The following is a 72089-nucleotide window of genomic DNA, read 5'->3' on the forward strand; positions in this document are numbered from 1 at the left end:
GCCATCTGATTTCTGTACAAATTGTAAATAGCCTTTCGCTCCCTGTATTTTACCCCGGCCACCTTTAGAATTTGAAAGAGAGTATTCCAGTCAACATTGTCAAAAGCTTTCTCTAAGTCTACAAAAGCTAGAAACGTAGGTTTGCCTTTCCTTAATCTTTCTTCTAAGATAAGTCGTAAGGTCAGTATTGCCTCACGTGTTCCAATATTTCTACGCTCAGTAAGCGTTATTTTTTCAGGTTAACGTATATTCCTATCTCTTCATAAATGTCCATAAAGTATCCGTTCTTCGTCGTATGAATGATTACGAGGTATTTTCAGTAATGTATACCTTATGACTATGCTGCGTGAGGTGTGCTGAGAAGGTGGATTTACTACCTACGTTTTGTTTCTCCTTTTTTTATATACAATTTAGTGTGTTCCTTACATCGCGTTTTGAAAATTTGTTCCGGTTTTCCCGCTGTAGCTCACTTTACAGTCAGAGCGGTGAATTTTATATACGCCAGTGTTTTGGTACATGTCATGGGTAGTGTTAATGTCGTGTAAATACGTAAAAGTGACAGCTGAATATTTAGGCTATTTGTGCAGTATACTTTTTAAAAAGGTTATTTAATCTTTATGAGACCTGCCCATTGGAAGGTAACGAAAAAATTGTTTCTTATGCAGTAGCTTGCTTTGTGTCAATTTTTTGTGTGAATTAACAGTTTGCGGTTTCACATACACTTGATAATGATCTAATGCAAAGGCCGAAACCGGTCGTATGAACATGTCAAAGATCTAGAAAACCAGCCGGAGCAGCTTTTTAGAATGGCTGGTGTTGGTGCTCAGATATCATGATCTAAGCCAGTCATAATTATCATTCAAAGTCCACGTGCTCCGTGAGTAATGGAAGCGGAATCGAAGTTTTCTATGTACATGGAAAAGCAGATTTCACTAATTTTGACGATAAATAATGGTGGACTGGAAGGATTTTCATCTGAGACTGAGCGGGACGTCTTTGAGCCAAGCCGCAGCCGCGGCCATCAGCTGATAGCCATCCCCAGATCGTAATGGTCAAGCCGCACTGGCCAACGACCCACCTTGGCCTGCTGTAGGAATAATGTTTTCTTACTGAGCCAGCATCGAAGAAAGGCCCAGGTTGTTGACCGGTGCAGCAGCAGTACTTCTCACGAATGCGAAACAGCGTGATGCACTGCCCTACTTGGGACCTAGTTCAAGTTCCAGAACTAATGTTACTTTTTCGGTTAAAATTTTCTGCAGAACTCCCCCCAAATCTCTCATAAAACTGTTTAATTAGTGTTAAATCTAGATATGGCAGCCATGGCACCAACGGCAGGGGGTGCTTCGAAACGACGTGAGAATACGGTAAGGGTAAAGCCACCTCAAGTTCAGTATTTTTTCCTGCAAGTAACCACTACCGTTACATCAATACGTAGAAAATGTAGCATTCTTGGAAGTTGAAATAGCCATCATTAGCTTCCTTATTCCCTTTAGGTAACGAACAAGCATTTACAATCATAAAACATTTCTGTACAAGATAAGAGAGTGCGAAAGTGGAAGACGCGTAATACAAAAACGTTGGAACCGCATGTATCGTGACACAACATGAGCTATATTTGTGCAGAAGTACTGAGATAAGTATTCGATGAAGAAAATTTTGTAGTGTGAAGAATGAGCCTGACTGATGCAGTTTATGATTCGCAGTCCATTACAGTGAAACTACTTTTCCACAAACCGTTCCTAATAAAATCCGGTTACAGAGGGATAATGCTCTGTATAACAGTTCCTTAATATACGTCAAGCGTTAGTTCATAAAACTCTACTTTTTTTCCCCTCCTTCTCGCTGGGTTGTGCGGCCGATTACAAAATCCTCTCCCGAGTCAACCTCTTCATCTCAGAGTAGCACTTGCACTCTACGTCCACAATTGTATTTATGAGATATATTCCGATATCTTTCTTCCCCCAGAGTTTTACCGTCTACAGCTCCCCTAGTACTATACTAGCTATTTCCTGAAGCCTTAACCCGTGCCCTATAGTCGTGTCCCTTCTTCTTGACAGTTTTCCGTAAGTTTCTCTTCGCCAATTCTGCGGAGAGTCTACTCATTCCTTATAAAAATAGCGAAACTAGCAATAAATACTTGGTAGTGCAGAAATTTTAGTCCTTATGTCATTATGTTAATTTTCTTCATAATGTAACTTTCCTGTCGATTACGAGTAATGACGTACTAACAGAAATGCAGAGCAGATCATGTCTGAAGTACATGGGTCAAATGTATCACATGATAAATGAAGAACTTAGTGTTTTGCATGGGTACTGAAAATATGAGCGTATCAGATCTTGTATTACAATTGCGGAATGATGAATAGCATCTCACCTGACCAAAAACAACATCCTCAGTAAATCACAGTTTGCATTTCAGAAGAGTTTCTCGTCTGAGAATGCTATGTACATTTCATTCACCAAATTTAAGAGGCATTAAATAACAAAATAGCGCCGATTGGCACTTTCTGCGACGTATCTAAGGTATTTGACTATGTGAATCACAATATTTTGGTAGACAAACTGAGATTTTATGGGAATGATGGTATATCCAACTAGTGAATGGTGTCATATCTAACGAAAAGGATACGAAAAGCTGTTCTTAGTGACTAAACCAATATAGTCTGGTGGCATTATTATGACTGGCGAGAAATCACGCTTGGGGTTCCTCAAGCCGCAGTCTTCGATCCGCTGTTCTCCCTCATATATAAATCATCTTTCATGTAATTTATTAAAAACTTAAATTCATATTTTTGGAGATGACACTAGTATTTTAATGAAGCTTACATGCAGGAACAGAAGAAACAGTAGACAATGTTCTTAAAAGTGTTCACTAGTTTTCTGCAAAAGGCCTCGTCATCAATTTCAAAAAGACACAATGTATTCAATTCTACACATCTGTGGATGCTACACTAATGATAATCAGAACATATAGTGAGGAAATAATAAATAGGCGTCTGTACCAACGAGAATCTAAACTGGAAGAAATACATTTTGGATCTCCTTAAACAACTTAGATCAGTCACATTTGCACTGCCTTGGAGAGATGCAAATAATTAAGTTGACATATTTTATGTATTTTCATTCAATAATGTAATATGAAATTATGATCTGGGTAATCCATCTTTAAGAATGAAAATTTTCATTGCTTAAAGACGTGCTGTGAGAATAATATGTGGTGCCCACTCTCAGTCATCTTGTAGACATGTGTTCAAGTTGTTAAAAATTTTGACTACTGTTTTGCAGTACATTCATTCTCTCACGAAGTTTGCTGTAAATAATACACGACAGTTTATAATGAACATTGATGTACACAGCTACAGCACCAGAAGAAAAAGCGACATTTGTTACACAACATTAAGGTTTTCTTTAGCACAGAAAGGGGTGCACAATTTTTGTTCACTCACAGAGTAATATAAAATGTCTGACAGACAGAAAAGTAAAATTTGATAATAAACTTGTCAGCCATTTCTATTACGCTGGATAATTTCTGTTACTGTAATGAGTAAAAAATAGAAGAGTATGATTTACCATATCACATCTGTATGTCTTCTTTTTTAAATGAAAGGAAAGAAAGTTTTAATTTATCACATGTATGCGTATTTACAAAATAATTTGTGAAGTGCATTTAAGATATATTGTTCCTTATCCTGAAAATAATCCGTAGAACGTGAAACCATCTAACTGACTTACTAATTGTAAAGTATATGACGTACACGAAAATTTAAAGAGTTCCGCCAAACTAAAAAACTGCTGCAGAACACAATATTTGGAAAAATTACGTCGTCAGTTCTGTTACAACGGGGCTTATTGTACAAAGGAAAGAGTGGCATTATAAAGCAACCCAACATATTGTACAAAATACAATGACGTTAAAACGGAAGGTATTGGAATCCCAGTTTGTTACTGACAATGATTTTGCTTTTGACTTTGCAGTATGCAGATACGGCAGCAGCAGAGAGGATGCTACTGAGGAAGATACAGGGTGAGACCCTGCCACGGGACATTCCTGAGGCTTGGTTTGGCTCTCACCTAGCCCCAGTGAGGAGCTATCGCTTTATCGGGCCGCCTGTGGCCTTTGTGCTCTCCAGGGAGGCAGCCACGTAAGGCGATCCCCACATGGGGCGACTCGTGCACCACACTGCACCACACCGCACACCTGCCGTCCCAAGGGAGAGCGCTCTACACAGGCGTCGTCTCGTCACACAAACACCATCCCTCACAGGTTCTAACCTTTCGTCTACGTGCTCGACAGCATGTAAAGGAGGCATCCACATTGCCACAGTCACAATTTGTATTAACTTAACTCTGCAGGTATAGAAGTAATCAACTTCTTCAGGTAATAATTCGACGTTTGTTATCAACATGCAAAATATGTCACTGTGTAAAATGGGGGGGGGGGGGGGGGGGTGGAGGGGCGCAGTTACTAAATAAAATCTTCAACAACGTGGTTGTTGTTATTCTTTTAAGTCTGGAGACTGGTTACCAACAGCTTTATATTCTAGCCATTCCTGTGCAATGTCTGTGTAACTACAATAACCAACATTCATTCGAACCTGAGTACTGTAAACAAACCTTATCTCACTTCCGGCGTTATCTGCTCATAAGTTTCCGGACACCTGTTGTGGCTCTTATGGGTTTATTTATCGATTGCCATTTTATATATGTGATTCACTGTTGCTGTTTGTGTTTACGTATTGCCATTTTGTCATTTGGAGACAGTGTGGTGAGCTGTGGACGCAAGAAAATGGAGTTCCAAATGGAAAAATCGGAACATTTCCGAAGTATTCTTCTGTTTTTTGAGTCCAATAAGGGTGCGACAGCAGCGGAAGCCACCAGAAACATTTGCGCCGTGTATGGGTATAATGCCATTGGGGAGAGTACGGCAAAACGGTGGTTTTCGCGTTTTAAGGAGTATTGTTTTGATATTAGTGACTCTCCAAGTTCAGGAAGACCTTCGGGCTACGATGCAGATCGTTTAAATCGGTCAATCCGTCAATCCACAATGACCTCACGTCAGTGTACTCGACCGAGCGAGGTGGCGCAGTGGTTAGCACACTGGACTCGCATTCGGGAGGACGACGGTTCAATCCCGTCTCCGGCCATCCTGATTTAGGTTTTCCGTGATTTCCCTAAATAGCTTCAGGCAAATGCCGGGATGGTTCCTTTGAAAGGGCACGACCGATTTCCTTCCCCATCCTTCCCTCACCCGAGCTTGCGCTCCTCTCTAATGACCTCGTTGTCGACGGGACGTTAAACACTAATCTCCTCCTCCTCCTCCTCCTCCTCCTCCTCCTCCTCAGTGTACTCGAGTCGAGAACTGGCAACTGTGATGAAATGTGATCATTCCACCATCGTGTGACATTTGCATGCATTGGCGGAGGTCTATATGCACAGCATGCTCTAATCCAAAAATCACAGAAATTAGCGGGTGACCATATTTGCATCTCGTCTAGCTCGTCTTCGATTGGTTCGTGAACAACACCGAGAATTTCTATCCTGTATCGTTATTGGAGATGGGAAATGGTGTCTTTATGTTAACATTACGAAAAGAAGGACATGGTTCAGCCCAAACAAAGCAGCAACATCCTGTACAAAGAACTGCTTGCATCCACACAAGATGATGTTATCCATCTGATGGAACATCAGCGGTGGAGTGTACTTCGAATTGCTTCCCCGAGACGTAACCCACCCTATTCACTTGATCTGGGGCCCTCGGATTTTCACCTTTTCCGCTTTCCGTCAAAAAACATTCAAGGAATTTCTTTTCCGGATGAACATTCGCCCACAACATGGTTCGACAATCTCTTCGCCTGAAAAATACGTGAATTCTACGTCGTACAATCGAAAAGTTACCCCACCGTTGACAGACTGTTGTAAATAGTGAAGGAGAATGTATTGTTGATGACTAAAGTCTCTGTTACGCGTATGTATTGTGTTTATTAAACTTATGCAGTAACTGACTACGCACAGAGATTGTGGTAGCTAGACTGTTGACAACGCTTTGTAACTCACTGGTGGCCCCTTCGACTGATTTAATACGATTTCTGAGACTCACCGTCCACACTGCTTCACATTCGTATCTGGGCTAGCTTTACCTGCGGTTGTTCCTTCGTGTTTCTCCTTCAGAGTCACATCATCAGCAGTCGACTTGGTTAGCTTTACAAGAGATGAAAGATCACTGACGGATCTGTACCTCAGGTAGCATCCTATTACTAGTGCACGTTCGAAGACACTGAGCTTCCCTGATCGATGAGCTCTGTTGTTTCTGCTTCTCCTGTGACAGTACAATACTCCCCGATTCGTTTCATACTGGCGGGGTCCGCCTCTCGTGATATTTAGAGGTCAAGTTCGCAGTTCATAGACGTATGCGGATACTTTTCATCGGATATTCAAATTGTTCCCCTCCAACCCCCCGAAACACACACTACCGCCCCTGCCGCCCGTCCCTCTCGTTACAAAACGACACCAGGATGTCTCCTATCAACCGACCCCTTCTTTTAGTCATGTTGTGCCATCAACACATTTTCTCTTCATTTCGTTACAGTACCTCTTCATTTGTTATTCCATCTACCCATCTAACCTTCAACAGTCTCGTATAATATCACATTCTACATCTACATCTACGTCCATACTCCGCAAGCCACCTGACGGTGTGTGGTGGAGGGTACCTTGAGTACCTCTACCGGTTCTCCTTTCTGTTCCAGTCTCGTATTGTTTGTGGAAAGAAGGATTGTCGGTACGCCTCTATGTGGGCTATAATCTCTCTGATTTAATCCTCATTGTCTCTTCGCGAGACATACGTAGGAGGAAGCAATATACTGCTTGACTTCTCGGTGAAGGCATGTTCTCTAAACTTCAACAAAAGCCCATACCCACCAACTGGGCGTCTCTCCTGCAGAGTCCTCCACTGGAGTTTATCTATCATCTCCGTAACGCTTTCGCGATTACTAAATGATCCTGTAACGAACCGCGCTGCCCTCCGTATGATCTTCTCTATCGCTTCTATCAACTCTATCTGGTACGGATCCCACACTGGTGAGCAGTATTCAAGCAATAGACGAAAAAGTGTACTGTAACCTACATTGGAGAAGCTTCCATTCTCTTTTCTGCGCTGTTTATCGTCCACCTGTCATCTCTGTACTAAGCGAAAATACAGATAAAAATCTTACTTACACGATTCTTAACTGATCATTACGTAAAATCGTATTCAATATTAAGAGATTTCTCGTCATCAGAAACCATTTACCTGCTGTTGCCAGTTTCTATTTTCTATTACTTCTACTTGTACATTATCGATTCTTTTGCTACTCAAATATAATAACCACTTAAATGAAATTTCTTGATCTGGTTCAAAAATGGTTCAAATGGCTCTGAGCACTATGGGACTTAACATCTGTGGTCATCAGTCCCCTAGAACTACTTAAGCCTAACTAACGTAAGGACATCACACACATCCATGCCCGAGGCAGGATTCGAACCTGGGACCGTAGCAATCGCGCGGTTCCGGACTGAGCGCCTTAACCGCGAGACCACCGCGGCCTGCCCTTGATCTAGTTCCTTCAGTATCTATATATACATCTACTTCTCTACTTCTCGTCATACATTGTGTGTCGCAGGTTATCTCAGATACCGCTATCTGATTCACCATCCACTGTTCCATTCGTAAATGGCAAGTGAGAAGAATGATTGTGGGTAAACCTTCATATTAGCTTCAATTTCTTTGAATTTCTAGTTATGGTCGTTGCTGGGATGCATGTAGGAGGAAGTAATATGTTGCCCAATTCCGCGAAACGTACTCTCTCTGAAGTTCAGTTGTCAACCTCTTCGTGATGCACAACGCCTCTCTTATGACACCTGCCACTGGAGGTTGTTCAGCATCTCCGTAACGCTCTCGTGCCAACTAATTGGCCAGTTACGAGTAGGACTCACGCGCTTAGTGTAGTTTGTAGACAGCTCAGCCACTACGCGAATCGAAAATCTCAACGATTTTTACCTGGTATCGACACTGATACTGGCAAGATATCCGTCCCACAGATTTAAAGATTTTCGAGAACGAGTTTCAATAATATAAATGTGATATAAAGTTATACAGGAGGCAGCCACCATTAGATCTTGTCTGTGTCTCATACTAATCTAACCTTGTTTAGTGTCCGAGATTGGTGGGCAATACTCAAGAATTTATCTTACAAGTGCTATGTAAGCCGCCTCTTTCTTCGTGGTTCAATTTTATTTCCTTAAAATTCTTCCCTATTTAATTCGACTTCATAGCTTTACGCTTATTTTTTGCTTTTAATTTCGTCTTATAAAATATTTCTGTGTCACTATCCACTTCGTTCAAATGTTTTTCCAAGTCGTTATCCTTTTGACATAATTATAGTGTAATATTTCAAAGTACTTTCTAAGTTTCTCCTTGATTTCCTTTACTTATTGCTCAACGTACACACTGAATAAAGTCAAGGATAGAATACGTCCCTGCTACACTCCCTTCTTAATTGCTGTTTTCCTTTCATGTTATTCGACTCTTAGGAGTGCTGTATGACCTCTATAGAAGTTTTGAATAAGCATTCCCTCCGTGTACTTCATCCGTGCTATCTTCAGATTTTCATAGAATGTTTTCAAAGTTAACAACAGATTATTGCTCCCGCGTTCCTACATTTCTCCGGAAACCAAATTGATCTCAGAAGTTACCTTGGTTTTTCCATTTTTCTGTAAATAATTCATGCCACTGTCTTGTAACCGTGAATTATTAAACTGAGAGTTTGTGAAGGCATTGCTAATTACACATATAATTTTTTTGTGATTTTCATTAGATTTTTATTCTTTTTCTTTTATTTATACGGGCATTTCTAATTGTGATTATGTAACATTCTACTGTGGTTTTTAAATGTAAAGATGTAATTGTGATTATTTCGTTTGCCAATGGATAAATATGTTTCTTGCTTTGTACCTGTGGTAAAGTTTGTAAAGTTCTCTTTTGGAATATTATTAATTGTGAAAAATGCAGTCAATAACATTTATAAAGATTTATGTAATGTACGACAACGATATAACATCTATACACAGGGGACAGCGATAGTGATATCGATAGTCGAAAGGTTGTTGTGTAGTAGAGGGAATTGTGGGTGGTGTGTCTGTGAAGCGTGAGCGGAAAAATAGTACTGCGATTTATGAAATGCATACGTAATTGTATGGACAGTGATACAGAACTATCAGATTGTTCATTCTCTTTAGCACTGCGGTATGTAATGCCATCGCAAGCGAACTTTAAGAGCAAATAAACCGGACTGTGAAAGTGCCGCTAACAATACTTTGTTGTGGCCGACACGAACAGTGCTTTTATGCGAATGAACTTTGCTGGTATTGGTTTTGGGTGGTGGGTCTATCACATTCTATCAATCCGTGAAGACTTTAATTAACTGTGCAATATAAATGACTTTCAGTGACGTTGTCTAAGTTTGAAATGCGAGAACAGTGTGGACATTGTTTACGGTGTGCTTCACACACAAGAACAAAAAAATGGCTCTCAGCGCTATGGGACTTAACATCTGAGGTCATCAGTCGCCTAGAACTTAGAACTACTAAAACCTAACTAACCTAAGGATATCACACACATCCATGCCCGAGGCAGGATTCGAAGTTGCGACCGTAGCAGTCGCGCGGTTCCGGACCACAAGAACAATTCTATGAACTGTGTATTTGTGGCTAAGACTATATGAATGTGACGAACTGTGTAATTATGGACGAAAGCTTCACGGACAGTGCGTAAAGTGTATAAACGAGCGATGTCTACGTAATGTACTTTGAAAGAGAGGACGTGTCAACAACGGTCGTATACTGGCGTCTTGTGGTTTGTTAATCACCACGGGGTTAATGATACAGCTGTGCCGGAACTTTATTTGCGTTTCGCCGGAGAAGATTAACCAGTAGAACTGCCTGTATCCTGTTCTCATCATCGTAACCCGCCGACATCGTGCTGCCCAACGCAACGCTTCGTATGCAACAAAAAGATAAGAGATTTCGCCGAACGCTATCCCCTGACCTAGAAACTTTCTTTCTCTATTTAAAGTATAAGAATTACAGACTCTATTCAAATAAATTCTTTGTTTAGTTTATGTTTGCTTTCGGCTAACGAAAATAAAATTACAGTTAGTGAATTAAAAGTTGCCTAGTAGTCATTATTGGATCACCAGTAAATATAAACTTCTTCCTCTCATTAGATCTAATTCTCCTTGTATGTCAAAATTATTGTAGTTATTTTATGTAGTTTTATGTATTGTTATGAGACTAGATATATGGCAGTGACTAATAAGAGTATTTTGTCGCGAAATATGGCGTCGCACGAAAATTACGGCGACCGCCATAATTGCTTGCGTTCTGAATAATAACGTAAAAGCTGCATTTCCTGACGTGAACCTGAATTTTAAATGTCAGCTGTCAAAATCACGTAGGGACTGATTACCCAGTAATAAAAGTTTTTGATATTGTATTGCTAGGAGTCTTAGTATTAAGAGACACTGGTTATACTCAAAAGTGGGCAGATGTATGATGGACCCCCCCCCCCCCAGATTCCTTTCAGATATTGACTTAGATGTCTTCGAAGTTTTAGAGAACAATTTTGTCGGTTCAGGTTAATTTCAGAGCAGGTTCTCGTGAATATTAGGGTTTTCAGTTCATAAACAAAGTGGGATCGTGACCAACTGAGAAGTATAACAAAGAGTGTGATTTTCCAACGAGAATTTTGGATTACTTCACAGTTCAGATTTTGATAATTATTTTTCCTGTGGGTTAAGGTCATTACAAGTTCTGTAATGGCTCTGAGCACTATGGGAGTCAACTTATGTGGTCATTAGTCCCCTAGAACTTAGAACTACTTAAACATAACTAACCTAAGGACATCACACACATCCATGCCCGAGGCAGGATTCGAACCTGCGACCGTAGCGGTCACGCGGTTCCAGACTGCAGCGCCTAAATCCGCACGGCCACTTCGGCCGGCACAAGTTCTGTAATATTCACAACAATAGTTGACACTATTTCTGTACATATGCATGTGAACGATTTCGTGCGTGCGCGTGCATGTTTTTTTCATCGATTTTAGTAGCTCAGCATGGCTTTTGTTACGAACGCGTCTGCAAAAGAAAACATGCTTAGTAATTTGGTGCAAAAAATTTGTCGTCTGTGTCGCTAGAAACGACTATTTGCATCGTCAACAGCGGAGAGAAGTTCAGTTGTAAACAACCATCAACAAACAGAGAAATATAAACTGCTGCTATACGGGCCCGACTCTCTTCTCTCGGTTATCGGCAAAGCCTTTAAATGTTATTGATTGACGATTCCACAGAGTGCTGCTGATTTTCGATCACCAAATGATCATCCTTAGTGCTGGAAGTTATACATTTCGCATAGCGATCGGCGAATAAGAACCAAAAGACCACAAACACACCTGAGTGAAAATCAACTGTTAATATCATTCTGGGCCGCGCTGGATTAGCCGAGCGGTCTAGGGCGCTACAGTCATAGACTGTGCTGCTGATCTCGGTGGAGGCTCGAGTCCTCCCTCGGGCATGGGTGTGTGTGTTTGTCCTTAGGATAATTTAGGTTAAGTAGTGTGTAAGCTTAGTGACTGATGACCTTAGTAGTTAAGTCCCATATGATTTCACACACACAATATCATTCTGCTTTTCATATTTACGATTATTTTTGGCAATTAAGCCTCAGAAAAAGGTATAATGTGTTAACATGTCCAAACGGGACAAATAAGGTATGTGTGTCATCATGTCGTTAAATACGATAAAAAATGGTTAGTGTGCAACGAAAATTTTTTTTAACAAGGAATATTGTGTTTCATGACGTTTTGACCTGTTAAATCGTAGCATATTGTACAATCATCGCTATTTATGTATTTGACTACTTTGTTTCAAAGTAATATTTTACGTAAATTAAGAACTTTGCACCTCTGACTTTCCACTCCAGATGGCGATTACTGTGCTATAACAAATTCTGTTATGTTTGATGTATATTTTTCTTTTTTACTAGTCGTGTAATCGGACACGTTATAACTTACCTGTTGATTATTATTCCTGCATGTTTTTTAAGTGTTTTGAAAATAACACGCCAGTGTATGCAGGCAAGATGTGTATTTCCCCCCTCCTGTTTGCTATGCGTTTTTAATGTACAATTTAAAATTTAAAATATTCAGTTGACGATTTGCAAGTGAACATTTGATATTTTGTGGTAACTTCTTGCCAAATAAAATAACGTTCAGTCTTCACGCGCCACATGACACATAGAGGGCATTCCAAGCCCATGTCACACCGAGATCTTCTGTAGAGGTGGGTGTAAACAGCGGCGTCTGATATTGTGATCATTTCATAGGTTCTGTTACTGTTAATGACTACACACTAGTGGGGTTGGGTTGTTTGCGGGAGGAGACCAAACAGCGAGGTCACCGGTCTCATCTGAGTAGGGAAGGATGGGAAAGGAAGTCGGCCGTGCCCTTTCAAAGGAACCATCCCGGAATTTGCCTGGAGGGATACAGGAAAATCACGGAAAACCTAAATCAGGGTGACCAGGCGCGGGATTGAACCGTCGTCCTTCCGAATGCAAGACACTAGTGCCTACGAGCTGTACGCTGTACGCTGGACACCAACAGTTGGTTTATACTCAGGTGTATTTGTGGTCTTTTGGTTCTTATTCACAGGCCACTATGTGAAATGTTTAACTCCAAGAACTGAAGACGATCATTATGTGATTTAAAATTGATTTTGCTGTTAATAAATCATCAAAATTACGGCCAATAGATTTATTAGTTATCAAATCAACCAGAAGTTAATAACTAATAAAGTTATTGCAATCAAGGCAGATAAAGGGAATACTCTAGTCATTCTTAGCGAAGATGATTATGTTTCTAAGACTTTACAATTATTTAATGCTAATGGAATAACTGAGGTTAATAAAGACCCTACTTCAAGATTTCAAACAAAAATTAAAAAGCTGATTGATGATAGTGACTCTTTACTTTCACCTAAAGATAAAATAACACTTAGAGTTATGAACCCCACTTTACCTAAGTTGAGATCACAAATCAAATTACTCAAACCAAATTTATCAATTGGTCCAATTGTTAATAATACCAACAGTCCCTCTTATAACCTGAACAAAAAGCGTAATCAAATCTTAAAATCCTTCTACGCTTATGAAGAAAATTATAGTATTAAAAACAGTTTCGAAGTAACTAAGTTAATTTATGATGTGGATATTCCAATAAACGCAATGTTCGCATCGTTGGACATCACAAATCTTTACACGAATATACCTATGCAAGAGACTATCTCTATTATTAATGATAACTTAACGCATCACAAAATCATGAGCCCCAAAGAAATAGTAGACTTCATCGAACTGTTAAGAATTACTCTACATTTTAATTATTTTTCATTTAATAATAAAATATACATACAGGAAAATGGACTTGCAATGGGGAATTCCCTGGCTAGCACTATAGCAGATATCTTCGTCAACTACGTTGAAATCCAAGTTTTCAAAAATAATCCAGAAATAACAAATAAAATTATATACTACAAAAGATATGTTGACGACACACTGCTATTATACAACGGCTCTAAGGAAGAAATTGATGCTTTTGCTAACAACTTAAATAATTTACATCCAAAATTTGTATTTACAGTAGAACACGAAAGTAACAATAGTATTAATTCCCTGGACCTCACAATTACAAATCAGAATGGAAAACATAATATTTCTATTTATAGAAAACCCACATCAACCGACGTAATAATAAATACTACATCATGCCATCCATCAAGATACAAAATAGCATTTTTTAAAACTACGATACATAGGATACTGAAATTATCTCTCCAACATAATGCAATCCAAAAGGAAATTGATACATTAAAACAGATAGCAGTTGCTAACAATTATAATTCCCATCAGGTTGATTGTTATATCAAAAATTACAAGAAAATAATGATGCCATTATAAATTCCAAGAAGAGATTTACACAAATGACATACATGGGACCTCTCTCAGATAAAATAAACAAATTATTTAAGAACGCAAGTGTGACAATAGCATTTAAAACTAATAACCCCCTACAGATGAAACTGAAACACACAATTTCTTCGAACGAAATTTCTTTTACGTCCTACGTTCTTAACGTAGGCCGCGATTTATATTCTATATAATAGTTACTTTTATGGCTATTTTTTGACAGTTGTAAAATAACAGATCATTACAATGATGCCTTTTTCTTTACACTAAATTATTTTACAAACAGGAACAAGTCTTAGCATGAAATTAAAAGAACGCTTGAGAGATTGTGAAAGCAATGAATCACGTTTTTATCTGCACTTAAAAAATAGAAATTATAAATGGATCATAACTGAAAATACTACTATAATTCTACAGAGGAGACTAAAGGTAATACGATGTACAATTTGGAAAAACTGGAAAGTTATGCACACACAAACAGATATCCGAGTGACATCCTATGCGAAGAGGCACAACTCAGAAATAGAAACTGTGCAGAAAACTTTATACACACAGTGGAAAAAGAAAGAGGCAGAGACCACGATAAACGGAAAACATTACACATCATTAAGATCACAGATCTACGTAGAGTAAAATATCTCTTATTACCTAAGATATAATTTACGTGTAAACATAAAGCATCACTAGAACCATCTATCATTTTATAACTGCCATTACATTACACGAAATTTTAGTGGCGTCTGTTAAGAACATTGTAAGTAATAGAACTTACGTTCCAGGATTATTTATAGACGTCACTCCATCTAGATATAAGTATAATACAATAAAATCTGACTGGTATTACATAGAGATAGAATAAAACGATATACAAGTGATTCAGCTGCGCCTACCACTGTCGTTTTATACAACCCTCAGTTTTATAGCTTACCATAAATGAAGCACGAGATTTTCATATTCTCTCGCACGTTACGCGTAAACTATTGGTCTTACAGAAGAATAAACAGTACCATTTTGTAGGAAATGTAATATAGTTAAATTCTGTACTGGGTCACATTTCCGCTACATGCCGCACAAAAGTGACCATCAAAGACAAGCACACTATAACCCCCCCCCCCCCCCCGGTCAGGATTGCCAATATGTTGTACATGCCGCTTCTTCCTACTACTGCACAAATACTTGTGGTTACATGAAATATTTCTTACATTCGACCTCTAGTGGTCTTCATTGACTAGCTTTATTACGCCACCAAATTTGCCGAACACTTACATATTGTAACGCTTTTGCAAATTTTACCTAACAAATTTGTGAACTTTAACAGCTTATAATTAACAATTACAGCGTTGTATTCGCCAGGCATTTTGCCTACGAGGTTACTGCGCTTCCAAAGTTATGTTTGGATCAAATTGTCAACGTAATTGGTTTTAACTCAACGTTTACGAAAGCCATTTCTTGTTCATTACCCTCATGGGGACGTTTAAATGAATAATGTTAGCGAAGTAGTGGACCATGCTGGTGGCGTCATAGCCCAATCAACAGAGGCCAAGGAAATGCCGGCTATCGGGAATAGTCAGTGTAGTTGAAATTTTTGTACAGTTGTAGGAGGGAGTGTCGTGAACAGCATACTAGAAATTCTGACTGATGAGAGACGAGTGTGAGCTGGTGGTTCGTTTGAAGATCAGTTTGTGAGTTCTTGAATAACTCGAAAACCATGCCCACCAGCGAGAACGTGTCCCGCTATAAAATTTCCTACATAAATATTCTGCTCGTTCTTCTGTAGGACTACTAGTTTTCGCGTAGCGAGAGAGAAACTATGAGAGCCAGGTACAGCATTGCATAAAACAGCGGTACAGGCAGCTAAATCACCCTGTATAAATGTAATCAACAGGAACACTTGATAGTGTAACACATGCCGAAACAATCTTGTCGTGCACTTATAAAATTAATAATAAATAAACAATCTGTAGCTACTTTTGTCAAAAGTGTAAAGGAGGTATCGTATTATTTCACAGTAGTGTTAAGAATGTCGTCTTCTCTCCAGGGATGGCGATTATAGTTCACGAAGCATGTCCGTAACCCTCGTACGTTGGTCGATCCTACCGGTAACAGGTCCAGCGCCCGCTTCTGAACTGCTGCGATGTCTTCCTTTACCCCAGTGCGAGCTGTACTTGCTGCGCAGAGCTGAGCTTTACGTGGCTGAGACGCGGGTAGCGGTCCTCCCAGGGGTCGCTAGGGAATCCGATACACCCCGCGGGAGACGCAGCCGCTGCGCGTCGCGACGCTGTCGAGCCGGCTCGTGATTGGCTGCCAGCCGCTCCGAGCATCCGCCTGTCAGCCGCACGTGACACTGCGGTCTGCCACGTGCGAGGCGCGTGGAGCAAGTGGTGCCGCAGCCTCCCGCCTCTGCTCCACTCATGTGTCATCCGCACTCTCTGTTGCGTAAGGAGATGCCGTTACAGGCGTATCGTTCTTGGTCGGACACCACTAGAAAGAAAAACGTTTTTGTTTCTAGTTCCACTTACATAACTTGTCTGAACGTATCGCTGGCAGTGACAGCTGTAGCTGAGATCTGCTAAAAGCGATAGCCATAATTCGTGTTAACTATAGAACTGCTCCTTCCTTCTGAGTATCTACCAGCATCGATCTAGAACGCTCATTGAATGGAAATACAAACATAGTTCGCTGAACTACATCTTCATAACAACTACAGGAAGTAAATTACAGATGCCCTCTCACGCTAAGACCATTGTGCAACACGAGTGGCGAGTTGTCAGAAGTGTGTATATGACCCATGTCATTGCACACGATCGATAGCACACTGACGGAAAAATATCGCAACACCAAAAGGTAATTACTGTAGGGTAAAGGAATTTCTGGAATACGTTCGCCTAGGTAACATACTTAAGTGGTTAACACTACAAGATGACAGGTTAAAGTAAACGCAAGATAAGCCATTGCGAATATGAAATGCTGATACGTTAATAGCCGGAGTAACCACCAGAGCGTTCAATGCAAGTATGAAAACGTCCATTCATTGAGTTTTAAAGGCGGTGGATGTCAGTTTGTTGAATGGAGTCCAATGCCTGTTGCACCTGGTCGATCAATACAATGTCAAACAATGCTAGCTGTGCATCACGCGGAATTGTCCAATGATGTTTCCTATGTGCTTGATTGGAGACAGATGTGATGATCAAAGACGCCACGGCAGCGTGTTGGCACTCTGTAGACCATGTTGGGTTACAACAGAGGTGTATGGGTGACCGTTATCCTGTTGCAAAACACCCCCTAGTATGCTGTTCACGAATGGCACCACAGGAGACCGAATTACCAGACTGACGTACGAATTTGCAGTTAAGGTGCGTGGGGTAATCGCGAGAGTGCTCCTGGTGTAATACAAAATCGCATCCCAGACCTTAACTTCAGGTATATGTCCGGTCTGCTTAGGATGCATACAGGTTGGTTGGAGGTCCTCAGCTAGCTCTTTCAATCCAACACACGGGCATTACTGACACCGAGGCAAAACCAGCTTTCATCAGAAATCACGGAAGACCTCCACTCTGCCCTCCATAGAGCTCTGGCTTGTCACCACTGAAGTTGCAAATGACGGTGGCTTGGGATCAGTGAAATGCACGCTACACGGCATCTGACACGAAGCTGTCCTTGAAGTAAACGATTTGCGCAGTTCGTTGTGTTACTGCTCCTCAATGGCATAAGCAGTGCGATTCGCCAGAGCTATACGACGAAGATGATGGTCTTCCATCTCGATAGTGCCACGTGGTTGCCCCCAGCCAAGACTTCCTGCGACCGTACATTCCCGTGATGACAGCTGCCAGCACTCATGTACAATGACTACATTCCTGTCAAGTCTTTCACCAATATCGCAGAACGAACATCCAGCTTCTCATAGCCCTATTACACTACCCCTTGCAACCTCAGTGAGGAGATGATAATAGCATCCTTGGCGCTTTAAATGCATTCTTGACTGACAAGAATCCTCCGGTTCCAGTCTCAAAGGTAACTAACGCTCACGACCGTAGTTACGTGCATTTAAAGCAAAACTGATTTGCATCCTCATAGTGACGCTACTAGCACCATCTCAAGTCTGAATAGACACTATATTTCAGATGTATAAACAGGCATACCACCTTCCGTTTATGTTGCACAACTACTTCCTGGTGCTGAGAATAATTTTGATGTGAATGTATGTGAGAGTATAACTTCTCTTAACTGGCGAGAAAGCGTTTACCTTCCGTGCCAGCAGGGGGCAGCCGGCCGACGCTCGGCTTCAGCGGACTGATCGATCTCACCGGAATGGTCGTGCCTTCGAGTGACTTGTGGCATTATAACCACTGACGGGCTAGGTGTGGTTATTTCGCACTTGACTATACGTTGTGGCCGAGTGAACAAGTTTGTTCACTAAGTGCAGCGCCTTGAAAAGGAACTTAGCTTAGACCGCTTGCGCACACGACGTCGAAGGTAGTGATTCCGTTTCTCCGCTAAAATTTCTTTCTGTTTTTCATATGTAATGGTCTAGCGGTTCTAGGCGCTCAGTCCAGAGCCGCGCGACTGCTACGGTCGCAGGTTCGAATCCTGCCTCGGGCATGGATGTGTGTGATGTCCTTAGGTTAGTTAGGTTTAAGTAGTTCTAAGTTCTAGGGGACTGATGACGATAGATGTTAAGTCCCATAGTGCTCAGAGCCATTTTTTTTCATATGTAAAATAATCTGTAAAAATATAACAAGAAATTTCACTATTACTATTCTGTAGAATGCAGCCCATGTTAAGAACATAGTACGTAACATAACTGACAATCCAAGATGATTTGTAGACGTCACTCCATCTAGACATATTATATGGAACAAAGTACCATAGTACTATTACTGGACATTGGAACGATCGACCATTCTACAACAGTCAAAAGAATAATATTAAATTTCACTGTTATTGATTATAAATTATTCGGTGAGAATTTTACGCTGAATTAACTTGCTTCTGAACTCACCCGAAAACTGGCACTGAACATTTACCTTTTCTATCTACACTCGTTAATATTTTACTTATGTTTTAATTTTCCTCTGTGTAGACTGCTAACTTCTGAGAACACTGTCTAAAGTTTAAATTTATCACCTCATCTGGGGAACCTTTCATAACACAGCCCCTGTTGTCGCTGCAGCCAAATCATAATGTTGATGAATTCTTCTCGGGTTATCAGCCTAGTGGTGGCGTCGTCTTGTCGCAACGTTTCTATGTGTTTCGTACCCATCGTCTTCTGACTCACTGAAACGTTGCGACATAACGACGCCACCACTCGGATGATAACCCGAGAAGAATTCATCAGTGGAATACGCCGAGAAAGTCTGCAATCGCATAAATCATAATGTTGGTTTAAATTTGTGTTTTAAGGATATACTCTTTGAGTGTTTATTTTATATAGTTCTGCATCATACTATCCTGACTGATTGTTGTTACTATTCCAAAGCTCCAGTGGGTCTGTTATGTCAACTTCAATTCCTTAGTTGAAGCCTTCATTGCTTATTATTAATAAATGTTGTTGTTTTATTAAATGTTAAGATTCGTTTTAAGTAATGTTATGCTCTGAAATTTAGTTTCTGCAGAATTTTCCAGAAAATCAAGTCAGCAACTAAAAGTCAATTAATTTCGTTAACTATCTGACGTCCTACATCTCTTACCAAGTTTTTCCCTTACTAAATGGTGAAATTCTTTAAAAATTTTACATTGTCAAAGTTTCTCCTGTAGAAGCGTAAACTCATAAAATTCTTTGTGCAAATTGTGATTTTTGCGGCATATCATCGTATTATTTAATACTATAATACTGTTAACTGCTACCTGAAATATTTGTTCCGAGTTCTCTGCAGACACATGTCCGTTACAATACGAGTAACAAGTACATCACAATGTGTGAGCGAAATGGCGCGCCAGTTCGAAACGTACTGTGTAGTTGACGTATACTGGGCAGTAAAATTATTGTCGACAAAATGTCTGAACTGCAGGCAGCATCACCGTGAATGTCTTGCGGTATATGGACGAAACGCAATGTCGCATCTATCTGCGGTGAAATAGTGCCACAGAAGTGGGTGATGCGGATATGGAAGTCCACATCTTGTACCATACGATGGTACTGGTAAATCTTTAGTGATCAGAAAGTTCACACACCGGTTATCGAATGGCTGCGTCTCGAATAAGCGGATTTGCACTGTTGAGGAACTGAACGGTAGGGGGAACTTTCCGCTGTTTACAGAGATTTGGTGAATGTGTATAAAAAATACAGTCGTGGATCTGTGCCAGTCTGAAGTGCAGTACAACATTCACAAGAAGTTATTTGGCCTGCAGTAATTATGTGCCACTTACTTTTTTCAAGTGTACTCGAACGTGTAGATCTGTAGTGTGCAAACCACTGAGAAATTTATGACAGAGGGCACCTCTCGTTGTTCATTCGCATATGAACGCAGGAAGAATTAGAGCTTAAAATCTCTTCTCGCGCTGTGCTCAGTGAGAAATGGTATTGGTGATCCATTGTTGTTGCTGTGATCGTCAGTTCGAAGACTGGTTCGTTGCAGCTTTCTATAACATTCTACCCGGTGGAAGCCTCTTCATCTCCTAACAGCTACTGAAAGCTATGTGCTTTTGAATCTGTCTAGTGTTCTCTCCTCATGGTTTGCATCTACGATTCTTAGCCCCTACACTTTCCTCCAATACTAAATTGGTGATCCCTTGATATCTCAGATGTGTCCTGCCAACCGATCACTTCTTACAGTCAGATTGTGCCACAAATCTCTTTCCTCCCAAATACTATTCAGTACCTTCTCATTAGTTACGTCATCTGCCTATCTAACCATCAGCATTCTTCTGTACAACCACATTTGAAAAACTTATATTCTTTGTCCTCACGAGAGCAACACATCTCGAGTTGCAGTACATATCGAGAGAGTTGGCGACTGTCATGAGCGTACGTCAATAAAGATTTACCAGTACCTCAGTCATGACCTCCCGACGTATAACCAACCGTGCTAAATTTCTTCGTATACATTAGATATCTACTGTCAGAACTATTTGATATGCATCCCAAATAACTGAGCATTATCTGGTATTGGTTCCATGACACCTTCGAAAGCAGTCACTTTTATAGAAAGACCGTATTTTTTTCCATTAACCTACCAATGAACCGAAATCTGCGGCGTTCTTTACCTGCGTTTGGATGTACTGATCATAACATTATGTATACCTACGAACTGTTGCTCTCAGGCGATTGCGTGAGTTTACTGATTGTATTGTGACTCAATTGTGTAGAAGAAAAATTCTTTCTAGTTTCGTCCTGTGAAGAGCACAGTTTTGTATCTCCGAAAATTAAGGCGATCTGGCAGTCTTAGTACCACTTTGGAACTTACCTATACCTAACTGGATCTTTGTGCAGCTTTTTTGAGACTGTACTGTACTATAGATAACGGTATCCTCTGCACTTAGCCACTATCAGTATTGTCTGTAGGTCATCCATGTACAACATCAACACCAAGGATCCCAACACAGTTCCTGGGTGCATGCCTAAAGTCTTTTCTACATTTGTTGAAGATTATACGTCCGAGATAACATACATCTTTCTTCTCACCATGACATCATCAATCTATTCACCGATTTCGTTTCATACCCCACATTATGGTACTTTTGTTAATATGTGTTAGTATGGTAACCTCATATGTGAGAGGTAGGAACACGTAAAGCAGCATGAAGCCTGCCAGCTAAGCCGACTCCAGACACGCAGAGCACATGTGCGATGCGTTGAGCATATCATTTGTAGCAAGTGCATATGCACCAATCACCTTTCAGCAGTTGTCAGCAGCTTTGGGACAGGAGTGCAACGCCTACCGTAAGAACTTGTTACCAACCTTGTGACAAGCATGGAGCACGTTCCAGAGCACGTAGTGATCGCACAACCTATTAAGAACCATGTCCTGCATTTTTCAACGTCTAGCGGACCATCATAAATATCGTTGACTTCAAAGAGTGTCATTTCCATTAGCTTACTGCATATTTCTTTAAGTTTGGAGCTCTTTCTATGCATGGTCAGAGTTTCATGGAGCTATCTTACCGGGCAGTGACACATCATGCAAAAGTTACTTTCATGCTTAAGTTTTTGATAGCAATGTATTAATGAAAGAATGCGAACTACTAAGTTTGGAATCAACAGAGGGCATTTACACATAGTAGGAGTCTATGCACTTGTATAAAGAGAAAGCGACACTTCTGAAATGTTTTGCAAAGAACTGAAAAAATGAAAACTGATGGTTTTCTAACATTAAGAAACCCAAGAACAGGGAAAGTACCATTTGTGGATACAGTGGGCACATTTGGTAAAATAACTTTAAATCGAGCAGGTAAGACATTTACAGATTTTGTTACATTTCATCAGTTAAATATTACAAATAACTTCTTCAGGAAGGAAGACAAATAAATATACCTGGAACACAAGAGGTTCCAGTTCAACAACTGTTTATGTAGCAGTTAACAAAAAACGAGCTCTTAAATCTGAGGTACTCATGTATGTAGAGGTAATTATACAGACTCAGTAACTTCATAGTAACTTCAGATCTTGAGATATGTGCAAGATGGAGGAAACAAACAGATTTAAAGAAAGCTCAAAGCCTAAACTGGTAGTTTAAAGGTCATCTACTACAGGAAGAAAGTATCAGAAATTTATATCAACAAAGACAAACTCAAACTGCAAATGGTTTAAACTAAAGACGTTATTGATCTAGAATGAGAAAGATTAAAACTAATAATGTTGAAAATAGTTAAGGAGGCACATGTACTAGTGAAAAGTAAAGTATCAGACTGGGAAAATAGTCTGAAGACATGGAATACAAAAATAGCCAGCAATATTAAAGAACAAGAAACTGCACCTATTCACAAAAAGGGTCTGAGAAATATAGAAAACTGAGAAAAGAAAATTTTAAGAACGATACCGCATCTGGAGCATGTAACACAGATAAAGTTACTTCTGTACTTGAATAAAGGCAACAGGAAAGCCACAGGAAGCTATAGAAGAATAAATATACTGAATGCAGGAAATAAAATTAACAGGAAAATTTTTAATCAATGGTGGAAATTTTTGCTGACATAGTAATTTCAGAAGGTCAATCAGTCTTCTGGAGAAAACATTCATGAAATGATTATTTATTGTAAGAGAAACTGCTGAAAAACTTGATTAATTTGGTCTAGAACGCATTTGGCATTTTTCGATTATGAGAAAGCCTTTGATGAGCTAGAAGAACCATTTGTGGAAAAACGTTAGAAATAAAAGGTTTCCCTTAACACCTTTCTAATACCATACACAGTATATGTAAATACGAAAATAGTTATGAACTAAGGTTCGAAATTTGTCAGAAAAATTTTAATATACCAAGGACTTCAACGCAGGTTTACTCTATCACCTACTTTATATCTACTTTATTTAATTGATTTACTGACGACCTAGCTATGCAGCAGAAAGATGAAATGAGTTATGAATAAATATGTTACCTAGCACACCATTAAATACTCTGTTATATGCTGATGACCAGGTAATTATAAAGGAAACAGGGGATAATTTAAAATAGCAATGTGTAGCACGAGCAATTTAACTACATCTTTAAAATACAGATAATGACATTCAAGGAGAAGAATCCAGTCAGATCGTATACAATGACAAATGAGAAAATTTTACTGTAAGTACCCCAGTTCAGTGATCTAGGATATGATACTAGTTTTAACTATGACAAAGAGAAGAAATTTAATAAATTTCAAGCAATTTTGCGGAACAACTAGACGAACTTCGGCAAAAAAAAAAAAAAATGGGAAACGCAATGGAACTCTATAATGTAATGTCTATACCCAGACTTGTGTATGGTTCCAATCATGGACAATAACAAAAGAAGGAAAATCACATATACAGGAAGCAGAGATGAAGTTTATGAAACTTGCAAGGGGCTGCAATATAATAAATGAAGTGGTGAATGAACAACAAGATCAGATTTGAAAATCATTGCGGCTAATGATACGATAAAGAAATAGAAGTATTATATTGATAGAATTATAAGAAATAGGGGGCAAATAAAATAAATTATCGGCCAACTTGAAAGAAAGTACTAGGTAGAGCTCGTAAAAGGTTGCTGGCTGACAAAGTGTGACGAAGGTAACTGTAACACATAGTCCTTGGAAAGAGACAGTGATGATATCCTGTACGCCACTTTCGAATTAAAGTGTGCTCATGATGAAGTAAGTACAAGGTTTAGTGTCGCCGTCGTAAATACTGGCCATTACCTGCCAAGAAAGGAATGGCTATTCTTCCTAAATCATGTGAACTGAGCTCAATGTTTTACTGACTATATCACAATCTTGTGAACTGAGCTCAATGTTTTACTGACTATACACAATCTTGCAACTTCACTGCACCGACACCTTGTAAATGACTTCAGATTTCACCTGGAATGTACCTCAATGAGTTAAACCTTGTGACACATCTTGCTAGGTAAAGCCAACTGGGAGTAAATGAAGGAGACTATCAGTTCCGGCATTCCACTAATAAACAAGGGAAATCTCCCGAAAACCTTGTCTGGAACCGGGGCGTGGGACTGGATATCTGTTCTAACCTGCTTCTGGTGAAATATTGTCCATTGCTGTTTGTGTGACCCACACCCGCAATGTCATACGTCATCTGAAGCTACCGCAAGTAGCCCCGTCTGTGCGATGCATTCGCAACCTCAGCTTCGCTTCCGCTGATCAATCTGTCGTATTCCTTCCAGCAGATGTCACTCACGCAGCCTGCAACGTTCCAGACTGAACCGACATATATACGCAAATAGCTCTCTAGCAGCTTAATCCGTAAATAAAAATCAAGTCGATTTTCTCTCTATAAGTTTAATTTCTCCCATAATCCAACACAGAACAAGTAAAATTTATGCAGTCGTGTCCAAATGAATACAATATATACGTATCAAACTAGTTCTATCGTATGCAATCCTGCTTCTATATTTGTTAAGAACTTTTTACCTCCTCAGACCACGCTAATTCACATTTACGACTCTTTATACCGTGTGCTGTTCTCAATATGCAAGACAGGGCCTACTATATGCAGCATCTCCGAGACGTCATAAGGTACTTGGCAAAATGGTTGTGTGTTGCATCATATAGTAAGATTTCTTCTCAGTAGATTTAGGGATCAAGTATCGGAAGGATTTCAGCCGATATTCCTGTGTCTAGTATTATCGTCAGTGTTTGTAATGGAGCGCTAGAAAGGAGTCTTGTCACTGGAGCATAGTAGCTGGAATTGTCTAAGAGATATTGAGCATCATTTTCGCGTGTGTCATTTGTTGATTTTCAGTCTGTCATTCTGCTGTGCTTGTAAATCGTAAAGTAACTGTTCTGTAATTAGCATCCTAATTGTCAGCATCCTAACAATGAAATAGGGACCTTCCACTTGTTTTATCACGGTGACTGTTTCATTTATTATGGCCATAAATTCATTGTTTTTTAATGAATGAGTTAATCTGCCCCTCTCTTTTAATACCGAATTCACATGCTGCTGCCTTGTACGTTTGTCAATTTTAGGTTGTAACTTTCAGTTACATCTCATTGGCAACACATCCAGTGAATTCAGATTAACGTAATGTGGTGGTTGGACTTAATGGGGATTGAAATTAATCGCATGCAAAGCTATGAAGTGATATCACTAAACCTTTCGGAAATGCTGATCCTGCGTATAATGAGTATGTCATGACAAATCAATAGTTGTGTCAGTCCAGAATTGAAACCTGCAACCGCTGCACGTTTCGGTCTGTGGCTGTTATCTTATAAGTCAGGTCTCCAAAGGTGGTCAAACTTTTCTGTATTCATTTTGCGTACCTCCAATTGTCTCGTAGCTTACAACTACATGATTAATAATTCCTCGAGACTTGGAAGCAGAGCATAACCAGAGGAATGGATTTATTGGGTGACCCTGGCTCCAGTAATACCACACTGTGAACATCTGGCTGCAGTGTTCAGAAGTAATAGAAATGAGCAACAGTGAGAACGAAAGTTTAGCCCGTTTCTGGAAATGGACGGGACTGGTGCCTGTAGAAATTTCCGCACTGGAGCACGACGTGACATGAAATTTCATTTTTCTCGACGTATTCCCATAACCAGGTCAAAATATTGCTAAGAAAAACGAATAATGTTTACGTTCTTTCAGCTATAGTTTCTTTCTGGAGAGCCTGCCATATATAATGGCTTCCATAGGTGATCTTTGTCTGCACAATCGAAAATCAGCCTATTCAAGAGCAGGCCACAGACTGAGTTTTTAAGGGCACAAGAACATACTTTTGTTAAAACCTTACAACTGTGTAAAGTTCTTACATAAATTTACGATCTGCATCAATCTCTGGTGTAAGACACACAGAGGTTCTTTTGTACAGAAAAGCGGCTCAGTATTTCTCATATCTGAAAATACTTCATTTCGATATGTCTCATGAAGCAGGCATTTCTTTCAGGGAATTATCTTTCGTGGGTTTGATCAAATTGTCGGAGTCTTCAAAAAACATTATCCACTTTATTTACAGAAGTAAGTGGATAATAACGACACTTGAGCGCGTCTGAAACAATGTGCAGTGTCGATGAACAATCAGGAAAGAGAACTATCACGTAGAGATTCTGAAGCACAATTTTTGGGGGGTCGGGATATTCTTGACGCTTAATTTCCTTCATCGATTACTAAACTGATATGTGTCTTCTTATCATTACGTAACCGAACAGGAAAACGGGAGATTGTTCCTTAAGGTTAAAGAGAAGTATCCATGGAAAATCAACGCGCATCTTTACAATGAAATCAGTATTGATGACTCCGGCCTTATCGCCAAAACAAATTTCATAGAATCACTATTTACTGCTTGACGAACGAATTGAAATGAAATTGCGTTACAAATGAAATCTGAAAATCATCCACTTCTCTGGGAGATTTCAAATAACTCTAGAAAACATGAACCAGAAAAATAGTAGAAACACGAATGTCATAACTTTCACTGAAAACGTTATGGCGACAACTGAAATATATCCACTTTCTTTTTTTCTACAGGACGATTTGACATTACTGTTCACGACGTCATCTCAACGGCATTAAACGAAGATTAAACTGACATTCACCACACAAGAATCTGAGCTGCCCGCATTATCAAAGATTAAATGAGTGAGAATCAGTGATATTTTCGATCCTGTACGTTGCCCACAGGATCACAAATATCGCGGGACAGCTACTGGTAACATGAATCTTTCCAGCGCAGCTGTGAATGTTTAATCTCGTGGCAATAGAATGATTTAAGCAGTGACCAATTCTATGAAGCCATACACGTCAGTCCGCATTATTATCGAGTTGCTGACGTTTAAAGTACAGAATTCAGTTACATTTCTCCAATGCCCAAAGTTTCTTCTTACCACTGGTAAAACTGATTATACCATGGTAATCATTTTGAATATGAGTTTCTACAGTTTATGATTATATGATTACATACTAAAATGTTTGTCATCCGCTACGATTATAATACTTTTAATGTTTAGCTAATTATTCCTCCTAGTGCTACATTCTTTGCATACTGGTGTTTGTATTACATTTATTTGTCCATTTAGTATTTCTTTTGTACTCTTTATTTTTCTTCTGATCTCACCATTTTCTCTTATAGTTTCGTACATTTGTTGACCGCATATTTCTCAAAATCCTCCTAAGGCAAGTGTCCTCCATTTGCCTACTGCATGAATTTTCACACTTAACATATAAAACTACTCCCCAAGTCACTTTATGGTGATGGTAATTCGTGTACCAACATAATTTCTCACCTCTCCTGGTCGAATCGTGGAAAGTACACTGGAAGAATAACCGTCAAAAAGCTTCCGCGTAAGATGGAGTTTCTATCATTCCACATGCATGGCAATTTCGCGGTGGGAGAGGAGACAATATGTTGGCTGACTCAGTCGTTTTAACAGTTAACTTCTCTGTGACAGAAAACAGTACTGTTTTAGCGGCAGTCGTTGCAGTACATTTCAGTAACGCTCTTATACGTACTAAACGATACAAATCAGCTGCCTTTATTGCATTTTCTACGTCACCTCTCGTAATCCTACCTGTTGATCCCCCTGAGAAGCAGTATTCAAGAAGATTGAAGAAGTATATTGTTAGGTGCTTCCTTTGTCGATAATTACCACTTCGTAAGGAGTCTTCAGTGAATTTCACCACGTGTTTCTCTTTTCTACGATTCCCAAATGTTCAGATGTGTGTGAATTCCTAAGGGAGCAAATTCCTTTGGTCATCGGTCGGTAGACTTACACACTACATAAACTAACTTAAACTATGTTATGCTAAGAACAACACACACACCCATGCCCGAGGGTGGACTCGAACCTGCGGCCGGAGGGGCCGCGCAATCCGTGACAAGGCGCCACAAACCACGCGGCCACTCCGCGCGGCTACGATTCCCGTACACCACTGTCCTCCAAATGTATTCTTTGTTCTATGACATTATTAGACAACATTGGGGCAGTAGCCTTTCCTCGATAACGTTTTTCTTCCCTATTATTGGGTCTTCTCCTTTCTAAAACTCTACGTGACCATAATATTTTCTTTATTTACATCCCAGGTGTCATCTTAAGGTAACTTCTCTACACGTTCAGCAGTTTTCCAGGAGTTATACTGAGTTGTTTTATCGCCACAACAGAAGCGAACCATCGTCTAACTCTCAGTACTGACATTTGTGAACTTTCACGTTTATTCATCTTTGTTCCTTCGAGATAAACGTTAAACGCATTGGCGATTAACTGCAAAATACCCTTCTACATTGAGACACGAATTTGTCTGTGTTTACTTCGTTTTCTTATAACTACCGTGTGGCTTTTGTAGATATTGGAAATATTTTGTATGTCTCTATATTTTATCTCTTCTGTCACCGACTTCCGAAGAGCTCGATGGCTACCATAACCGAGAAAACTCTCTGGCCAAGAAGTAAACAATAGTATTCCCGACTTCATTTATTCATACTAGGACGGAGTGCTTTCCGGCGACGTTTAATTTTCTGAATAAAACTGAGCCCACTTCTATTTTGTCTTCTATTTTCTTTCTTCTCACTTGCAAATAATTTTAATCCACACTAAAAGCATAATATTTGAGATGGACCTCATATAAGACTTTGTGTCAAAAGAGCTAATGATACTATTTAATACCGAGTGAAAAGCTAACGTTTAATTTACACCTGGGAGTTTTCACTGCGAGAAAAGTTGTACTCATTTACACTGTTTTTCTGTCTTACGAAATAGCTACCCTGTAATCGTCCGACTCTTGAAGAACCAACCAGCGAGAAAATTTTAAAGAAAAGTTTAAAATTGTGCTTAAAGTTTGTGTAGTTTCTTGTTCTTATTATGAGACACTGGTTGAATATAATAGAGCTACTTTGCGCTACATTTTCAGCATATGTTAGTTTTTTAGGCAACTCCAAATTTATAATGTCACATCTCTTGAACCATGTATCGTACAATGATACAGTTTTGTAGGTACATTCAGTTATAAATGTCGATACTGACTGCAAGTCGGCCGTAGTTGCTGAGCGGTTCTAGGCGCTGCAGTCTGGAACCGCGCGACCACTACGGTCGCAGGTTCGAATCCTGCCTGGGGCATGGATGTGTATGATGTCCTTAGGTTAGTTAGGTTTAAGTAGTTCTAAGTTCTAGGGGACTTATGACCTCAGAAGTTAAGTCCCATAATGCTCAGAGCCATTTGAACCATTTTGAACTGACTGCAAAATGTGTTGCGAATAGAGTCAGTATCAAAGAAGTAATAAATAAAACGTCATGTTTGATGGTGAAGTTGTAATGCATGGAAAGCGAAATGTAGTAAGCGATGTCCTCTTTTTTCTTTCACTATTATGTGGAGGTTTTCAACGAGAAAAATTTTCGCAGAGGTTTGAAATTATGTGAGATGTTTTTGGAAGTCGCAAAGTGGTTTCATCCTCAAATACTGGTGTAACAATATTGCCTAATTGTATTCAAGATTTAACATGTGATTGTAGCCCGTGATGAGTTGATTATCCCAGCATTTTAAATTCGGCCAATAATCACGCGAAGTATTGAAAATAATTTTTTTTTGCCCTTGGAAAGCGTTAGCCAGGCACCCTGACACCGATAGTGGGTTCCGGTATAAGATTTAATTGATATAGGTGACTTATTTCTGAATGAAAAAACAAATCTAGTAAAATCACTCTACACCTTTTTCATAACAGTAACTATAGACTCTTACTTAATAATTATTTAAAGCAAAAGCTGCAAGAGATATGGTTTTGTGGAAAAAAAGAGAAGGACGGCGAGGTTTATATGCTGTTCGTGTGACCCTCGTACAATTTAGGTTTGATTCCCCTGCGTCCGACGAGCCTGGGGACAGTTCCTCCACAACGGTCAACAAGCACTAGTTCCTTGTCCTTCCCCCCGACCTCTTGATATTAAAGCTAAGCTTTGTTTAATATAAAAGCCAAGGTTCCGCGTGGATGGAAAGAAAATGCAGGTTTGCTGAGGGACCGCGGGTGATGAACGGCCAGGTAAAGACACAGCACCTCAGGGCGCGATGTCGCAACCGGGAAATTAATGGCCGCGGGCGCGCACGCAGCGGGTGCTAACAACTCCCGCTATATACCAGCACGGCACACGGTCACAAATCACAGTCTTGTAATCATTCACCTCAACCCCAGCTGTTTCTTCTGCTGGCGCTATTTCGTACAGCTACCCTCTGTAAAATGAGGTTCAAGATTTACGAGGAAACGGAAGAAATTTAGTGATTACACCACCATCTTTATTTTTCCCTTAAGACAATAAAGTTCTGAACTTTTTCTTTACCAGCAGATAATTGTTTTACTTTGCTATGACTGGTAAAAGAAAATCATTTCACAAATTTTTGGCAAATCACTGCCCCCGGTAAATAATTAATTGTATACGAAGGCAGGACAGTTCAAATGTTCAAATGTGTGTGAAATCTTATGGGAATTTACTGCTAAGGTCATCAGTCCCTAAGCTTACACACTACTTAACCTAAATTTTCCTAAGGACAAACATACACAACCATGCCCGAGGGAGGACTCGAACCTCCGCCGGACCAACCGCACAGTCCATGACTGCAGGCAGGAGAGCAAAGTGTACAACGAAGGCCACTACCTGCACTGAAACGTGTATCTCATTTCGCTGTCCTTAATGCCAAACAAAATTGAAAGACGGGAAAAGCATTCACAGTAGGGTATATGAACCACCTCCGGCTGTATATTGTAATGACGAACATGAAAACTTGTGCCGGATCGGGGCTCGAACCCGGTGATCCTGCTTTATGTGAACGTCACCCTAGCTGCTTAGTACATTAGAGCACTAATCATGGCCAGACAATAACTTCCTCGTATCGTAGTCCATTCCTCAAAAGCTGCACTCGAACGAAACGAATATTCCCGCCCAGAAACGACATGTTTATTGAGAGTCGTGGGTTTGGTATTGGCGAATAAATACGAAATAGCATTCTCTGTGTTATTAAGTAGTAATGTTTCTTCTAACATGCATTCGTATCCAAAGGAACAATGCATCGAACTTCTCAAGTGCGCAGGTACTGCTACTGCGTAAAGTGGAAGAATTTACTTAGTACGTTACAGTTTTGACTGTAAAAGGATTGTCCGACGGAAAAGGTCAATTGCGTATTTATTCACTAAATATTACAAGCCTTAGATATCAAAATGGTTCACCTTTAGTCAAGTGGCCGAATTGTCTGACTGTCGTGTGGAGAATCCACTTTTCTAAAGGGACTTTCCTTGGTAGATGGTCAGGAGAGTGACGCCCTCAAATTCCTGAGGCTGGTTCAGAAACTTCTTTGATGAGAATGAGCAGCGCGACGGATTGAAAAGTTGATAACAGTAGGGACATTGTTTGCGGATCACTTGGTGCTCCATGTCACCCCACAAGGAAGCCACGGGCTGGAGATAACACGGTGATCGGCCAACAGAGCGCAGTATCATGAACCGGAGTTAAGTAAATAGACTAGAACATTAAAATTTTTTCTACACATCTAGATGCCAACTTGAAGTGAAAGATATATATTACTGAGATCCTGAAGTATCTACATTACGTCAGTTGAATATAATTTCTAATTTTGGAAACATACAGATCAATATCTTATTTTGCACACTTGCACTCATCAGTACCTTGTGGAATAATTTTCTGGGGTAACTCATCACTAAAACAGAAAGTACTCATTGTACAAAAGCGACAAGCGGGTATACTATGCGGTGTGGATCTTCATATTTTCGTGGCGCAAGGATTTTTCCATAAAATTTCGGGCGTGTAGCCGCATAAATTCGACTTCTTCTTCTAATATTTCGGCTGAATACCATCCAGAGTGAGCCGAGGTTACTGACCACGGCTCGCTCTGAAGATGGCTGGATGGTATTCAGTCGAAATATTAGAAGAAGAAGTCGAATTTATGCGGCTGCAAGCCCGAAATTTTATGGAACATACTATGCGGTGTACACCCATAATCATTTTCAGCGCTACCACGCAATATGCATATCCGCTGATTAAATTTGTCATAATTATCCCTTCACGTTCTACAACTACAACACTACAAGAAGGAAAATGAATTGTATTAATTGTTAAACCTATCAGTAGCTCAGAAAGGAGTTCAATATACAGCCATAGAAATTTTTAATCATTTTCTCAGTAAGATAAATTTTCTGGTTGATGTTATGAAAACTGTCTATCCTAAAATTGTTTCTTATGCAAAACTCCTTTCCTACTGCGGACTAATATTTATTGAAATCTGGTAGGAAAGCAAGCTCAATCTTATTATATACTTTTCAGACAATATCCTGTTAATGCTCAACATGTAGCAAACCTTACAATCATATTTTTATAATATAAGGTAAATCGTGCCCCATAATTCGTATAAAATTTGTGAATATAAGCTACTGAAATTGTAACTAAGCATTTGACGGAACTGACTCCAAAATAAAAAAATAAAAACATAAAGATAAAGTGAGAGGATGAACTGGGGGATGCACCCCTGTGTGGGCACTGAACTGCAACGGGGCTCCAATGTTTCATTTCCAGATCCGGCTGCAAGGTGACTTAATGATCCCCGCACTTGGCATACGAACAACTGAAAATTACTTTCGTATGGCCCGTAACTCATCAATAACGTGGGAAATTATCCGAGTAGACGAGGTGAAATATCAAGGAATATTTCAGGAATGTAAGACGCTAACCATTTTATCGTCACCAACAGACAGTTACTACTAATTTTTAGTATTATCTAATGAAGCAGCGACTGCATCAGTTCCTCAGCTAATCCATTTTTACAACGATGATTGCAGCTTCTGACTGTTATCAGAAAGTGGAAGGCAGACTTTAAAAGAAAATTTAAACTAATCTCTACGTGAAATATCTGAATCAAATATGAAAAAACTCTGATGCTGAAGCGTAGGACACATTGAAACAGCTAAGACGTCATTTTATCCGTTATTGGAAGAAACCATCAGCATTGGAGCAAGCCTTGAAGTCTTGGGCTAGTACTGAACAAGGAGGTGATGACAAAGCCCAGTCAGTGGCCTCTCGAGTGGCGACATCAGCTGCGTAAACGCTCACTGAAATGTTTTGACGAAATCAAAATGAGTAAACTGCATCAGAGCCGCATAATACGAATGCGGTTAGGACGAGGGTGTTATCCTAGTCATGACTATGAAATTATTGTTTTAGGCTCACCAATACATGTATTACATACGAAGGTAAAGTCGGACGGCACTGTGGCCAGGGATACCCAAGCGGTAGTACCAAGTATTCTTCCGCCACGTACAATGGGCCCTTCCCTACGGACATGCGAGTGTTGTGTCGAATGTGTGTTTGTTGAGCGCCGGTGAGTGTAATGGATGCGTTTACAGCTTAATGTTATATCTATGTCGTATGAACGAGAAAACCGAGGAGCCGCCATCACCAGCCATAGGGGGCCCAAAATTCTGATGATGGCTTTAACGTAAGCCGAAACCGTTAAATAAACTAATATTATTTCGATTTCGACTATTGATTGTAACCAAAATATTGCACCAGATCGCTGTCCTCCATATGCAGTGTTGTCTAAATTTATGGAAAAGTGTGAAACGCAGTGTCGGCACGAAGTCTACTCTAATGGCACCAATGGGGCCAGTTGACTGAACCTTCCCTTACTACTAAGTCAGGAGGCCCGACCTCATGATACGCAGCAGAAAGGTTTGGAGCTTAATCCAGGACATTGTCACAATATGTGGTGATCACAAGCTTTACAGCACGTGACTTCTCCTCCCCTTGCCGGTCACATACAGGCAGTGATAATTTAATTCATCAACAGGATTCGAAACATCTATCTCCGAGTCGGGAGCTAGGACACAGGCATACGTTAGCGATTTCAGACACGGGGGCAGGTTCATGAACATGGTGTTGGCTCACCCTTAGCCTCGATGACAGCTTCCATTCTCGCAGGCGAACGTTCAGTCTGGTGCTGGAAGATATCTTGGGGAATGGCAGACCATTCTTCACGGAGTGCTTCACTTGGGAGAGGTATCGATGTCGGTCGATGAGGCCTGGCACGAAGTCGGCCTTCCAAAACATCCCAAAAGTGTTCTATAGGATTCAGGTCAGGACTCTGTGCAGGCCAGTCCATTACAGTCATGTTATTGTCGTGTAACCACTCCACCACTGACCGTGCATTATGAGCAGGTGCTCGGTCGTGTTGAAAGATGCAGTCGTCATCTCCGAATTGCTCTTCAACGATGGGAGGCAAGAATGTGCTTAAAACATCAATGTAGGCCTGCGCTATGATAATTCCAAGCAGAACAACAACGGGTGCAAGCCCCCTCCAGGAAAAACACGATCACATCATAACACCACCGCCTCCGAATTTTACTGTTGCTACTATACACGCCGGCAGATGACGTTCACCGGGAATTCGCCATACCGACATCCTGCCGTTGGATCGCCACGTTGTGTACCGTGATTCGTCACTCCACACAACGTTTTTCCCTGTTCAATCGTCCAATGTCTACGCTCCTTACACCAAACGAGGCTTCTTTTGGCATTTACCAGCGTAATATGTGGTTTACGAGCAGCCGCTCCACCATGAAATCCAAATATTCTCACCTCCCTCCTAACTGTCATAGTACTTGCAATGGATCCTGATGCTGTTTGGAATTCCTGTGTGATGGTCTGGATAGGTGTCTGCGTATTACACATTGCGACCCTCTTCAACTATCGGCGGTCTCTGTCAGTCAACAGACGAGGTCGGCCTGTACGCTTTTGTGCTGTAAGTGTGCCTTTAGGTTTCCACTTCACTATCACGTGGGAATCAGTGAACCTAGGGATGTTTAGGAGTGTGAAAATCCCGCGTACAGACGTGTGACACAAGCGACACCTAATCACCTGACAACATTCGAAGTCCGTGATTCAGCGGAGAGTCCCATTCTGCTCTCTCACGGTGTCTAATGACTACTGAGGTCGCTCATATGGAGTACCTGGCAGTAGGTGCCAGTACAATGTACCTGATATGAAAAACTTTTTTTTCGGGTTTCTGGATACTTTTAATCACATAGTGTACGTAAAGAAAAGGCACCAAGCGGCAACTAGTTCGTGGTTTCCCTTGGTTCCCATAATGGTTTATTTTGTATATCGGTATGACTGTTTTGAAACGACACTGCCAGTTTCACCCCAGCCCCCCCCCCCCTCTCCACCGCCCACAAAACTGAGGTTTGTGTTCCGTCTCTAATAAGCGTGTCGCCGACAGTTTGTTAAACCAACTCTCGCATCCTTTCCCTACTAGTGATGAGAATTTCTGCCTAAGCGAGTGTTCTAATCGGCCAACTGTAATTCTATGGTCTTCCCAAAATCATTTGCTAGAGACATCGGCTACGGACGCGGATAACCGTAGAAAAGTGCCGAAATATTGTGTAACGCTTGACTCAGAGACTGAAATATCATCTGAAGAGCCAGACGTGGTGACTCTTTTCAGGAAGCTATTACTGGAGATACCGTTTATCAGTTTGGTAATAAGCAACACTACCACAACTGAAGACATTACATGATGCTGCAAATGTGATTACCGGTGATATACTGAAGTAAAACATGTCAATACATACATCCGCTTTTTCACGATTGTATTCCATCACATGAATAGTTCAGATTCGGATCAAGCTCTAGAAAACCTACTGTCAGCAGAAATGTTTCAAGCGTGAAGATGTAACATTAAACTCTAAGTTCCATCGTCACACGTGACATACACACATTCGGTAAGAGCGTTTGATAGCGCTGAGCTGAAGTTGGTATGGTCTTCAGATCCAAGTCGGTCATAAATACAGTGATACAGTGGTTCACGCTCTGTTTTTCTTTTTTCTTTTTTTTTCATTGTACGTGGAAAGATTGCTGTTAGGACGATATTAAACACAAATCACAAATGTTCGCCATCATTGTGATATTTAGACTGGGACATTGGTGACGTTTCACCAGTATTTCGCATCATTAGGACTACATCATTCCAGTAAAAATCGACAACAAGGTCTGAGAATGAGATAAGTATACATTATTCCATTCAGAAAACACTTTCAGTTACTTAAACGAGCAAGTTACACTAAAACTTCCTTGCAGGTAAAAGGAAGGAAAAGAATGATTTGAGGTCCCGTGAAAGACAAGCTCATCAGAGAGGGAGCAGAAGATATAATTGAGGAGTGGATGGAAACAATTTTATAATGCAACCATCCCTGTATTTTCGCTAAGCGATGTAGTGAAACCAGAAACCACTATTCCAATTTACCAGAAGGGAAGTTGATCGTGGACTGTGAATGTTTTCATGGACACAATAAGCGATTGACATTGTATCCTACGAGTCGTTAACTCCAATGCCAAACTTGAATTTTTTATGATCGTCTGTACTAACATGTTGCATTACTCCAAAGCACACGTGATTTGTGTGGTTTTCTTCAAATCTATGAAGCTGGGATAACTCTTTGTGTCAACAACTTATCTGTGCGGAAAAGGAACCCACCCCGCATAAACAAAAGACTTGGTGCAACCTTCTTGGAAGGTGTAATGCGCCCTAGATAGCATGCCTATCTGAGGGAGTAAACGATGTAAACGATCTGAGTGCTCTAATAATAATTACACTGTTTGTGGTCCGATTCAAAGAAGGCGCTATGCAGATTTCCTTTTTATATTTCCTTGTAGTGGCTGAAGCAAATGTTGGGTTTTCACATAATGTACTTATTGACGTTTCTCATTATAATTCAGTGCACGAACGTAACTTAGAATTATAGGTTCACTTCTCGTCCCTCATGGAAATAAAATTTAAGTCGTAGTGCTAATGTGATTCAGCACTTCACCATTGGCGGAGTGTTCGCTCAATGTAAGAATGCCTTGTATTACAAAGAAAACTTGCTTTGACGGGGAATGATGGTAGGAATATAACAGAAGAAGCTGCACTGACGTGTTTTGCAATTACATAACCACATGTTATTATCAAGTCTAACTATTTATAATATGTAGGGCACATTAATAAACTATGTAAGCCGCGGTGCCTTGTTCTGCGTTTTTATATCCTGGCCTACTGGCGAGATCCGCCTCTGTCTAGTCGCCAGATGGCGCTTCGGTCGTCTGTTAGTTGAGTCTTTCGTTGTAGTTCCTTGGAGCAGCTAGTTGATAACATCGGCAATCAGTCGCAGTCAGGGCGAGAGAGAGAGAGAGAGAGAGAGAGAGAGAGAGAGAGAGATAAGAGGCACATGTGACGTACTGCGAGCTGTTCATTGAGCTTAAGGGCTCACGATTGTCTAAACGGCCGGGCGTCACTAGACTTGTGTTGGTCGGCAATAATTGGGCCTAATGTCACAGCAACCGACTTACCCTGCATTAAGGAGACTCAGTTGCTGATGTGGGTGTTGGAGTGCTATTCATTTTCTAGTGTGGCCTCGTTACTTGATTGATACAAGTGCTCCCAAGTTGAAATTTCTCCCGCTGTATTCATTGCCTGTGGTTCCCATCACTTCGTCTGAAGAGTTGAATTTATCCTTTGGTACCTCTGTTTGATATTATTTGAGTGCCATCTTTGTGTGTTGAAAATATATTTTAATTAAAACTTGTTCAATGTCCGCTTATTTGTCAGCAGCACCTGAAATTAATTATCATATGTTCTAGGCCGTCACGTGTGTTAGCGACCACTGTGGTAGACATTGAGCCTTATTTGTATTGGAAGTTGTTGCTTGCCTGACTAATGTAGCGACTATAAAATTGCCTATGGCTGTGGTAAGCAAATGCTAGCGGCTCAGTGAATCTTGGCTCTTTTGGGTAATTGAGTTCCATAACTTTCGCGAGATTTTGCCCTTTCAGGAAAATTAATATTTACTGTTTGAAATATAATTGCTATTGCAGTTGTTTGAGTATTAGCCCTCAGGATTTGCCTGTTACTTTTTAAGCCACTTAATGCGTCTGAGGGCCACGTGGTTTTCTGGATATTACATTAACTTATGTTTTTTTGTAAGATTAACCGGTTAACTCTTTCAGTAATTCACATTGTAAAATTCTTGTTGTTAACGTAAGGTTTGGATGGGGCTTGTGGCCACGTTAGCATTGAGCTTCTTGTGTTGGCCTGAGCATTTTCATAATGTTCTGTAATTATCATGCATGACTTATATGTTTGTTTTCCCTCGGCCTCTCGACCTGTTCGTAGCGCTTGCAGACGCTGCTCTGGGGTGTTACTGATATCCATCGGTCCATCGTAGTCCGTCCACGTCGGCTGTGTACGTGCGCGCGGGCTTTACCCCGCTTCCCGTCTCACCGTAGCCTCTGAGACGTTGCATCCGTCTGGCTTGCTACGTCATCCCTCATAAGTTAAGTTTCTGTCTCGTAGTACCCGTTTTTCTAAACCAACTTGTTCAGACCTGGCCTGCCGTACCTGACCCTTCTGTGATTTCCCTGTCTCAAAGTTTGTTCTTAATGTAATAGCTTTTATATTGAGGCAATCATTAATTATTAAAAGGTATTTTATTACTTTTTCATCGTCAGTATCCTAAACATGCCCAAGAGCCTCCATGATTTAGCAAATACGTTTTCAGAATTATGTCATTCAACTTCGGCCAGCGCTATAAAAATTATTTTTATTTACTTTTATTGAGTCTATTACTGTAGTGTGTAGCTGTAAAGCTGAATTGAAGACTTCGCATTTTTAATGTATGTTTGAAAAATTCTCTATATTCACAGTGGTAAAATGGAACAAGAGAATTCGGAAGAAATGTACATTTGTCAGGCAGCTTCAATATAAGATCTATCTGTGCAATAAAATATTGTTGGACTTTGGTGAAGTAACACTTCAATTCAGATTTTCAGGTATACAATACTGTAATAGGCTCAATCAAAGTAAATAAAAACATTTTTTTATTACTCTGGCCAAAGTTGACTCACATAATTCTGAAAATGTATTTGCTAAATCATGGAGGTTCCTGGGCATATTCGGGATACTGACGATGAGAAACCATGCCTGGAAGAAAATACATTAATAAACAAACCTGGCGGTGGACAGATGAAGTCAAGCAAGCAATCAAGGAGAAAAAGATGGCGTACAAGACTGGTGAAACTCACGACTTGACACTTATCTCCAGAAATATCGCAACCTGATATCAGTAGTATTACCAGACACTGTGTGGCCAACTTGGTACATCATCGGGAGAAACCATACCGTCTAGCTAAGTGACGTCACCGTCCAACTCAGGACAGTGGACACGTCATGAACATCAAGAGAGCCTACGTCAAAATGCTAAGAGATAAACAATATATTCTCCAGCGTTAGACAGATTACTTCCATAACATCAGCAACAAAGAGTTTACGCATCCACCAATTACTAGTCCTTATCCCACCTTACGACCCGTCCCCTCAATTACACCTGAGGAAGTAATGCTTGCCATCAGCAAGATGAAAATGGAAAAGCAACTGGCCCAGATGACCTACCAGCGGAAATCTGGAAAATGCTCGGAAAGCCTGCTTCAGAATTCCTTGCCCCACTCTTCAACTGAATCATCGCCTAAAAACAACTTCCACAAGCATTGACAACTAACAGTTCCAATCTTGAAGGGAAAAGGAGACGTGAACGATTGCTCGACTTATCGCCCTCTTCAACTCCTCTGTCATACTTTAAAGATCTTTGAACGGGTGCTTGATAGTAGACTCAGAAGTACTGTCTCTGTGACACCAAACCAGCGTGGATTTGTGAAGGGATGCAGCACCATCGATGATATCCATGCCACGCGCCTTTTGATGGAAAAACACAGAGAGAGGCAGAAGAGTGTACACAAGACATTTCTAGACCTAGAAAAGGCTTTCGATCGTATCCCACACGATCTTATTTGTCGAGCTCTTCGCTGCCATGGCTTCCCTGAAGAGTATGTAAGCTGGGTGCAACTTTTGTACCGAAATTCCACTAGTGTTGTTCGGAGTCCTGCTGGAATTTCTCCACCCTTCGGTATCACCGTGGGTGTTCATCAGGGTTCTGCCCTTTCACCATTGCTGCTCATCCTTTGCATGGATACGGCAACAGCTGACATACAGACTTCACATCCCTGGACCCTTCTTTATGAAGATGATGTGGTACTTGCCGACCAAGCCCACCCCGAACTCCAGCACCAGGTTCAAAGGCGGGAGGACAGACTGGCTAAAAATGGACTTCAGCTCAATGACCTACAATGCGGCTCCTAAACCAGAGCACCATAAGTGTCGGCGAAGAAGACCTGCAGAAGACCGTGCATTTCAAGTACTTAGAGTCACCTCACACTGCGACACAACTCTTGATACTCAGATGAGGTTGAATGCAGCTTGGCTCAAGTGGAGACAGGTCACTGGAGTCATCTGCGATAAAAAGATGTCTCAGCACCTAAAGGCAAAAGTATATAAGATAATGGTACGCCCAGCAGCAATGTATGGGACTACGTGTCGCTCTATGACGAAGCAACAGGAGCAGATGTTACACACCATGGAGATAAAGATGCTTCAATGGTCCATGGGGCTGACACGATGTGACTACGTAAAAAATACAGACGTCCGGCAAAAGTTTAGTGTCGCTCCGATGACCGACAAAGTGAGGGAAGCCCGTCTCCGCTGGTACACCCACGTCATGAGAAAGCAAGAAAACTCAGTCGCAAAAACAGCGCTCCACATCAACCCAGGAGGAACATGACCACGAGAATGACCGTCAAAGAGATGGACTGTCAACTTCGCGGGAGACATGGACGTTGTTGGTTGAAGACCAGAAGATGACAACGACAGGGAGAAATAGAGGAGATGTAGCAAAACAGCAGACCCCGTAAGTTGGGAATAACGCTTGGAAAGAGAGAGTGAGTGAAGTAAAACAAATGACTTGCGCTAAATGGCCTGGCAGTCTAGTTGTTCCTTTCTCTAGGGACGACCACTGACATTTCGCTGTGGATTTTGAGTCTTCAGTGTTCTGACTGGTTTGAAGAGGCTCGCCACGAATTCCTCTCTTCTTCATCTCACAATAGGACTTGCAAACTACCTCCTCAATTATTTGCTATACGTATTCCAATGTCTGTCTTCCTCTACAGTTTTGCCCTCTACAGCTCCCTCTAGTACCATGGAAATCACTCCCTGATGTCTTAACAGATGTCCTTTCACCCTATCCTTCCCCCTTGTCAGTGTTTTCCGCATAGTCCTTTCCCCTCCTGTTCTGCGCATTCCTTATGAGTCAACCTAATTTTCAACAGTCCTCTGTAGCGCCCCATCTCACACTCCTCGATTCCCTCCTGTTTCGGTTTCCCTACAGTCCATGTTGCACTGCTATACAATGCTGTGCTCCAAACGTGCATTCTCAGATATTTCTTCATCAAATTAAGGCCAACATTTGATACGGATAGACTTCTCTTTGCCAATGCTAATCTCCTTTCGATGTCCTCCTTTCTCCGTCCGTCATTGATTATGTTGCTGGATAGGTAGCAGAATTCCTTAACATCACCTTCTTCGTGACCGTCAATATCTTTGTTGAGTTTCCCCCTGTTCTCATTTCTTCTGGTCCTCATTACTTTCTTCGATTTACTCTCAATCCATATTCTGTGCTCATTAGACCGTTCATTTCAATCAGCATATCATGTAATTCTTCTTCACTTACACTCAGGATAGCAATGTAATCAGGAATCTTATGACATCCTTTCACCATGAATTTCAATCCCAATCCGGAACCTTCCCCTTAATTCAGTCATTGCTTGCATTTATTTCCATCACTTCGCGCCTCTCCCCATACCTTGCCCCTCTTTTTCTCATAATTTCGAACATCTGGCATCATTTTACACCGTCGCACCCCTTTTCCAGATTGACAAATCCTATGAATGTATCTTGATTCTCCTTCAGTCTTGCTTCCATTATCAACTGCAACGTCAGAATTTCCTCTCTGGTGCATTTACCTTTCCTAAAGCCAAACTTATCGTCATGTGACACATCATCAATTTTCTTTTCCATTCATCTGAATATTATTCTTGTCAGCAACTTGGGTGCATGATCTGTTAAGCTGATTGTGCGATAATTCTCACATTTCTCAGCTCTTGCAGTCTTCGGAATTCTGTTGATGATATTTATTCGAAAGTCAGATGGTACGTCCCCAGACTCATACATTCAGCACACCGATATGAGTACTCGTTTTGTTGGCACATCCAGCAATGATGTTAGAAATTCTGAGGGAATGTTGTTTATCGATCCCGAAATTACGATTCTAATACTGGATCCCCTATCTCCTCTACAGCGACTCCCGTTTCTTCTTCTATCAAATCGCCAGACAAATCTTCACACTCATAGACGCCTTCAATGTACTCCTTCTACCTATCCGCTGTTTCCTCTACGTTTTACAGTAAAAATCCCGTATCGCTCTTAACGTTACCACCGTTGCTTTTAATCACACCGAAGGTTGTTTAGACTTTTCTGTATGTTGATCAGTCCTTCCGACAATCATTTCTTTTTCGATTTCTTCACATTTTTCATGCAGCCATTTCGTTTTAGCTTCCCTGTACTTCGTATTTATTTCATTCTTCAGTGTCTTCCATTTCTATATTCCTGAACATTTTTGTATGTACTTCTTTCATCGACCAACTAAAATACTTCTTATGTTACCCGTAGTTTTTCGCAGTTTCCTTCTTTGTAATGTAACGGCACAAATCAAAGCCAGTTTGCAGAGCCGTAATGAGGGCGTTAGCCGCCGACTGCCGCAGTCAATGACTTACCGGCACACCATCCTCCGCCGTGCCACTGTCCCTGCACCTACCCGATACCGCAATTTTTTGTCTACCTGTTACATGATCTGCTTGCGGGAAGCTCCAGTATTAGCAAGACGTTTCGTCGATATGGAGAACAGCGGCAGTGATATTCTTCCCACACGGTCAGCAGGCAGACAGGTGTATTCACATTTGTTGAGACCAGCCCATAGTGATACCGACAGCCGGGCTGGGATCTGACTCCCTGTTCGTGCCAGTCTCAGCCGCGACCGCCGCAGCTGACAGCCGCCTGACTCCGGAGGCACTTACTCGCCTCCAAGAGTCTACGTCGCTGGGATCCTGCCACTACCTCATAGTCGGAGGCATGAGACAAGGATCACCCAGATCCGTGCCACTGGCTTCGATTCCACCTGATGGAGGACAGCAGCCAACGGTCCTGGCTTCGTCCTCCAAGCCAAACAGTTGTAATGTCTTTAGGACACTCGACCACAAAGTTAGAAGTCTTCGCCGCCACCCACTGACTGCCAGCGCTATCTCCGGGCTGTGACTGGCACCACTGATCCAGGATCCGCCAGAGTCCTAACTGCACGCATATGCCACAGGGACTTTCGCTGTGCCTACTGTACCGACGCTGGGATGTTACGGAACGGCACCAGACCTTACCCAGGATCAAAGTGCAAACATCTTACTGTTCAAGTCAATTCGAATAATAAAGAACTATTGTGTTTAGCGATTATTTTTCTGAAGTTACCTACTATGGTGTACTGCCTCCCTTGCCATCATACGGACCTAGGACGCTCCAGATGGTATTGGAACGTCTTCTGGCAAACACTGCATATCCCTCACTCTGTAGTAATACAGATTTCCAAGGTGGGAGCAGAACGCCCTCTGACGTACAAGAAGACGAACCCCATACTCCACAGCAGTCATTCAACACCCAAAACGCTAATACAACAGCTACTACAACAATCCATAGTTCTGATCTGTAAAATTTCTCGACGGTTGACAAAGAGTACGTGGAAATAATGATACAGAATATTCAAAAGCAAGGTATGCTCAAAGAAAGGATCCATGTCCCAGGTTCCAGTCCTCATCTGGGACACAGATTCCAGACAGCTGGCACTCCACCTCAGAGTGAACGCTTCATTCTGGAATCCAATCCCTTAACAGTCCAAGAATAATAATGAATCGCAGAAGCGCACTGGCTAAACTCTGGGGTGTTTAAGGTTCAAATGGTTCAAATGGCTCTGAGCACTACGGGACTTAACATCTGACGTCATCAGTCACCTATAACTTAGAACTACTTAAACCTAACTAAACTAAGGACATCAGACACATCCATGCCCGAGGCAGGATTGGAACCTGCGACCGTAGCGGTCGCGCGGTTCCAGACTGAAACGCCTAGAACCGTTTGGCCACACCAGCCGGCAGTGTTTAAGGCACGAGATTGACTGTGTCCGGTGAGTATTTCGCCAATTTTCGTGTTGTTTCTCATTCTCTTTTTCTAGTTTCAATCACTCTCATCCTTTCCCAAAGATAAGTCACTACTCTACATTTCCATCTGTTCGTAAAGTTTCCCATCTAATTCCAGTCGTTACAGACGGTCTGGCGGTAGTGTGGCGATGGTGACCAGCGTGTATGTGGTAAATAACATTAGAAAAGTCAGAGAAGAGTGGACTTAGGAAAGGTGCGATAAAATACGATAGGAGAAACAACTAGTACACACCATGCAGTGGAAGTGAACTACAGGAAGTTCGAAAGAGAATCATCCGCTTTCGGAAGACTAGAGATCTTTGACGTTAATGAAAACAGTAACATGGGCGTTATTACTAGTTACACATCGAAACTAAAATTGACCAACCCCCTAGTTGTACTTTGTCAATCCGTGCAGATGACAGTTCGCTCGTTCATTAGACGCTATCGAGATCATGCCAAAAATTTATTATTTCCACTGGACGGAGCAGCACCTATGGGTGAAAGCATTTCATAACACTGTACAGGCTGTAAGAAGCCTACGGATCTGTCATCACACCATTGTCCTCAACCGTCATCTGATCTTCGGTATGTAGTTTTTATATTTGGCGAGAGGGGTTGTCGAGAACTCTGTCTATGCGCCACTTCGTCTAAGAACTTCGGGTGAACTGCGACGCCACATAGCAAAGCAGTGAACATGGTAACGCCAGACTTGCTTGCGGAAGAACAGAACGTAATTATTTATTTCGTTTGTAGTACTACACACAAAAGACTGACAAAAATACATAAAAATACGACATGTGTTCAGTATGTAATGCAACAAACTATTTTCTCGGAAAATTTCGTTGGAAAAAATGCGGAGTTTGTTGCAGGACTTCGTGGAATATTCCAGTTTCAGCGACTTTACTTTCACAAATTTCCGATATGTGGCGGTGCTATACACAGCCTTCAAAAGGAAGTCTGTAACGGAGTTGCGATCCAAGTACAGAACCGGCCGCAGTGACCGAGCAATTCTAGGTGCTTCAGTCTGGAACCGCCCGACTGCTACAGTCGCAGGTTCGAATCTTGCCTCGAGCATGGGTGTGTGGGACGTCCTTAGGTTAGTTAGATTTAAGTAGTCCTAAGTTATAGGAGACTGGTGACCTCATATAGCGCTCAGAGCCATTTGAAAGTACAGAGCTGTCATTGAGTTTGTTGTGACGGAAAACTAGAGCTCCTCGGATATTCATAGATGCTCGCAGAATTTCTATGGATACCTGTCAGTGAACGCAGGTTGTGGTTAAAAATAGTGTTTTGTAGAGTAAAGACTTGGAAATAATATAGTGTATCTGAATCGTGAAAAAAAAAACCAGTTTCAGAAAGAAAGCGTAGCATTAATTTTTGAATGTTTTTAACACATACATATCCCTAAATACATATAACACATTAAAAAATATCCTGATTTTCAATCTACTTATCCAGTCAAGGCTTGATGGCGTACCCATGAAAACGTCGTTTGTGTCCACCCCGTAGATTCGCAGTGTACACTCCTCGAAAACGTGCCGGATTCTCTGTGTCGAGGTTCTACGGTCAGAGTTGGGGCTGGGCTGCTTAATCCACTTATGCAGGTTGTATGCACGCACTGCGTACCCTGTCCGGATGCGATTTATATTCTTCCACTCATTCCGTGAGAGTCCAAAGCATGTCGATTTTCAGGTTGAGCATCCGTAGTCCATGTATGACGCAATTTGCGGCCAATGGTGAAGTTTCTATCAGCAAGATGTTGGGGCAGTCACTTCGGTGTGTTCATGTAACAAAGCCAGTTTGTTGATCAAATGGTTCAAATAGCTCTGAGCACTATGGGACTTAACATCTGAGGTCATCAGTCCGCTAGACTTAGAACTACTTAAACCTAACTAACCTAAGGACATCACACACATCCATATCAGAAGCAGGATTCGAACCTGCGACCGTACCAGCAACGCGAATCCGGACTGAAGCACCTAGAACCGCTCGGCCACAGTGGCCGGCCCAGTTGTTGCCAACCCGGCAATATCTTCATGGGTGGGAAACTGAAAATTATTCATTATTTTTTATTTGTTTTTCAAAATGGCTGCGAGAGCTTTCGTGAAAAGTAGACGACAATTTTGATTGTAAACATAGCTGTAAAATGCACTCCAAGGTCGTATGTGCAGTGATGTAAAATATATAATATTGTACAACAGACTGATTGCTTGGAAAATAAATACTTGATATTCATAGCCGAAAAACAAAATTCAATCTAATTTTCTGTCTTCATTTACGGGCCAGAAATATTCTTGTGAAACTGGATGAATATTTTTAAATTCTCTTTACTTTTACCGTTGGCAGGTCACGATCGTAACAGTTATTTTGAAATACCGCTCTTCCTTTACTTGTTATGGGTGTGTGAAACGATTGAATACTAACACCTCGGTCTGTTTCGATGAAACTGGGATATAGCATTTCAATTGTGACTGAAAACATTCACTTGCCAGTGAGCCTTGGCGTAGAATGTTGTTAAACAGAAGCAGTTAATGAAGCAACTCAACGAAAGTTTTTGCAGTATCCTGCCTTCGTGGAAGCTGGACTTTGACCGTGTTTTTTATCGGTGTAAACGTACGGGCGGCGCCTGTTGTGATGTGAAACTGATACACACGGAACGGCGGTCGGCCTCGGTAGCAGTGGAAACGCTGTAAGGCTTGATCTGCAATTACCGAGATTGCATGCAGTACACTGCTTCATCTTGGCCATTAGCCTAATTCCCGGGTGTAATCCGCTTCGATTGATACACAGCGGCGGTGTAGCGTAATGACATCGGTGTGTGCGTCGGCTTCCCGCGGTCGCTTCTCTGAGTGCTCAGCGCACAGTTACCGCGCCGCACCGACTGCTACCCCGTTGCTCCCAGCTCCAGGCCGTCTTCCACAGGAGACGCGGCGACACTGTTTCAATTGAGTATAACTGACACTAGATTATCAGTTCACTCACTGTTATCCGCTGCTCGTGTTGCGGGGCATCCTTCTCAGTACCTTCTTCAAAATGTAGGGTGACAATTATTGAACAACAGGAAAAATATTAGTTACAAACTACGGTGTGAACACACTTTACATAGCACGTAAACTTCACTACATACTCTGTATATTCGGATTTAGGTTATGATACCTTAGAGAGGATATAAAATGTAAACTGGCAATGGCAAGGAAAGTGTTTCTGAAGAAGAGAAATTTGTTAACATCGAGTATAGATTTAGGTGTCAGGAAGTCACTTCTGAGAGTATTTGTATGCAGTGTAGCCACTGTATGGAAGTGAAACATGGACGATAAATAGTTCGAACAAGAAGACAATAGAAGCTTTCGAAATGTGGTGCTACAGAAGAATGCTGAAGATTAGATGGGTTGATCACATAACTAATGAAAAGGTATTGAATAGAATTGGGGAGAAGAGAAGTTTGTGGCTCAACTTGACTAGAAGAAGGGATCGGTTGGTAGCACATGTTCTGAGGCGTCAAGGGATCACCAATTTTGTGTTGGAGGGCAGCGTGGAGGGTAAAAATCGTAGAGGGAGGCCAAGAGATGAATACACTAAGCAGATTCAGAAGGATGTAGGTTGGAGTAGGTACTGGGAGATGAAGAAGCTTGCACAGGATAGAGTAGCATGGAGATCTGCATCAAACCAGTCTCAGGACTGAAGACCACAACAATAACAACAACACTTTCGCTGTGACTACCGTCATTGGCGATGTTGTGGCGCAGACGAATTACGAAATTTTGCATGACCCGCTTACGTGTCGGAGCATTGATACTGTCAACGACCTCCAGAATGGCTGTTTTCATCTCAGCAATGGTTTTTAGGTTATTGCTGTACATCTTGTCTTTAATATAGGTCCCCAAAGAGCACTGTTCAGATCCGGAGAATATGGCCCCCAATCGATGCCCATACCAATGGCCTCTGAGTACCCCAGAGCCAGATTGCGGTCCCCAGAGTGCTCCTCTAGGACATCAGACAGTCTCCTGCTTCGATGGGTCGAGCTCCGACTTGCATGAACCACATCTTGTTGAAAGCAGGGTCACTATGGATAATAGGGGTGAAATCACCTTACAAAACCTTCACTTATCGCTAGGCAGTCACAGTGTCTTGAAGGAATATCTCAGCGATTATTCCTTTAATGGACATTGCATACCATACACTCAGCCGTTGAGGGTGAATAGACTTCTCGATCACGAAATGCGGATTCTCACCCCCCCCCACCCCCCACCCCCCCAAATGCGCCAATTTGGCTTATTGACGAACCCATCAAAATGAAAGTGAGCTTCGTCGCTAAACCAAACCATAATGCACATACTAATTCTCATCATTCCCAGCGGCCAACCATGCAGTTTGAACGTTCTAACGCAAACCGTTCATAAGTTGAAGTTATAGTCTTCTGGTCTTTTTTAGACCGCGTCATGTTTCTTCTAAAATGTTCGACGTTTCCACCCCTCTGCTGGGATCTTCCTGAGGAACTTCTGGTGTCCAATACTGCTAGAACACTGTCAGAGACGAGTGTCGCGTCCACTTATAAAGGGGAAATTTTCTGGCTTTCGTGCTGCAGAAGTGATAGTATTGGTTAAAATTCAAATGGCTACCATTGGTGGGCCATAGTCATAGGCTAACATTCGCGCTCTGATGCAGAAGAAAGGGCGTTGATAGGTCGTCTCCTGTGGATACCATTGGCGGTCCATCGTCATTGGACAGAAAGGCACTATTCCACACTTATGCTGGAGAAGGGATATTGGTTGAAATGCGTGCTATCGCTATTGGTTGGTCGTCATGAGTGGCTAGATTAGAAACGGACAGAGCAAGAGAAGGGGAATGTTTACGCAAAATCTTATTGCCCGCCGCGGTGACTTGCAGCGCATTGTTTATGCCGTTCACACACCGCGGCCGTGCATTTACTTCCTTTATGGCGGGGAGCCACGATGCCAGAAGCCTATAGCCGTCCTCTCTATTGGAATTAGATGCATTCTTAGAAATTTCGACCGCTTCTCGGACCTTTCTTCTATAAATGTTTGTTTCTTTAGCCAGTACACGTACGTTATTAAAATCGATGTCAGAGCCACAGTTCTCCTGATATTCCGCTACTGCCGATTTCGCACTTTGTTTTACCCGCATGTGCCGTTCGTGTTTCTTAATGCGTTCTGTAACTGTTCTTCCCGTTTCACCTATATACACTCTGCATCAGAGCGGGAATATTAGCCTATTACTACGGCCCACCAATGGTAACCATTTGAATTGTAACCAATACTATCACTTCTCCAGCATGAACGCCAGAAAACTCCCCCTTTATAAGTGAACTCGACACTCGTCTCCCTCCAGTGTTCTAGCAGTATTGGACACCAAAAGTTCCTGAGGAACACCCCAGTAGAGGGGTCGAAACATCGAACATTTTAGAAGAAACAAGACGCGGCCTAAAAACCCAGAAGATTTTAACTTCAGTGACAACGGCCACGAAAGCCTGCAGACTTACATAAAACGTTCATAAGTTATTACGATCTAATTTCTTACAGTTCAATAAGTCACCCTGTATGTAATAAGCAAACAATTAAGGTTTGAGGCTTATCGCTCTGACATTGTATTTGTAATAGTCTTCAGCCGCAAGACTAGCCTGATACAGCTTGAAAGTTCTACAACTTACTTCTGCTTTCCCTTAGAGTACCAGTCGTGTTGATGCCCTAAAATGATTTCTTTTTTTGTAACGTTTGAATTACGAATGAATAACAACGCAGTCTGACAACAGTTAAGGCCAGGTTCTCATTCAAAATGGTCAAAGATTCGATTTCTTTAGTTGCAATTTTTGAAAGGTATGTGTGTCTAGGATGGTGGGACGCAAAGGTGTTTTTTTTTTTAATGTGTGCGTTACAAAAGTTTCTATACACCATTGTTCGACGCAGTGCCATGGCCGTCGTGGGAAGATCTCAGCCGGAGATATCTGACTGAGGCTGAGACCTTGTCGCGCCGTGATACACGTTCACAAAGTCATTTATATAGCAGTACGCAGGCAAACATATTCGCCGAAAAAGCTGACGAACAATGCGTGCAGGCTGCCGGGCACAGCACATCCAACTCAGCCAAATCGTCTTTTCTCGCCAAGGAGAACGACAGAGTTGCTCTCCAGCAACAACTCGAGTTAAAGTAAGGATTGAAATATGGTCCCGAATCTGCAGAGTAAACGTAAGTAACAAAAACAATTTTTTGTTGAAATTGGTCAAAGCATAATTTTTGATCCGCCACACTGAATTATGTATTTTTCATGTTGAAAGTCTATTTCAGATTTGTTTTCAGTGACATTAAAGATATACAGTAACATGTAGTTTTCATGCAAATGTAACTAATAATACATACAAAAGGTTTCTCTAAACTTTAAACAGGTTCATCTCGAGAAAGGATTTTTCAAAACTATGTCCAGCATAAAATAAAAACGGTTCATCCTACTAACTTCTACCTTTGATCCCAGGAAAGTAAACAATTTTTTTGGGAGCTTGTACCTATAATATGTGACACTTTTTAATATTAACTATTTTTTGTAAAGCCATAAAGAGTGAAAAAAAAATCAAAAATCGAGTTCAGAGTTCGAGTTGGCACCATGCCAGGTCAGGACTGTAAGACGGGTGTTTCAGTGTTGTCCATCCGAGTTTTGTGATCGTTTCCATGGTTTTTTGACTGAATGTGGCCGTACATTGTCGTGCAACAGCAAAACATCCTGCTTTTGCCGATGTGGTCAAACACGACTCAGTCGAGCTTGAAGTTTCTCCAGTGTCGTCACATATGCATCAGAATTTATGGTGGTTCCATTTGGCATGATGTCCACAAGCAAGAGTCCTTCGGAGTCTAAAAACACCGTAGCCACAACTTTTCCAGCAGAAGATGTCGTTTCGATTTTTCTTTTCTTGGGTGAATTTGCATGATGCCACTCCATTGATTGCCTCTTCGTCTCTCGCAAAAAATTATGGGACGATGTTTCATCACCTGTCACAGTTCTTCCAAGAAATTCATCTCCACCATTCTCATATTGTTCCAAACGTTCGCTGCATACCGTTTGTCTTGATTCTTTGTGAGCCACTGTCAACATCCTGGGAACCCACCTGGCACAAACCTTTTTTAACGCCAACACTTTCAGTATTCTGCAAACACTTCCTTCCCCTATCCCAACGTAGCGTGACAATTGGTTCACTGTGATGCATCTGTCAGCAGTCACCAATTCGTTAACTCTCTGCACATTGTCTGGAGTGTGTGCAGTACAGGGCCTGCCGATGCGAGGACAATCCTCAATATTGCCGTGCCCGCTTTCATCACGTAACATGCTTGCCCACCGACAAACTTTACTGCGATCGACAGCAGCATCTCCATACATCTTTTTCAACCTCTTGTGGATGTTTCCACTGTCTCGTTTTCACAGCACAGGAATTATATGACAGCACATTCCTTCTGACGCACGCCAAGTGTAGCAGCTATCTTGAAGACATGCTGTGACGGCGCCACTCACGGGAACAGGTTGAACTAACTTTGAAAACAAGCGGTAAGGATGTTTCTACACACTGTAACACTTTCACACATGCAAAATGAAAACTATATTTTTACAAAAATAGTGTCCATTTCTTTTGGATTGACCCTTGTATTTAATATGAAAGATGTGTGTACTAGATGGTATTCAAGCTTTTCACTCTAGTCTGTGCTGGGCCATTACTTTCATGCCGTTTGACCTTCGATAATGCACGTTAGGTTTGGCACTTGATCTAACAATGATATTAATTTTATCGTAATACATACGTAAAGAGAGAGCGATCAGACCGCTGAGAATATTAATTTTTTGATAACAGGCCGATCCATAACGTACCCCAAGGTCTAGGTTTCGTGTAACGTTGACAGTCTCGATATGGGTAGTCGAAACCAATGAATGTGGCATCGTAAGAGCAACTATAATTCTCGCTATGGCGCCTGTTTTATGCTTACTGGATTTCCATACGTGATTTAGTTTGATGACTTAATGGGTCGAAGCAGACTAGTGGTAATGATTGTTTCTGTGTTCCTGCCACTTCTTGCATGCACAGCTAATACATCTAGTATAAATACGAAAGTTCATAATATTAGACAAACTTGGTAATCCAACTCAAGCGTTCCTAGCAAATAGAACTTTGCATGTCATTCTTAACAGAGATAATTCTACAGTCGTAAAAGTTGGAGGTGGCGAAAGGAAACTGCCAACTAACAGTATACTGCAGGGAAACTAAACAGCATGAGCATGATAAACACGCAGACAATCGCTAACGTGTATCGTTGCTCTCTACATCCCGATGCGCACACATCCATGAACGCTGGCGTGCTGTCAGAACAAGCGCAGTTCACAGAACCAAACTCCGCCTCGCCATCAGAACACGGTAAACTAAACGAACAGAATATATCGGAGAATGCGCATCTGTATACACACCACAATGCGTATGAGATGCTAACCCAAGGGCGGAAACACCACCACTGTTTGTTTGCTCGGTTTTGCACAACTAGGGTATTTATCGCATATCGCAGCTTTAATTGTAAATTCGGCTAGCAAATGCGACGTATTACGAGTAGTAGTTTCACAGAGTACGCATGCAAATGCGAATTATGGTAAAAAACGAGTAATAAGACAACTCTATTTGGGTTTCCGTATTTAACATGAATCTAATTTTGCACTGTAATATCAGTTTTTCCCTAGCAGACGGATTAACTTACAGGACAACTACTGCAGATGAATCTGACACTTAAGCGTTCCATATCACACAAAAATTTAATCAGACGAAAAAGAGAAAAAGAAACTGTACTATTTTACCCATGATGGTATGAGAACACCGCTGTTGTTTTCCTAAATTTCACTGACAGAAAAACAGCAACTATCCACAACTTTTGAATAAGTGATTTATTTATCCGTAATTAACTTCAGACTTCGACCCATCTTCGGATGGTAGCTGCGGTGTCTCGAACATGAACAAAATTGGACGTTTGTACAAGAAATCCTTGCTGCCCTCTGACGAATGACGAAGTTCGAAACCGATTACGAATCAAAAAAAATCACTCATTCAGAAGATGTGGTTGGTTGCAGTTTTGTGTTCAATGATATTATTGAAAGAAACTAGGATGGACATTTTTCTCTCTCTTAATTTCTATTGTTACGTAGGACATAACATACGAATTGTTGGTAAGAAGATATTCAAGAAAGTAGAGCCGCTTCGAGATGGTTGTTCAACTGCTGCCTCCCCGAAAATAATTATGATGATACTAGATGGTGTTATTAAATTAAAATTAAAACTCACACAAGTCGTACAAGTAACCATTTATGGAATATTTGATTCACATCCCAATGTAAAAATGTATAATTAACAACTTGTTGCACACACGCGGTCCTCGATTTCATCCTCTCTGCTACTCTTGTAATCTCGGAGAAGCACTTACACCCAACTTCTGCAGTTGTTTCACTTTTATATTCCAGAATCGGTGTTCATGTACAAAATTTTGCCCACTACGGTTCCCTCTGGCAGCACATATGTTATTCCCTGATGCTCTAACTCATGTCCTCTCAGTCTGTCCCTTCTTATTGTTTTCCACACATTACGTTCGACGTTGATTGGGTGAAAAACCTTATGAATCAGTCCACTATGTCATCATTCTTCTGTAGCGAAAGATCTCAGACCTTACCTTTTCAGGTTTCCCACAAGTTTGTATGTATTCACTTCCATGCAATACTGCTCTCCAGGAGTACGTTCTAAAAAATATTCTAGCCAAGTTAATTCCTATGTTCGATAATAGTAGTACTCTATTGACGAAAATGCTACCGTTGACTACGACGATCTGCTTCTTAAATCAATATTGCTTCGTCAGTTCCGAGGTAGAATAATTCGTTCACTTTGTCTACTAAGCAGTACAAAATTATAACACTGATGTTTATCAATAATATCATCACTGCTGTTCTTCAATACAGTCACATTTCTTCGACTTGCTATCATTTCCGTATTTTGAGCTCAGCTGACTCCCCATTCCACTCGGTAATCACGTAAATAGGCTTCGCTACATCGGAGTATGGCAATTTCATCAGTGAGACTTAACATTGACGTCCCTATTCCTTGCATCATACACTGAAGAGCCAAAAAAACTGCTACACCTGCCTAATGTCGTTTTGGGCCCCCGCGAGCACGCAGAAATGACGAAACATGAAGTGGTATGGGCTCTAGTAGTGCATGAAACAGTGCTGGAGTGAACTGACACCATGAATCCTGCAGGGCTGTCCATAAATCCGCAAGAGTACGAGCGGGTGGAGATATCTTCTGAACAGCATGTCGCAAGGCATCCCACATATGCTCATTAATGCTCATATCTAGAGAGTTTGGTGGCCACCGAAAGTGTTCCAACTCAGAAGACTGTTCCAGGAGCCAGTACTATTCGAATTGCCCAATTCCGTCGGCGTGCACAAAGAACATGAATGGATGCAGGTGATAAGGCAAGATGCTTACGTACGTGTCATCTGTCAGAGTCGTATCTAGACGTATCAGGGGTCCCATATTACTCAAAATGCACTCGCCCCACACTATTACAGAGCCTCCATCAACTGGACAGTCCCCTGCTGGCATGCAGGTCCATGGTTCATGAGGTTGTCTCCATACCCGTAGACGTCCATACGATCGATACAATTTGAAAAGAGATTTGTCCGACCAGGCAACATGTTTCCAGTCGTCAACAGCCCAATGTCGGTGTTGAAGGACCCAGGCGAAACGTAAAGCTTTGTGTCGTGCAGTCATCAAGGGCACACGAGTGGGTCTTCGCCTCCGAAGACCCATATCGATGATGTTTCGTTGAATGTTTCGCACGCTGACACATATTGATGGCCCAACATATAAATCTGCAGCAATTTGCGGAAGGGCTGCACTTCCGTCACGTTGAACGACTCTCTTCAGGCGTCGTTGGTCCCGTTCTTGCAGGATCTTCTTCGGCCGCTGCGATGTCGGAGATTTAGTGTTTCGCCGGACTCCTGAAATTCAGGGTACACTCGAGCAATGGCCGTACGGGAAAGATTCCTACCTCATCACTCACTCGGAGTTGCTGTGTCCCGTCATTCATGCGCTGACTATAACACCACGTCAAACTCACTTAACCTGATTACCTGCCGTTGTAGCAGCAGTAACCCATCTAACAGCTGCGCCAGATACTTGTTGTCTTGTATAGGCGTTGCCGACGGCAGCGCCGTATTCTGCCTGTTTACATATCTCTGTATTTGAATACGCAGACCTGTACCAGTTTCTTTGGCGCTTCAGTGTAATTCACAGCTTTTGGCGGTTACTTTTACTTCCCCTGTAAGTTCTTCAATAGATAAACTCTTAATGTAAGTAAAGCAAGTAGGGTTGAAACACACTTAAAGTTTGCCATTTAACGTTGTCTCATTCGATGGATGCTTTACCTAGCAGTTCTAGATGAAGCCCGACCGGAATTATTGAGGCTAACTTTCCTATAGCCAAACAAAAGCTCTCCTCACATCTTAACCAATGATGTTCACACGATGCGGGAATGGAGGAGAAACTGTGAGCAGTAGAAAACTGCTACGGAAGCAAAGGGAACTTCACAGCAAACTTAAACATAGCTAAAGCCTTGCAGGCAAACAAAAATTACACGAAGCGAAATGTAGTGTGAAGAGGGCTATGCGAGAGGCGTTCAACGAATTAGAATGTAAAGTTCTACCATATGTACTGAACTGGTTAGAAAATCCTAAGAAATTTTGGTCTTATGTCAAAGCGGTAGGTGGATCAAAACAAAATGTCCAGACACTCTGTGACCATAATGGTACTGAAACAGAGGATGACAGACTAAAGGCCGAAATATTAAATGTCTTTTCCCAAAGCTGTTTCACATAGGAAGACTGCACTGTAGCTCCTTCTCTAGACTGTTGCACAGATGACAAAATGGTAGATATCGTAATAAATGACGGAGGGATAGAGAAACAAATAAAATCGCTCAGAAGAGGAAAGGCCGCTTGACCTGATGGGATACCAGTTCTACTTTACGCAGAGTACGTGAAGGAACTTACCCCCCCCCCTTCTTGCAGCGGTGTACCGTAGGTCTCTAGAAGACCGTAGCGTTCCAAAAGATTGGAAAAGGGCACAGGTCATCCTCGTTTTCAAGAAGGGACGTCGAACAGATGTGCAGAGCTATAGACCTACATCTCTAACGTCGATCAGTTGTTGAATTTGGGAACACGTATTATGTTCGAGTATAATGACTTTTCTGGAAACTAGAAATCTACTCTATAGGAATCAGTATGGGTTTCGAAAAAGACGATAGTGTCAAACCCAGATCGCGCTTCTCGTCCACGAGACTCAGAGAGCCATAGACACGGGTTCCCGGGTAGATGCCGTCTTTCGTGACTTCCGCAAGGCGTTCGATACAGTTCCCCACAGTCGTTGGAGTAAGAGCATATGGACTATCAGACCAATTGTGCGATTGGATTGAAGAGTTCCTAGATAGCAGAACGTAGCATGACATTCTCTGTAGAGAGAAGTCTTCCGAAGTAGGAGTAATTTCAGGTGTGCCGCAGGGGAGTGTCGTAGAACATTTGCTATTCACAATATGGATATATGACCTTGTGGATAACATCGGAAGTTTACTGAGGTTTCTTGCGGATGATGCTGTAGTACATCGAGAGGTTGTAACAATGGAAAATTGTACTGAAATACACGAGGATCTGCAACGAATTGACGCATGGTGCAGGGAATGACAACTGAATCTCAATGTAGACGAGTGTAATGTGCAGCGAATACATAGAAAGGAAGATCCTTTATCATTTAGCTACAATATAGCGGGTCAGCAACTGGAAGCAGTTAATTAGATAAATTATCAGGGAGTAGGCATTAGGAGTGATTTAAAATGGAATTACCATATAAAATTAATCGTCGGTAAAGCAGATACCAGACTGAGATTCATTGGAAGGATCCTAAGGAAATGCAGTCCGAAAACAAAGGAGGTAGGTTACAGTAAACTTGTTCGCCCATTCTTGAATACTGCTCACCGGTGTGGGATCCGTACCAGATAGCGTTGATAGAAGAGATAGAGAAGATCCAATGGAGAGAAGCGTGCTTCGTTACAGGATCATTTAGTAATCGCGAAAGCGTTACAGAGATGATATATAAACTCCAGAGGAAGACTATGCAAGAGAGACACTCAGTAGCTCGGTACGGGCTTTTGTTGAAGTTTCGAGAACATACCTTCACCGAGGAGGCAAGCAGTATATTGCTCCCTTCTACGTATTTCTCGCGAGGAGACCCTTAGGATAAAATCAGAGAGATTAGAGCCCACACAGGGGCATACCGACAACCTTCTTTCCACGAACAATATGAGACTGGAATAGAAGGGAGAAACGATAGAGGTACGCAAGTTACCCTCCGCCACACACCGTCAGGTGGCTTGCAGAGTATGGATATAGATGTAGATGTAGATGTGTAATGTTGTGAATCACGTTAACAAAAGAATATGGATAGGGAATGGCGGTTTAATAAGATAGCGTATGAGAAAATGAGTGAATAATGTGAAACAATCTTCTCGGAAGTGAATCGTGAAAGGCTACTTCTAGTAACAAATTGAAACGGCAGTTATTCTCAATGCATTTTCTGGGTACAACGAGGAATGTTAAATGACCAGCGATCTTTACTACAAAATATCTGACACCGGTTATCGAGGAAATAAAAATATGACCAGGCAGTTTCACATTTCACATGGCTTGGGCATAAGGTACTCTGCTCCTCAAATATGAATATTACGTTTGCGATTGTTACGAATTGTCGACGGCATCTGTATTTTTAAGTGGAAGTACAACTTCGAGTTAGTGCGTTTTATTTATTCTCAAGCAAATTAAATAATCCTATTGAAAATAGCCGTTATTCGGGTTCAGAATAATCCAGTCACTGTCACTGCTAACATTTACATTTTGATGACTTCGATACGCACTGGAGGAAAGGCTTCCATCACAGTTATCTTGACCGAATGCTACCAAAATGATATCCTTTATTTTCATGACTTTGAGATGTCATTATTTGCATTATTGTGCAAATATTTTTGATTTTTCGGCACAATACCCCTCCCTATAACTGAATAATGACGTTTAATGGTACAGCTACATCGTTTTATTCACCATTAAAATATTAATTTCAAATATAAGGGTACTACAATGAGATCCAAACTGTTGCTGAGTGTGGGAGAAGGATGACGAGTGAGAAAATATCCTGTTATTAATAACGTTGGAAATAAATTATTTCATACTCACTCTGAAGAGCATTCGTTCTGGCGAATGCAGTACGGCGGTAACTGATTAAATTGTATCGCAGGTGTGTGCAGAATTGGTCTAAGAGGCACGGCGCCATCAACCTACATTCTTCACAAATAAAAAGGTGACGGTTGTGAAATCATAGTAGTCATTGCGTTATATTAGTTCTGGACTGATCGATATAGAACTCCGCCATGGCTATTGCAGTTATTACCTATATATTTCAAGGAATGTTATGGGGCTATTTCCAAGAGTCCCACTGCCTGTAATATTATTCGAAGAATCTATTGTGACATTAGTTCAGTGATCAATGTTTTATGGTATGATATGAAATGATACGAAAGTATAGTGATTTAGTTCTCAGTAATTTCGCGCAGTGCTTAGTTTTCTTTTAAAAAAAATCGCTGCGTGAAGCTGAGACACACTTTTACTATATGATTTATCATTTTATGTTCACTTTTTTGGAGAGATGCCCGTTGTGATGGGACTTCGTGTTATGTAACCAGATTCCAAATGATGGGTAGTGTTACGAAATATTGAAGTGGTTCACCCTCATCACATTGTACACGGTCTGGTCACAATAACGTGATCACCGCCTACGTTCGGCGTCAATGTGCAATAACCACTCGCAAAAGGCAGGTGTAAGCAGTAGCAGTCGGGGGTACATAAAGCGCGTCGGGAGAACGCGGGAAACATACAGTCGTTGTCGTGATGCAGAAATGGAGCGATTTATCTGACGTTTAAAACTGCATGATCATTGGCTTTCGGGTCTAGTGTGCAACCGTTCCCGAAACGTCTAAGTTTGTAAAAAATCCGCATACCATCGTGGTTCAAGTTTACCATGCATGGAAAAATGGCGCTATCCAAAACCGGTGACGAGGCCACAATAGCGTACCACTGGCCATAGATGACAGGGGTAAACGACGGCTGCGGGAATGTGTACCGCAGACGTGCAACAGTTGATCAGTTGACCACCCAGACGAACCAAGGAGCTACCAATAGTGTGTCGACAACGATCGTTCAGTCGAACATTGTTACGTATTGGCCTGCTACGGTCACAGGTTCGAATCCTGCCTCGGGCATGGATGTGTGCCATGTCCTTAGGTTAGTTAGGTATAAGTAATACTAAGTCTCGGGGACTAATGACCTCAGATGTTAACTCCCATAATGCTCTGAGCCATTTGAACCATTTGGACCGAGACGTCTACCTGTCCAACTCCTACATTCGTGATGAGTAACTGGATTTTATAGAAGCACTCATTTTATAACTGTTGAACACAATCCAGATGGTTGCCAATATTTTACAAACATTGTAAAACCTGTTGCGATAAGATCCATGACGCTGCCGCGATGGGACGAGACCATTATACCTCCCTACATAATTCTACAGCTAGCGATCCCTACGAACTGATGCAGCATCTGTTACAGACGTAGCAATTACAGGCACAGCAATAAATACCTCAGTTTGACATTCAGAGACTGTTGGCTTTCACACTGAAATGAATAAAAGTGTATAAAAGTGTGCACCGTGCCCATGTGCACATGTCGACTAATGAGTGCCATCTGATTCGAATGCAATGTTAGTTTTATCATTTCACAATCAGTACCGTCGTGAGCATCTCCACAAAGTTTGTGAAATATTGGTCTGGTGCTTAATTTTGTATTTTCCTTTTCCATACCTGTATATTAATTTCTGTACACCACGAGAAAATTAATGCCAACGACCTTGCAGCTCTGGGAACACTACTTCCCGTCAGATCACCGAAGTTAAGTGCTGTCTGGATGGACTAGCGTTTGGGTGGGTGACCATCCAGTCTACCGGGCGCTGTTGGCAAATGCAGTGCCCTCAGCCCTTGTGAGGCAAACTGAGCAGCTACTTGATTGAGATGTAGTGGCTCCGGTCTCGTAAACTTACATACGGTTGGGAGAGCTGTGTGCTGATCACATGCCCCTCCATATCCGCATCCAGTGACGCCTGTGGGCCGAGGATGACACGGCGGTCGATTGTTACCGTTGGGGCTTCAAGGGCTGTTCGGGCGGAGTTTAGTTTTTAAGAGAAATTTAAACACTTCATTATGTGATGGACTAAAAACAGAATGTATAGTATTGGAGTCTTATAAGTAGAATGGATACAGTATATTTTATAGAGTAATCTGAAAAAAAAGTATTTCTACCCCAATAAAAGAAACGTAAGAAAGGAATTTTGATAAAGATAGAAGAACTAGTGTCTTAAATGTACACGAATTTGGATTACCGTGAAACATCTGTTTGTAACCATAAGGCTGTCCTTTCGATTCGAAGATACCCAGTCTCCACTAGGAAATTAACCTGCTAACATAGTATGACAGGTCTGCTGAAGGAAACGTTTATGCAAATAGAGCCGGCTGTGTATTTCATGCGCTCCAATATAGCCAGAGCGGAGTGTCCCATAATGTCCCGCGCTATGTCAGCCCGTGCCCGCTCGCTTCCCCACCCTGTTACGTATCCCTGCCGGCGACAGGACGCTGCGTCGCTATCGGCCACGGCGGCGCGCGCATTGTACGTGGCCTGCGGGTTGCCGCCCGCCAGGCGCACAGTCGGCCCGTCCACCTGTCGCCGCTTTATCCCGACAGCCCCGCTCAGCGCGGCGACGCTGAGTTACGGCGTCCGAACCGCCTCCGGCTATTAATTCCTACTATCTCAGCCTCGGCGTGTAAATCAGCTGCGGAGGAAGTCGTCAGTTGCGCACCGCGCTTAATGCGCGCTGAATGGTCTCAGTCGCGCCGGCATGGGCGGACCAAAAGCGCAGTGGATCCTGATCGTACTGTCAGCCTCTAGAACCGCGTCGTATTTTTTTCATGTGACGTGTGTTGTATGCGACAGGGAGCAGATTGAGTGAGTAGATGAGAATAATTAATGTCCTTGTAATGTCAATATTAATGGAATTGAAACAGGGCTTATTTTGCGACAGTGAAACGATGGTTATTGAGTACAGGCGTCATAGGGAAGCCATCTTGGTATCTGAAAGATTTTCAGATTCTCACCAACTGTTTGATTACGGCCACTGTAGTATGAGACGGAGGTAATGGGATCTTTTCCTTTTTTTCTTCTTTTTTTTGCATGTCCCCAATGTTATTCCGTAAACGTTTATATTTCAACGCTTCAAAGATATTTTTGCAGATCAGTTTATTCTGGACCCGGATTGGCTTCTTACCATAGTATCCTATTCACATAAAGAAACGTGCATATTTAGTAAAGGCCATTTGCTAGCTAAGGAGCATGCTTGTCACTTTCCAGTCACCTAACATACTCCAACCATGTGCGGAACAATACATTTTATTTAAAACTGTATAAAAGCATCTTTCCTTCATACGTATAGGAAATGCCACGTTAAAATTATGTAATAATACAGCTTTTAAACTAGTTTTAGGAGAATCACACTTTTTTTCTGTTCAAACGGGAACAAACGTATACTGAAGACTGAAAGTATCTTCCGCGCCAGATCATAAAAACGAATTTTGAAGTACATCTATCACTCTGCCAAGCATCTCATTTTCTTTGGCAGTGAGTAAATTGTCAGTGGCTGAAATATTGCCTTAATATTCCATAATTTACACCATATATTTACCAAGCAAAAGTATTACGTTATGAACAATCAATTCAGTAATGTACCCACTAGAAACCCTGAGATAGAGTTTGCTTCTCCTGGTTCTCAGTAATGGTTCAGTCAATGTGATGTTAACAGTCCTACTTTGTCTATTCTATAAACTAACATTAGTATTATTTTAGGGAAATAGGTCTGGATATTTTTACTTCCATAGAAAAAACTGGTAGAGGCCGACCTCGGGAAGATCAGTTTAGATTCCGTAGAAATGTTGGAACACGTGAGGCAATACTGACGCTACGAATTATCTTAGAAAATAGGTTAAGGAAAGGCAAACCTACGTTGCTAGCATTTGTAGACTCAGAGAAAGATTTTGACATTGTTGACTGGAAGACTCTCTTTCAAATTCTGAAGGTGGCAGGGGTAAAATACAGGGAGCGAAAGGCTATTTACAATTTGTACAGAAACCAGATGGCAGTTACAATAGTCGAGGGACATGAAAGGGAAGCAGTTGTTGGGAAGGGAGTAAGACAGGGTTGTAGACTCTCCCCGATGTTATTCAATCTGTATATTGAGCAATCAATAAAGGAAACAAAAGAAAAAATCGGAGTCGGTATTAAAATCCATGGAGAAGAAATAAAAACTTTGAGGTTCGCCGATGACATTGTAATTCTGTCAGAGATAGCAAAGGACCTGGAAGAGCAGTTGAACGGAATGGACAGTGTCTTAAAAGGAGGATATAAGATGAACATCAACAAAAGCAATACGAGGATAATGGAATGTAGTCGAATTAAGTCGGGTGATACAGTGGGAATTAGATTTGGAAATGAGACGCTTAAAGTAGTAAAGGAGTTTTGCTATTTATGGAGCAAAATAACTGATGGTGGTCGCAGTAGAGAGGTTAAAAAATGTAGACTGGAAATCGCATGGTAAGAGTTTCTGAAGAAGAGAGATTTGTTAACATCGAGTATACATTTAAGTGTCAGGAAGTAGGTTCTGAGAGTATTTGTATGGAGTGTAGCCATGTATGGAAGTGAAACGTGGACGATATACAGATTAGACAAGAAGAGAATAGAAGCTTTCGAAATGTCGTGCTTCAGAAGAATGCTGAAGATTAGATGGGTAGATCACTTAACTAATGTGGAGGTATTGGATAGAATTGGGGAGGAGTTTGTAGCATAACTTGACTAGAAGAAGGGATCGGTTGGTAGGACATAATCTGAGGCATCAAGGGATCACCAATTTAGTACTGGAGGGCAGCATGGAGGGCAAAAATCGTAGAAGAAGACCAAGAGATGAATACACTAAACAGATTGCAACAGGTACTGGGAGATGAAGAAGCTTGCACAGGATAGAGTAGCATGAAGAACTGCATCAAACCAGTCTCTGGACTGAAGACCACAACAACAACAACAACAACAACAACAAAGTACCACAGTCTCCATATGACAAAGGTCAATGTATTTTGGTGACTATTAGTCACTGATAGTTCAATTTATTTTCTTTAACGGCACTTTCTTTTGCTCAACAAGAGCAGATTTCGGAGGAATAAATTTAATAATTGTTTCATTTTATACTGGAATGGAACACCACTAATCAGGTGAAAAGCATCTGGGTATCTATTAGGTAACATTAACATGGGGTGTGTCCGCACTTCGCCTTTATGACAGCTTGAACTGCGTTGGTGACACTTTTTTAAGTTGTCTTTGTTTGGAGGAACAGCACCTCATTCCTCCTCAAGAGCTGGAACCGGAGATGACAGTAATATTGTACACTGAGATTGGGAAAGAAGTCGACGCTCTAACTCATCCCACATCCCAGAGGTGCTGTGGTGGGCTCAGTTCGGAGTTCTGGCCGGACTAATACATTACAGATACGATGTTGTATAAATCACTGCCTCACAGCTGCAGCCTTCAGACAGGGTGCATTTCCATGCTGATCTAAACAATCGTCGCTTCCGTAAGCAATACACGGTGCTGCAAAATGTGTCCATATCCTTTCGCATTTAGCGTCTTCACAAGTGCGAGGCAGCAGGCCACTAAACGACCACGAAAAACACAATCACACCATTACGCCACTTCCTCCGTATTTCACTGTTGGTACTGCACATGATGATACGCACACTTATTCAGGCGTTCGCCTCACGATACAGCGTCATTCATCTCTTCAAACCAATCGTTCCAGTCATCCGCTATTTACACAGTATCAGCCTTTGGTTAACAGTAATTAAAGAAATGTGTTACTTAAAACGAGCCTCCTAGACCATAGCAAGGCATTCTTTTTAACTCCATAAGATAAATAGCCATACTGCAGATGGAGTGCTAAGAGAAGTTTGGAACTTACGCGTGATTCCTCCCCCTGATTCCATCCAAGTGTTTTTGCCTCCGTCTTCGGGAATGATTTGCGATCCAAGTCCGTCGTTGTGTGGGGTCTGCCTGTTCCTGGTATCGCTGTGGTTGTTTCTTTGTGTTTCCAGTTCACAATCACACCACCGACTGCCAACATGGGCAGCTTCAGAATGGCTGGAACGCCCGTGACGAATTCATTAAGTGACACGAACTGAGCAGTTGACCTTCAAAATCACTGAGCTCTACTCACCATCGTGCTGTTATTGCTTATCTACTGACCACACAAAATTCCTCGCCTATTTTATACTGGCAGGTCTCCCGTGACTTAGTGTGCAATTCCGCTTTGTACAGGGCTGTCTGAATAATTTTGAGCAGATAGTATATTTACACGCCAATATGTCCTTTAATCTCCTACACGTTATTTATAGACACAATAAATAAATTTTTACTCGTGTGCCAGATGCGATTAGAGTGTACAAATGCGCTAAGCGTGTATACTCTTATCTGTCCAGGAGGACAACAGCAGTCGTACAGTCATGCAGAAACTAGTACGTTAATTCTTCAGCAGTGGTCACGGAGATTACTTCCTACACCTCTACTTTCACACGGTTCTCATACTACTATTCTGTACCCCTTGACACTTATCACATTGTATCCAGTCATCGTCATGATCACATCTGCGCCATTGGCAAACTTATGTTTCTTTTAACTTTTTTTCTTACGAGTTGTTCAGTTTACAATTAGCAGAAACAGGTTTTTTCTAGTGGAGAAGATAATATTTTTTGTTTCTCCCTTCCTTTCAGTTTACCTTCTCCTTATTTTGCTCTTTCCGTTGGAAAAAAATTCTTCACCGATGATCAAGAGATAATTTTCGAATTTTGGGACCTCCACGTCTTTTTGTCGATCTACGACACTTTTCGTAGTGGGCATATGTTACTGAAGGTCGTATGGGCCTGTACACTCGCGCTACTAAATTCTAGCACTCCCACAGGAGTTCCACCCGAGTTTACCTTTGCTGTACCGTTGTCTCCAGTCTTGTTATCGAATTCCGTGATCGAATCTGCAGTTTAGACTCTTCTTCTTGCACGAGAGGTAGCAGACTCACTCATCAACAAGATAACATTACGATAGTATGGGCATACTGAAATCACATCAGTCAGTTATGGTGCCTTCCCTATTGCTGTTGTCCGGCAATAGCCATTTCTGCATAAAACATTGTGTTGGTGAGCACTCTTTCTCGGAAGTTCGCTGGTTGACGTATGTATCGTTAGATTCCACCGCGTGGCAGACTGGCAGGTGCTACAGTGGGGACGACGGAGCAATACCATGCAGAAATGATGTCCATGTGACAAAGAAACCAACAGAGAGTGATTTGTTCTTCTACATGTACATCTACGTGATTACTCTGCTATTCACAAAAAAATACCTAGCAGAGGGTTCAATGAACCACCCTCATGCTGTCTCTCTACCGTTCCACTCTCGAACGGCACGCGGGAAAAACGAGCACTTAAATTTTTCTGTGCGAGCCCTGATTTCTCTTATTTTATCGTGATGATCATTTGTCCCTATGTAGGTGGGTGCCAACAGAATGTTTTCGCAATCGGAGGAGAAAACTGATGATTGACGTTTCATGAGAAGATCCCGTCGCAATGAAAAACGCATTTGTTTTAATGATTGCCACTGCAATTTACGAATCATGTCTGTGACACTATCTCCCCTGATTCGCGATAATACACAACGGGCTGCCCTTCTTTGTACTTTTTCGATGTCATCCATCAGCCCCAACAGATGCGGATCCCACACCGCACGGCAGTACTCCAGAACAGGGCGGACAAGCGTAGTGTAAGCAGTCTCTTTGGTAGACCTGTTTCACCTTCTAAGTGTTCTGCCAATGAATCGCAATCTTTGGTTTGCTCTACCCACAATATTATCTATTTGATCGTTCCAATTTAGGTTATTTGTAATTGTAATCCCTAAGTATTTAGTTTAATTTACAGCCCTCAGATTTGTGTGAATTTTCGGGTAATCGAAATTTAGCTGATTTCTTTTAGTACTCATGTGGATAACTTCGCACTTTTCTTTATTCAGGGTCAATTGACACTTTTCGTACCATACAGATATCTTATCTAAATCATTTTGCAAGTCGTTTTGATCATCTGATGACTTTACAAGACGGTAAATGAAACAAATTACGATACAGTATTTTTTACTTTAGATTCTAACAAAATCAGTTCCTTCCCTGGATACGTAGGAGAATAGAGGAACAACACCAATAGACTGGTCTTTATATTGTTACGCATTGCCACAACGACTATCAATGAAAGATGCCAGTGAAATGCAGCCAGCACAGAAAAACTTAAAGGTGCGTACTCCTAGATCATGCGTACTCTTAAGTGATCTTCCTTGTGTAATTATGTTGGACGTCTGATAAGGAAATTGGGGGCAAATTCTTTCTGTGCGATAACTGTTTCGCGTCGCTCTTTCAACAGCAGACAGTTTACTTTCTTAATACGGAATACTGCTACTTCTCCGCACAATACTGTTACTGAAATAGCAACGTGAAAAACTGGGAACGTTTATGTTGTCCTGTGTGCTAAACAAGTACTTCCCATGCCCGAGTGCAAACAATTTCTGAACCACGTTTCTTCTTGTTCTCGGCAGGCCGTCTCAGGAGACTCTTTTGTTCTCTTTCTAGCAAATCTTAATTAAAAGAGACTTCCAGAATACTTGAAGCAACGAGGCCCCTTATAAAAACGGGGCGCCCCCTCTCTACCGGGTAATGAGCTTCTCTGAGGCGGCCACGCCGGGCCAACTCCCCCACTAATCTGCTCCTACAGCCGACACTTGCTACACTCCATGCGGTCTTTCCTGGCGTTTGTCCTGCTCGAAATCTTTTCCCAGCTCTTCTTGACATGCGAAACTCGAATTAAGTTGACTCCTTTTTTTGAATTACACAGAGACTCAAATTTCATTCTCTTCTTCTCGTTCTTCTTCTTTGCGTAGGCAACCTACAATCACATAACTGCTACTATCAATGATTTACTGAACGAAATATCAGATACGTAGTACCGATGTTCGTATTCGATGGTAAATTTTAATGAACTGGACATAATTATCAGTATCGCTTTATGCATACAACAGAAATGTCTCTCCTATGACGTTGTCTACACAACGACCGTAGTGTCGTGGTAGGTGGCCGCGTGAAGACATGGCAAGTTGCTGGCCCTGTGGAGCCGGCGTGTGACTGCTGACGTATTGCCAGTGTAGATGAGGATGAAGCAGGTCGGGGATGCCGGCGTGGAGTACTGAGACAAAACGCTAGTTTTGCTGAGTGGTAGCGCGAAGACTGATGCGGACGGACGGAAATGCTGATGCTGCAGACTTGAGGCATAGGGCGTAATTGACCTCGCACTTTCCGGCGGTGGCATAAAACGTCAAGCGGGGATGGCCGTCCGTGTAGCACTTGAGGTCACGTGATCTGGGGTAGCGAAAGAGTGCCACGCCGAGAGCGCTCCCTGCTGCGGCAGGCACGGTGTCTGTCGTTGCGCTTGCTGTTCAAAAACACTCTGGAGTCGTTGTGAAACTCAGTGGTAAAAATCTCATTCCATACGATGAAAATATCTCTAAAAATTTTCCCATTCCATCGTGGCAGGCTGTTACAGTTGTTACAGCAGCCGGTTCAAAAGCATTTCTGAACCAAAATAGCCTCGGCTGCGACATTTTTTAACGTCAATGACTCGTTCCGCCATTTAGGGGCATCATCAGATTGTCTAAAAGTAGTTGCATACGTGACCTATCACTCATAAAACCACGTATAATGTAAAATAAGCACCAAGGTAACTGGGTATATAATTCATCCGTCATGAAACATCTAAACTACGAAGGGGACCTTGAGCACACCAGCCGGCTCCACAGTGGTAGTACAACAAAGGATCACGCTTACAAAAACGCTGCACGAGCCGCACGAGATGAGTTTCTGTCCCACACTAAGGTTTGGCATACATAAATAACGTCGCTATGTTTTCTAAATTACCAAAACGTTTCCAGAAACTGTTACGCAAAAGTGTTACACGTGAGACTTTGTGTGAGGAAGTGGATACAGACTACTGTGGCGTATCCACGTAGAATATACTACGACATTATCATAGACGGAATATGAAGTCAGCTTCAGAACTATGTAGATTTCCATAGGGTAATTTTTGTTCTATAGTGTATCGAATATTTCTCCCGCACTGGTACACAAATGCACAGCACGTAATTCTTGTGACCATCTCAGGGTCGATTGATTGCTTACTGAGATAACTAATTATTGTAGACTTAAGGAGTCCAAGTCGTCTACAACCTCCAGGAGTTTCTCCTTGATAACTGTGGGTGAAGTGCTCGTATCTTGCATCATGGATTTGTTTTCCTCGAAACCGATGGAAAAGCCAAACGCTCTGCAAGTAACTGATCAAAGAAATGATTGCATTTCCATTTGAGAAAGCAAAGCCTCGTTGTTAGCATAAAGGAGCTCTCAGACGAGACAGTTTGGTCTTTTAATTAAGATATGTGAAGATGCCTCAGCAACCATCAAGGGTTACTGTCTCTGCTTGTCAAGGTCACCTACCGTAGCAGTTTCTATACTTCGAAAAACTTTAATATGAGTTAGTCTCCTTTTTGTATCTTCTCTCTTTCTCTCCAGTTTCACTTTATATGTTATATGTTGCTGTAAGAGACCTCACCTCAGGGGAAACTATAGTGGTTTGCAGTGAGACTTGGTGGGACTGGCGTTGTGCCATATTCTGCATGAGCTTGTCACCTGCTGAGGCACACAGACAGACATACAAACAGGGAAAGAGACAGACAGACAAGGGGAGAGAGAGAGAGAGAGAGAGAGAGAGAGAGAGAGAGAGAGAGAGAGAGATGAAAGTCATGCGACATGTGTACTATGAAAACATACAGAGAGGGTAGGACAAGGAGGGAGGGGAAGAGGCAGGGCTGCACTATGCCAGGCAATCAAAGCACCCCTTTCTCTCGTGAAAAAGCACAGTACAAAAAAAGTGTCATGAACGAAGATGCTGAACGTGCCTCAAAATACAGACTACCAGAATCTATGCTTTTCTCTTTCTCCCGTTTATTCAGCTAGTGCATATTCCAGCCCTTCTCTTCTGGAAATTTGACTTTCAGTGTTGTGAACTGTAAATTACTGAAATCGTATGAATGATTTCATTGCTGAAGTCCTTAAGACCTAGAGCAAGGCAGACTAGGAGATACCACGAAAATTCTTTAGGGAAAACAGAACGGTAAAGAAGGATGATTTTCTATCAAGCAGTCAAACAACAATAAGAATATCTACTACGCCAAACAAGGATTGGAAAACGGCAGGCGTACGTTAATAACTTAATGTTAACAGTTCTTTGGGGTTTTCCGTACCAGCTTGCAACAAATGAAGTTCGATCACCCAATGGATTATCAACCGTGAGAAGATCGGATAGCACGATGACGACAGACTGGGAAACATCAGTGCAGTATATTCTTAGAACTTCTTTGCCGGATGATGCAACGATTTAAGACAAAGAATTCCATCAGCATCTTCGCTCTGAATAACTCGTACATGGATGCATTGATAGAGAATGGCAAGAATCTGGGACTGGACAGAAACATCGAGGAGAAGCTACTAGTTCCTCGCTAACATAAAAGAACAAGAATGACAGATAGACTTCCGCCCAACCAAGGCAGCTATACACCCCATGTCGGGACATGGTTCTTATCCCAGTTACTTACTAACAATACGACAGCGCACCACAGAGACTTGTGAACGTGGAGCAGTCGGTACTCCGGATCGTATTGTCTAGGAGTGCGCTGTTAGACAAGATGTTACAGACCAGGATAGTAATGCATTTGGAAACGCAACAGTCTGTAATATAAATAGGAATGAGGAACTGTGGCATGATCTGAACTTGCTTACACCTAAGTTATAAGCCTATGAACTGCACGCCTACATGGCTGAGAGACAACCAAGGGTAGGTCTTACATCATAATAATGAGACGCGTCGCCGGCCGTTGTGGCCAAGCGGTTCTAGTTGCTTTAGTCCGGAACCGCGCTGCTGCTACGGTCGCAGGTTCGAATCCTGCCTCGAGCTTGGATGTGTATGATGTCCTTAGATTAGCTGTGTTTAAGTAGTAGTAGGTGTAGGTGACAGATCACCTCAGATGTTTAAGTCCCATAGTGCTCAGAGCCATTTGGATCATTTGAGACGCGCCACGGCAGAACACCCACGTAAAACAACCGTTAGGAAGCGGTGAGAAGACGTGCCTCGGGGACGGCCAGGAAGAACAGGTTTCTGCCAGTCTCTACTGCTTGGATGGCACAGCAGCACAGCCCATGTGAATCCTGAGTTGCGTCTCAGCGCGCAGGGTGCTAACCATGCTGATAAGTGAGAGATCGAGCTTGGTTCTAATACCAAATACAGTAGAGTAGTGTAGTGTAGTGTTCTGTAGTGTAGTGCTGTGAAGTATAATGCTGTATCAGTGCAACCAAACATTATAAATTACAACAATTGTGATCCACCAATGCCGCATAATTTAACAGCTCAGTAGTGTAAAACTTTTGCATTCCGTACGAACCGATATCTCTGCACCAGATGCCCAAATGCTAGCTTGTAGACTTTTTCGATTATTTTGTTTTTGTTGTAATATTGTTATTCTACGTAGATTTGGCCCCCTTAAGTAACTACTTAGTTATACCTCACGCATTTGAAACTATGTTAAGGTATTATGCACTTTATTCATGCCACGTCATGTGCAAATTCGACCTATTCTTTTGTACAGATAACAAACTAAAATAAAGTAGCAAATAAATAAATTAATAATAGAGAAGAAATACGCTCTCAGTCGTCGTTAGTACACGGAGGAGTATACACGGACAAAAGCTACTCATACAGATGGACCGAGGAACCAATAAATCACTTGAAATGTAAACTGTGACTCATAGGAATGAAGAATATCATCTCTTCAAATGTTCAAATGTGTGTTAATTCCTAAGGGA

Source organism: Schistocerca americana, chromosome 6, assembly GCF_021461395.2.
Source record: "Schistocerca americana isolate TAMUIC-IGC-003095 chromosome 6, iqSchAmer2.1, whole genome shotgun sequence".
Classification (NCBI taxonomy): Eukaryota; Metazoa; Arthropoda; class Insecta; order Orthoptera; family Acrididae; genus Schistocerca; species Schistocerca americana.